This window comes from Lactuca serriola, chromosome 3, assembly GCF_051521515.1.
Source record: "Lactuca serriola cultivar US96UC23 chromosome 3, Lser_US96UC23_V15, whole genome shotgun sequence".
NCBI lineage: Eukaryota > Viridiplantae > Streptophyta > Magnoliopsida > Asterales > Asteraceae > Lactuca > Lactuca serriola.
In genome coordinates, this window is record NC_136410.1 from 207,288,737 (window position 1) to 207,360,825 (window position 72,089).

The following is a 72,089-nucleotide window of genomic DNA, read 5'->3' on the forward strand; positions in this document are numbered from 1 at the left end:
TGTAGTCTTGAGTGTGGATTAAGTTAGAGTTTCAAGGTTTAAACTCTTTCCAACCATGCAAAGGCTTAAAATCTTTGACTTTATGGGTCAAGACGTTATTTGGGATCAGATCCGAGAAGTGGACTTAGTGGCTTAACCATTTAAGTCCTTAATGATGAGTTTGGGTTGTTGTGGAGTATGTTGGGTGTACCCAACTCGTACACAGCACGTACTGCCCAAAGGTGGCGTACGTTGGGTGTAGATCGAGTACGCAGGGCGTACTCAGATTGCTGGTTGTCCTTGACTTTTGGGTTTTGGGCCATATTGGACTACTAAGATTTTTGGTCTTATTGGGTCACTAGTCCTTTTTGACATTGGGTCATTATTATGCTTTGGGCCTTCTTTGATTTGGGCCCATAGTGGGCTTTGGGCACCATTTAGGATTTCGGGCCATTGTAGGCTTTTGGGTGTCTTTGGGCTGGGCCCGATTTGTGGTTTTTGACTTGATTATGAATTAGGATATTTCATGAAGATTATAGTACGCATGTTTCCCAGATCAGCTATTTGAGCATTTATCTGTTTGTTTCAGCAGTTTGAGTTGAGTCTTCTCTCGGTGCTCGTGAGTCGAAGGCACCAATGTCGGCTAACTAAATTATGTATGTAGGATGCTAGCTATCTTTGTGACTCTTGCATTTTTATATGAGCCTGTGTGGTAGGATAGTTGTATCTGTGATGACCAGCTGGGTCTAGTTTTTATTATTATGTTATGTTGTTTATATGTGTCTGAGACTACTTATAGTCTCCAGGGTTGCTGATAACCTACTGGGACTGCTGATAGTCTCCAAGGTTGCTGATAACCCACTGGGCATGTTGTTAGCCCATTGGGACTGTTGACAGTCCCCAGGGTTGCTGATAACTCATAAATTCTTATTTGTGTTGTGTTGTGTGTGGTATTTTTGGGAACTCACTAAGCTTTGTACTTACGATTTGTGGTTCGCATGTTTCAGGTTTTCTTATATTAAAGGAGGGGCATGGCTTCATTGCAATGCATCAATGGGTGACTTGTGTACTTGATAACTTTTAATGACACTCTTAAAAATGTTTTAAGATCTTGCTGTTGTGATTTTAATAAAGTTTTAATCGAAAATTTTGGGTTGAATTTTGGGGCGTTACACCTAAAGTTGAGCACAAAATGAGATTGATTGCGATCCAAGTATCATGTTCAACACGATGTCTGTAATAAAGGGATAATTGATAAAATACTTATACATCAATTGAAGCTTTGAGGTATTGGGAATTGGATGTTGATTGAATGACACAAAGTCATATGTTACTGGGGGCAGTGAAATGTTATTAGACGTTCACAACTGTTTATATCATTTTATGATGAATCTTATGCAAGTGGGAGATTGAAAGATCAATATGTCCAAGAGTTATTATAGAATGATATTGCTAGATAATATATGATCCTAAAGAGTCACACTAACAACAAATTGATGCAAATATATTATTTATAAGAATCTGATCCTTGATAAATAAAGATAATTCTTGTAATTAATTAGAAATTATGTATTTCATGGAAATATTAATTTTAAATGTTAAGTATCAAAACATATCATAAGTTATAAGAATTAGAAGAGTTTTTATAGAAAACTAGCTTATTCTTTTTTATAAAATATTCAAGGAGACCATAAAGAAGAAAGAAGACTCTTTTTTTTTATTAATTTATTCAACACATCATGCTCTTAGAAAGCATGGCTAGTTGATTTGATAAAGCATGGGCCTTAAAGTGCTAAGACCCATGGGATAAAAGTTTAAAGTGAATACTTAAAAGAACTAGTTTTCTCCTTTGTTTCATAAGCCAAAAAACCACGAAATTTTATCCTTTCCATCTCCATATTCTCTCTAGTTTTGTCTGAGTGTTAAGATCAAAGTAGGAAGAAGTTGATATTTTACTTAAACTCTCCTTTAGAAATGAACTCTCCTTTAGAAAAAAAAAGATTTGTTTTGTTCTTAAAGGCTTAAGAGTGTTATTATTACTAGATGAAGACTGGAATCTAATCGAGTTTGCTAAATGTTTGTGGATACTACTAGAGAGCTTCTTCCTTGGAGATTAAAGTCATCTTCATCAACTTCCTAATTGCCAAAAGGAACCAAAGTCTTCAGAGGTTGTAATGTTTTCTTTCTATGGTTGTTTTAATCTTTCTAAGTCTTGCAAAATGATCTTTTGGTGGAAATAAAACTAGTTTTATTTTGTTCAAATCTAAAGTCTTTCATTGCTATGTTTATGTTTTTGAAATAATTTTTAAATAAAACCCCAATAGGAACACAATTTCATATTCATGTGTCTGTGTGTTCAAGTGTTCTTGAGGTCAAACACTAAAAACTCTATTAGGCCTAGATTTCTTGTATGATTGAGTTCAAACACCAAAATCAATACCAGGAAAACACACACACATCTGATTTGGAACACGATTTCAAACTCATGATTTTTTGTATGTGTTTAAGAGCAAACCTAAAATAGTTTTTCGGGCAAATTTGAAGGCTTTCTTTATAGGATTTCACAAGAACAAGTGTAACATCTGGAATCTAGAAGGTCAATTAAGGAAATGAATTTCCTTTTTAGGGGCCAACTCGTCGAGTTTATGGCATAAACTCGACGTGTTGGAAGCTTTTGGGGCGCGTATTTTTAAGGACCAACTCGTCGAGTTGGACGCTGTTTGACAAAACCCTAATTTTAAGGTTTTTCACCCTATTTAAAGACCTTAACTCCCTTTTGCTGGCCTCCTTACCAGCTTCATTGTCCAGAAAACCCAAATTTCGTGTATTATTCTTCATGGTTGAGTGTGTGAGCTTGTGGTGAGCTTGGAGAGTTGGTTTTTGGTGTTCTTTGGAAGGAAGGCTTTGGATCCATAAACTCTCCATTTGTTGCAGTCCTTTTGAGGTATAAAGTCAAAACCTTGTGTTGTTATCTTCTAGATATCTTTGTGGGATGTTTTAGCTTGATTTTTGGGTGTATGGTTGGGGTTGTCCAAAGGTTAAGGGTTTAAGGGGTTATTATGCTAGATCTAACCCTTTTATGACCTCTCTTGGCATAAAGTTGCAAGATTTGCTAAGTCCTAAGTCCATCCATGCATTAAGTCCTTTATTAAGCCATTTTGGGCTATAGGGTTCCTTCCTTGCATGCATGGACGTAAAGTTAGAAAATTTACGTGATAATCCAGCCTTGGGATGCCAGATCTGTGTTTTGGGAGTATGTTTTGATAGTTTAAGGGCTTAATGGGTTAAGCCTCACTGTATTAAGTCAAGGATTCGGGTTTGGGTTCATTGTAGTGGTTTTTAAGGGTAAAGTTGGAAACTTTACCCTTCTAGTCATCATTTGGGAAGAGATCTGAGAATGGAAGATTCTAGATTTGATGGAAATGGATTAATGCATTAAGTTGTTTTATTCCTGACCAACTCGGCAAGTTCAGTATGAGAAATTGGCGAGTTGATGCGAATTTTCCCGATCTGTACATTTAATGGGGGAACTCGACGAGTTGAAGGACAACTCAGCAAGTTGGGTCAACTCGGATCGTTGACTTTGACTTTTGACTTATAATAAAGGGAATTAGGGGATTAGTATAAGGCCAGTATGGGGTTGGGCCCAATTTGGAAAATTGGGCCATAAGTGGGCTTTGATGGATCTAGTAGTTTCTGGTATTTTGGGCCATCGGGGTACAAAGTGTTTGGACTATAAAGAATGGTTGGGCCTTAAGGCAGGGCCATGTAAGGAGTTTGGGCCTAATTTGGAAAATTGGGCCATCGTTGATTAGTGGGGCTTTAGGCCTTTCAGATAGCAGTTTGGGTCATGGGCTTTGTGAAGGCTAGGTTGGGGGTAAAATGGTCCTTTTACCCCAGATATGGAGTTGTGGTTATGGATTGGAGCCCAATTGTTAATTGGGTGTATTATTGATTTTTCTAGTTCAGGAAGCCGCCAGGGCAGTAGCTAGGGATTCTTTCAGTCAGCTTCTGCAGTGCGAGGTGAGTCTCCTCACTATATCCATAGGTCGAAGGCACCAATGTCGGCCCATTATGTGTTATGTGGTATGATAGTTGTTCAGTGATACGTGGTATGCTAGTTGTCTCTGTGATACTTTCATGGAAGACCTCGGGGGTGCCCGAGGTAGTTGGATATCAGACCATGGGGGTGCCCATGGCATTCTAGGCAAAGACCATGAGGGGAGCCCATGGCACTTTGGATAAAGACCATGCGAGGGAGCCCATGGCAATTATATGTATGTTACATGATATTCTGTGGTTTTATGTTTATGGTATTTTGGGAAACTCACTAAGTTTTGTGCTTACGGTTTTTAGTTTATGTTTCAGATACTCCAGTTTTCAAAAGAAAGAGCTCGGAACGATCGCAGGGCACACACCGCATGTTTTCCGCATTCTGTGAATTACTCTGATTTGATGATGTTTTTGTTAACTCTTGGTTCCCTTGGTTTCATGAGAAAGAAATGTATTGATTATTTATTAATCAAAAAGAAAAAAATTTATGTCATGAATTTTTGGGGCGTTACAACAAGAACAAACATGCAATCGTTTTTTGGGATTTTACAAAAATAAGAATGATAATGTAGGTACGCTCTCCGCTATAAATACAACTAAACATGAATGCACTAACCATAGTCATTTTAAATAGAGAATGTAAGAATCATAAAGTATTTCTTCCTCTTAACCATACGAAAATGTTTAATGGTTTCTTAATGATAAATACACCAAAACTCTAGGATTAAGCCTAGATTTCTTGTATGATTGAGTTCAAACACCAAAATCGATACCAAGAAGACACACACACACACACACACACACACACACACACATATATATATATATATATATATATATATGATTTGGAACACGATTTCAAATTCATGAGTTTATGTATATGTTAAAGAACAAACCTAAAATAGTTTTTAGGGCAGATTTTAGGGTTTCGTTTATAGTATTTCACAAGAACAAGAACAAACGTGCAATTGTTTTTTGGGATTTTACAAAAATAAGAATGATAATGTAGGTACCCTCTCCACTATAAATACAACTAAACGTGAATGCACCAACCATAGTCGTTTTAAATAGAGGTTGCACCATTTATAAAATATCTCTTTGTCTTCACCATATGAAAATGTTTAATGGTTTCTTAATGATAAATATACAGTAACACCTACCATATTTTGGGGCTAGAAATTAATTGAAACTATTTTAAATTAATTAAAACTATTTTAACTGAAATTAATTTACACTGGCCATAAGGAATCATAAATATCAGATAATTCCAACTCGCACTTCCTGAAGGTTCTTATGCATCTCTTAGAGTTCACATGTCAGGCATAAAAAGGCATCTCTCCCTAACAGACATTCTAGCATGCAACCATGAGCAGATCCTTAATCTAGCTTCTAGCATGCATATTATACTATAACACATATAACATATCAACATGTATGAGTATTTTAGGAATCACTTATTTTAGCTCGACTGATTTCATGCCTCACAACCCCCCCCCCCTTTTTCTTTATAAAAAAACCTTTTTAAAAAATCATTTTCATTTTTTTAAGAGATTTTATAAATCCTCAGTTTGAGTTCAGACACACCCATAAGTGTGTCTAGATCTCTCAAACCAAGGCTCTGATCCCAACTTGTAACATCTTAATTTTCAAACCAAAATTTTCATTTAAACATAAAGGCATTTGTTCAAATTACAACTTCAAAAATCTAGATAAAACCATTTGATTCAAAACATTTATCAGAGTATCGTCATGAAGTTATTGAGTGCGGAAATCTCCAATGGATGTGATGCAATCAAGTTGTGTCCTTTTAATATAAAAAAAACCTGAAAACAATTAAAACATATACCATAAGCATAAAGTTTAGTGAGTCACCCAAAATACCACATACCATACATATCAATGGGTCCCACCGTAAGGGTATATTTCAATCCATGTAATGCTATGATCCCACCATAGTCTTACAAACACTTCGCTTACTACAGCCCTACCGCAGTCTCCCTTGTCATTGGCTTACATATAGGTGTTGTGATCCCACCACAATCTTTCATACAAGTGTTGTGATCCCACCATAGTCTTTCATGCAAAAAAAATCACAAAGATAGTCTAGCATACAATGACACCTAGTGTCCTAAATAGTATAGCGATAACACTCACCTCACACACGCAGTAAGACAATCATAGCTCGAAGTTGAAAGACTTATGCTACAACCCACCTATCGAGATATCCAAGATCAAAGCTTAGTCTAAATTCCAAAACTAGCATCTTGACCTGTAACATCCCCAATTTCCGAGTCAAAAAATTTCAATTTTAATATAACAATTTAGAAAACATTTGTAATAAATCATCACTGTGACATATCATTTCATAAAACCATAATCTCATGTCTGAAAATCATATCATAAAAGTAGTAACAATGTCAGAGTACAATCCCAAGAAATCTCATAAGGCGGAATCCTATGTGTGTATGATGTGCAGCTACCGCGCCGGCTCCTTCCCCTTCGTTGAAGAGGTACCTGAAACAAAACTGAAAAATGTAAGCACAAAGCTTAGTGAGTTCCCCCCCCCCCCCCCATCTTACCACATACCATACAATCATATAGCATACATACTGTCGAGCAATTCTAGGGTGCCCGATATATCCGGTACGGCCATTCTGGGGTGCCGACCTACCCGGTACAGCCGTTTTGGGGTGCCGACCTACCCGTGTCAAGCCATTCTGGGGTGCTGACCTACCCATTTCAAGCCATTATAGGTCGCTGAACTACCCTTCGGTCCTACAACCGAACCTTGGCGACTATTCCACCCCTACTACTACTATCACATATATCAAAACATAAACATACTATCAGACATATATGGGGTGTCTGAACTACCCTTCGGTCCTATCAACTGAACTTAGGGACTATTCCCATCCTACTACCACTATCACATATAACATATCATGCCAGCATATAAGCATATCATAACATACTGTCAGACATATCTGGGGTGTCCGACCTACCCATCGGCCCTAACAACCAAACTCTACTAATATCACATATAACATATCATGCCATCATTTAACATATCAGGTAGTAGCCAACCTAGATGAATATCATAAAGACAATCATCTAACATACAACTCTTACTGGTGGGCCGACATTGTGGCCGTAGACCCACCGCTACCGGAAGGTAACTCACTTTGTAAGGCTGACTGCTGAAAAGCTGATTGGAAAATGTTTGACTGCTGCTCCGGTGATCCTCCGGCTATAAATCCATAAAACACTTAATCAGACACCGATAACTACTCTTAGGGTAAAATGACTATTTTACCCCTGACCAAGTCAAAGTCAAAGTCAACTTCCAGTTGACCCGACTCGCCGAGTTGGGCCGCCAACTCGTCGAGTCCATATCCTTTCATCTGTCCTTCTTCACACCGCTACTAGTCGAGTTTGGAAACGACTCAATGAGTTTTCCTTCTAAAATAACCCCGAATGAACCTTCATCCGACTCGCCAAGTTGTATGAACAACTTGTCGAGTTCATCTCCATCCTATGAACAAGTCTTGCCCTTAACTCGCCGAGTTGTATGAACAACTCGTCGAGTTCATCTTTGAAAGTTGGGAGATTGTCTTGGACTCGCCGAGTCTGTTTATACACCCGTCGAGTCCTATGATTACCAGGTCTATGGCTAAGTCCAATGTGTTGGTTCACTCCCCCGGACCCCTCTAAGACCACTCTAACACTCACTAGGTTCCTTCGAACCATAACAGAAAAGGGAAGTCAAGCCATGGACTTGCCGAGTCCCAAGAACGACTCGCTGAGTCGAGAATGACCAAGTCTCATTTCCCAATTTCTGATGTACAATACTTGACTAAAATATAGATCTAAGCTTCTAAGATCGATCTAGCACGTAAAGTTACAAACTTTACATGCATGCATGGGACTATGAGCTCAAATGGCCCTAAATAGGACTCTTAAGATGCATGGGGATCTCTAAGGCTCAAAAACTAGTCCCTTTCTGCCTTGTAACCCCTTAAAGACCTTGGATCTGAAGTCTTAGCCCCCAACCATGTTTGCACTCATGATTGGTCACCAAGAATGGCTCCTAAAAGTCCTAAATCACCCCCAAATCCCTCGACCTTCTTGTTCCTCAAATCCCTCGACTTCCAGTCGAGGATTGCCACAGGCCGCTCAATGTAATCCAAGTTGTCATCCACCTGAATATCCTCCAGAGGTACCACCGCTGAGTCATCCACCAAGCACTTCCGCAACTGGGAGACATGGAACGTACTGTGAATCTGACTAAGTTCAGCCGGTAGATCCAGCTGATATGCCACCTTGCCCACCCGGGCTGTAACCCTGAAAGGTCAAATATACCTGGGGCCCAGCTTGCCCCGCTTCCTGAATCGGATGACGCCCTTCCATGGCGACACCTTCAGGAGGACCATATCCCTGACCTGGAACTCCAGGTCCGAGCGTCGCTTTTCGGCATAACTTTTCTGCCGACTCTGAGCACTCTGAAGCCTGCTCCTGACCTGCTGAATCCTCTATGTCGTCTTGAGCACCACTTTGGTGCTCCCCATGACCCTCTGGCCCACTTCACCCCAGCATATCGGGGTCCTGCACTTCCTCCCGTATAACATCTCAAAGGGAGGACGATAGATACTTGAGTGATAGATGTTGTTGTAGGAGAACTCAGCTAATGGAAGATAGGTATCCCAACTACCACTGAAGTCCAACACGCACGCCCGCAACATATTCTCTAGTGTCTGGATGGTCTGCTCGCTCTGCCCATTCGTCTGCGGGTGAAAAGCGGTGCTAAAGTGTAGACGAGTACTCAACTCTTCGTGGAATTTCTTCCAAAATCTGGAAGTAAACCGCCCGTCTTTATCAGATATCACGAAGAATGGCACTCCATGCCGAGCCACCACCTCTCGAATGTAGATGTCGGCCAGCTTCTCGGCCGATATACTCTCCTGGATCGATATGAAATGGGCACTCTTGGTCAATCGATCCACGATGACCCATATGGAATCTACTCCCCGCGCGGTCATGGGAAGTTTGGTGATGAAATCCATGGTAATATCTTCCCATTTCCACATGGGAATATCTAACGGCTGCATCTTGTCGTGTGGCCTCTGGTGCTCGGCCTTGACCTTCATGCAGGTCAAGCACCGCTCCACATACCATGCTACATCCTGCTTCATGCAGGGCCACCAATAGTCAAGACGAAGATCTCTATACATCTTCGTCGCCTCGGGATGAATGGAGAATCGGGACTTGTGTGCCTCCTCCATCATAACCTGGCGCACACCCCCGTGGTATGGAACCCACACCTTGCGGTGTAGTGTCAATAACCCTCGGCTATCATAGTCGAAGGACGAAACCTGACCCACTATACGCTCGCTCTTCTGATGTTCCTCCTTCATAGCCTCTTGTTGGGCTTATCGGAACTGCTCCAACAGTGGATTCACTACTGTCATCCACATGCCAAAGTCTCTGATCGGCGCTGCCTTATGGCTAAGCGCATCGGCCACTACATTGGCCTTCCCCGGGTGCTAAAGGATATCGCAATCATAATCCTTCACCACATCTAACCACCGATGTTGCCTCATGTTCAGGCCCCCCAGCGAAAGACTACAGCCTTCTTCGTTAGCCAAGTCAAGGGTACGGCTATCTTGGAGAAATCCAGGATGAATCTTCGATATTAGTCGGCTAATCCCAGGAAACTCCGAATCTCAAATGGAGACTTCGAAACCTCCCATCTCATCACGGCCTCCACCTTGGCCGGGTCAACCAGAATACCGTTCTGGTTGACAAGGTGCCCAAGAAACTGCACCTCGCGCAACCAGAACTCACACTTGGAGAACTTGGCGAACAAGCTCTCCCTCCTCAGAGTATCTAAAACCTCTCGCAGATGCTCCTCATGTTGCTCCTGCGTCTTGGAGTAGACCATGATATCATCAATAAAAACTATCACAGACCGATCCAGCATCGGTCTGCACACGCGGTTTATGAGGTCCATGAACGCGGCAGGAGCATTGATGAGCCCGAAGGGCATCACCACGAACTCATAAGGGCCATAGCGAGTCCAAAAAGCAGTCTTCTGAATATCCTCATCTCTGACCCTCATCTGATGATAGACTGACCGCAAGTCTATCTTGGAAAACCAAGATGCTCCCTGAAGCTGTTCGAACAAGTCATCTATCCTTGGAAGTGGGTAACGGTTCTTCACCGTTACCTTGTTCAACTCTCGATAGTCTATACACATTCGATGCGACCCGTCCTTCTTCTTCACAAACAGAATCGGGGCTCCCCAGGGTGAACTGCTCGGTCTAATGAATCCCTTGTCTAACAGCTCCTTCAGCTGCGTAGACAACTCCTGCATCTCAGGCGGAGCCAACCGATACGGTGCCTTGGCTATCGGAGCCGCACCAGGGACTAGGTCGATCCTGAACTCTACCTGCCTCTCCGGAGGTACCCCAGGCAACTCCTTAGGGAATACATCCACAAACTCTCGTACCACATCGCCCACCATCGCCTTACTCGCTTCCCGAGTATCCATAACACAAACGACAAATCCTGCACAACCCTACTAAAGGTAACGCCTAGCTCTCGCTGCTGAACATAGAGCTGGTCCTCGTTGTGGCCGCTCGCCCTGAACCACTAGCTCTCCACCACATGGGGTCCTGATCCGCACCAACTGTTGCGCGCAGTTAATCACTATCCCATTGGGGCTTAGCCAATCCATACCAATAATAACCTTATTCCCCCGCAAAGGTATGGGAACCAAATCTACCAGGTAACGCTCCTCGAACAGCCTCAAGACACAATCTCAGTAGACCTCTGATGCTCGCACTGACCGGTCGTCCGCAATCTCGACCTCCAAAGAGCAATCTAACATGCCGGAAGACTCAGGAAACTTCTTGCTAAGCGCAAGAGAGACAAACGATCGGGTAGCACCCGAATTAAACAATACCCGAGATGGAATACCGTTCACATGGAATGATCATAAACAAAGCACATACACATCAATATCATATGCATCCTATAAATAAAAACCAGAGAGAAGGAATCATACCCGTCACCACATCGGGTGCGGTGCGTGCCTCTTCGGTACTCAACTGGAAGTCTCGACTCCTCACTACTGGAGCCTCTATCTTGCCTTGTCATCCATCCGTAATCTGCAGGGTCCCTGGAGCTGGCGCATTCATTGGCGTTGCTGCTGCTGTCAATTGGGGGCAATTGGCCTTTTTATGGCCCCTCTGGTTGTAGTGGAAACATAGCAACTCAGATGTCTGAATAGTAGGTGCAGGGGTAGTACAATCCCTGCTGAACTGTTCCATCTTGCTGCACTTGTAGCAGCCCGACGATCCCAACCTACAAGCTTCGTCATGTGGCCTGCCGCATTTCCTGCAGCGGCCCTGTCCCGACTGGCCTTTTGGCCTAGTGTATGATCCCTTGGGCTTCTTCCCCGAATCCCCAGTCATTTGTCCCTCATCGGCCTTCCACTTACGGATGTGCTCCAAACAATCTCTCTCTGCATTGCCCTAGCAATCATGGACTCCAGGGTGGGACAAGCTGAAAAGTTGACATGCTCCCGAATATCGGCTCGCAACATGTCATGATAGCGGGTCCTCCTCATATCCTCATCTCCCGCATACTGGGGCACCAATAAAGCCCTCTCACGGAACTTGGCAGTGATCTCCGCCACTGTCTCCGTCGTCTGTCTCATATCCAGGTCCCGGGCCAACTGTTGAAGCTCTACAGCAGGTGCAAACTCAGCCCTGAACCGGGTCACAAAATCCGGCCATGTCATAGCCTCAATAGCCGAGGCTCCCAGAGAGTCACCAACCGAATCCCACCAATCCTTGGCCCTGTTCCTCAAGCATCCTGCTGCATATCGTACCTTCGACCCCTCGGTTTTATGCGAAGCGCTTTGTAATAGACTTAGTATATTTTATGCGAAGCGCTTTGTAATAGACTTAGTATATTTTTTGTACACTCAGGTTTCCTATAAATAGGAACTGAGGACAGAAGTAGAAAGAACTTTTTGAACTCGAGTATTCTTTCTGCTTAAGCGTTGTAATCAGTCTTCATCAATATAAGATCTGATTAATATTTACTCATTGTGTTCTTACTTTTTCAATCATTCAATCATAATTGCTTTCATAATCTCGATAACAATTCTCATCAATTGGTATCAGAGCACGATTCAAACTGCATTGATCTGATTTTCGTGTTAGAATCATTTGCTTTTTGAGTAATAACTTTACTCAAAATTTTCCGCGCATTTTGGTTTTGAAAATCACATTTGATCTTCATATTTGAATTGATTCTACCTTTGAATTGTTTAGTCGAGTGATCGATTAGCAATTTGTGATCATTTCAGTTGATCAATTCTCAAATTCATCAAGTTTTTCAAGCTTTCTGAAATTTCCGAGTGCATCAATGGCGAACTTCAATATTAATACAATGACTTCTTTCTCTCACTTGCTTGGTTCTTCAGCCAAAATTCCGATGTTAATCCCTGAATACTATGATCAGTGGGCTGATAGAATGGAGGATTACTTAAATGGAATTGATGAAGAACTTTGGAATTGTATCAATGAAACAGTACAAGCTCCTACTAATGTTCAACCAATTGGACCGTCTACTACATCTACTGAAGTTGCTGAACTACAAAACCGTTTGAAGAAGAATGAAAAGAGATGCATGAGGGAACTAAGAGGTGCTCTACCTCCTGTGGTTTACAATTACATCCGTAGTTGTAAAACAGCCAAGGAGATCTGGATCACTCTAAAAGAGAAGTATCAAGGTAGCGAAAAAACGAAGATCAACTCTGTGAAACAATGTCTTGTTGAACTGAAGGAATTCAGACAAAAGGATGTTGAAACTCTTGAAAGTTACTATGATCGTCTGAATGAAATTGTGTATCGCTGCAATAGGTATGGAATCACTAGGTCTCTCATAGAGTTCAATTTAACATTCATCATGGGCCTTCGCAAGGAATGGCGAAGTGTGAGTATGATGATTAAGAATCAACAGAGTTTTGATACGACCAGCTTGAATGATCTCTACAATCAGCTGAAAACACACGAAAGTGAAGTTTCAGAAATGTATGAAGAATCAAAACAAAGTATAGGAGGACCTTTGGCTTCAAAGGTATTAGAAGTTGAAATTAATGAAACAGATGGTTCAGACAATGAAGGTTTCGTAATGAACTCTGATGATGAAGCCGTGGCATTCTACTCAAACAACAGAGTTAAGAAATTTTTCAAAAAGCCTTTTAATCTAAAAGGAAAGGCAAATGATGCGAAGAGTGGAGTCGCAAAAGCTGGAGGAGAGGAGAAGAAGAAAGTGGAAAAAGTTGATGAAAAGCAAAAAGATGCGAAGGAAGTGAAGAAACTGAAAGGTGATTCGGGAATCTATTGTCACTACTGCAGTGGAGCAAATCACTTCGCATCTGACTGCATGTTGCGAAAGAAAGAAGAGAAAAAGAACATAAGTTAAAGACGAAGCATACTATTCAGAAAAGATTGAAGAGATGCGTGATAAGATAAAAGGAATGTCTCTAGTTGCGAAAGATGAGTCTGATGAGGAAGAGAGTGGAAAATATCAGATCTGGTCTGCAGGATCTGATGATGAAGAAATGAGGCATCCAACTCATGGAGCTATTTTCGCAAGCTTTGAAGAAGATTGCGAAGAGGATGTTTCAGGTAGGTGCTTCGTATCCAAATCCACAGAAAAATCACCAATGACCACCAAGGTACGTGCTATGCTTGAATCTTTTAATATTCCTTTATCTGCTTATGATGCTGAAATTACTTCTTTTGATGATACTGTTGCTTATTTTGATTTTGTTATTGTGTCTGCTAGTACTGAAGCTCAAAATTTAAATATGCAACTAAGTGAGACACGAAGAGAGTTAGAAATAAAACGAAGCTGAGTAGACAAACTTGAACTGCAAATCAAAAATGTAAATTGTGATAGGGACAATCTTGGAAATGAAGTTAGGTTGTTGCTAGCACAAAGAAACATATACTGTAACTCTGCTAAGCGTTTGTATGCAAAATTAACTGCTTTACATCATTCATCTGACATTAGCAAAGAACAACATAGGAAACTTTTACCTTTTCTTTAATATGATCGTGAAAAAGTTGATGTTGTGTCTTATGATTGCGAAAACACAATTGCTTAATTTGACAAAATTCCTGATGATAGATTCGCATATGGTATTGTCAAAATTGATGAATACTTGAATGTTGATGAGTTGGTTAGTATTGTCAATGAAAGTTTGACAAAGAATGAACAAGTGAAAATCTTAAAGAAAACCGAAACCTCAACCCTTGATTCTCAACTCAATTATGCTGATGTCGATGACAATTCAGATAATGTGAGTGAAATCAGTGAGATTGAAGAGGAAGAAGAGGTTGATTGTTCTCAATTGTCAATCATTAATATCACATCTAAGATCAAAGGTAAAGAAATTATAGTCGATTCGATAGTCAAAGATGAAATTGAAAAACCCTCTACTTCGCAACATTGTACTTTTGATAATGTGGAAGTCGAAAGTTGGAAGTCTGATGACACTGATGAAAACAAAAAAGATGTGAAGGATTCACATGAAATACCTCCACGAGTTGTGGTTCATCAAGTGTTTGGAGATACAAAAGAATTCGACAAAATTATAAGCGACAAAGGTGCACATTATTTGGAAACTAACATTGTGGTTTATCCAAATTTTATATGCACTGATAACACCATTTTTCCAAATCATGTTTTTGTCACTACTGGGAATGCTGAGAAAATTAACCCTGAATTCAACAAAATGGTTGAAAAAGATAACCAAAAGTCAACTACTGAAGGTTTCTTCGCAAATCAAAACACAGTAGAAAACAATTTAACTCAAAATTCTTATGTTTTTCAAAGACAAAAATCATCACAAAAAATGGGTGGTTAAAGGTGAAAAAGCAAACAAAGTTTTTGAAAAAGTTGAAAAACCAAAGGTTGAAGTAAATTAAATTCTCATGAATTCAAATTAATGGTTGGAAATTATTCAACAGAAAATAATGTTTCAAAAAGAAAAGCAAGAAAAACAATTTTTTGGCAAGTTGTGTCCAATGATAAATCAAAAGTTGAAAATGAACAAATTTCAAAGTCAAAATCATCAAAATTTCAAAGTATAAATAAACAAAAGGATACAAGTTTTCATAAACCAATAAATTTTGTTGACAAAATTCCAATGAAAAACTTGTTCGCAAATATGACAACAATCGAAAATTTGAGACTTCGCAAAAATTTGTGAAAAATCAAAAGTTTCATAATGTTGGCAAATTCACGAATAATTCATCATCTTTGAATGTCACAACTCAAACAAAAATGAAGTTTTCACCTAAACAACCAAATTTTCCAAATCCTTCAGTCTCAAAACCCCGACCAAAGTTTCGTATACAAAAGGAAAATCCGATGTATGTATGATCAATCGTAGGCTTGAAGGGAAAGGAAGACAATATCAAAATGGGAAGTTTTCAGAGCAACAAATAAAGAATTCATTTGACAAGTTCGCAAATAACTCTTCCACTGGTAGTTCATCATCTTATAATTCGCAAGTTCCAGTACAAAAATGGAAACCAGTTATCAAAGTTGCGAATGTTGTGAAAGATGAGATGAAACTCAATGAAAATCCAAAATTGTTGAACAGCTATATTTCAGTATCTCGATCTGATGATTGATATAATTGATAGTGTCACAGACAAAGTGAAAACATGGTTTTTAAATTCAAAGCATGTGTTCAAAAATACTAATGGAGGACCCAATAAGTCTGGGGTTCATAAATTTTTTCAATAAATGCAGGTGATGTGTGACGAGCAATATGATGCGAAATGGTATATTGATAGTGGTTGCTCTCGTCACATGACTGGAAGAAAGGAAAACTTGCGAGATTATCGAAGCTTGGAAAATGCAGGAGTAGTCAAATTCGGAAATAATCACAAATGTCAAGTGAGAGGCTATGGGAAAGTAACAAATGGACAATTCACTGTTAACAGGGTTGCTTATGTTGAAGGTCTTCAACATAACTTGATTAGTGTTTCGCGACTTGTTGTGGGTACTGGAAACCAGGTTGTGTTTAATGAAGAAGGAAGTATCATTTCAAATGCAAAGACAAATGAAGTACTTCTCAAATCCAAAAGATATGGTGATATGTTTACACTGGACATCAAACCAACTGTGGGCAAACCTGTTGTGTGTTTACTATCAAAGGCATCTAATTATGCCAGCTAGCTTTGGCATAGAAGATTGTCACATTTGAACTTTCGCAACATTAACAAACTTGTCACTGAAGATTTAGTTTGAGGTTTACCTGTACTAAAATTTGACAATGATACTTTGTGTGCAGCTTGCGAACAAGGAAAACAACATAGAAAAGGTCATCCAATTGTGATAGATTCAAAAATCGTGGAACCATTGGAACTTCTTCACATTGACTTATGTGGACCGTCGACTGTTGCTATAATCAATAAAAAGCGGTACATTTTAGTTAATGTTGATGATTTTTCTCGATTCACATGGGTATTTTTTTCTCAGGTTAAAATCTGAAGTTGCTCAAACGATGATTGATTTTATCAAACAGATTGAGATTAGTCTTAAAAAGAGTGTTCGCAAAATTAAAAGTGATAATGGTTCTGAGTTTAAAAATCAAACACTTGATTCATTTCTCACAGGCAAAGGAATTTCGCATAATTTCTCATCACCATATACTCCGCAACAAAATGGTGTTGTTGAAAGAAGAAATCGATCTCTATGCAAAGCAGCCAGAACCATGTTAACATATGCGAATCTACCTCAATATCTTTGGGCTGAAGCAGTTTCTACTGCATGCTTTACTCAGAATCGATCATTCATTCATCGAAGATTCAATGTTACTCCATATGAAATACTCAACAATAGAAAACCTAATGTCAAATTCTTTCATGTTTTTGGTTGCAGGTGTTTCATAATGAATCTCAAAGATAATTTGACAAAGTTCCAAGCTAAAGCAGATGAAGGCATATTCTTAGGATATTCGCAAAATTCAGTTGCATACATGGTGCTAAACAAGCGAACAAGAAAAGTTGAAGAAACTTTCAACTTAACTTTCGATGATTACTATCTTAAACAAACGGATAGTAAATTTGAAAATAAATCAATTCTTGTTGATTCAGATACTCAAATTGATAATTCTGAAATAAATGATTTTGATTATGACTTAATTTTCGGAATTCATGACAGGGCAATTGATGCGGAAACTAATGCTCCTGATAATCAAACATCAGAATCCTCAAAACATACTGATGATTCAACAATCACTGCAAGTTCAATATCTTGCGAAAGTGTGCCTGAAGTTCGTATGGAGGGGGAGCATACGATTAACAATGAACATAGACAACAATTTTTTGAGGGGGAGAATGAAAATATGAATCATCAAGATGAGGGGGAGCATTCGCAATCTCAACAAAATCATCAAGTTGAGGGGGAGCATTCGCAAATTCAACAGGATCATCATTTTGAGGAGGAGCATCAAGATGAACATTATGTTGAGGAGCAGCATGATACAACAAAGACAATTAATCTTGATGAGAATGATGAATTTCATGAATTAAATGATAATTTTTCTGTTGCAGGATCTGAAAATGAAGATGTGTACGAAGATGCACCATTGGAATTTAATCATGATTTTCCACCACTTGAGAAATGGACAAAGAATCATCCCAAAGAACATGTAATTGGGAATCCACAAGATGGTGTGTTGACAAGAGCTCAAATTCGTGCGAAAAATGAGGTACTGAATGCGAACCAAGAACTATGTATGTTTAATGTCTTTATTTCGAAAATAGAGCCAAAGACAGTAAAGGATGCTATGGAACACTCAGATTGGATTGTTGCTATGCAATCTGAACTGGCTAAATTTGAACGAAACAAGGTTTGGAGATTAATTCCTAAACCTTCTGATGTTTCAATTGTCGGATTAAAATGGATTTTTAAAAATAAAACCGACAAAGATGGCAATATTATTCGCAATAAAGCTAGACTAGTTGTTAAAGGTTATTCACAACAAGAAGGAATAGACTGTGAAGAAACATTTGCTCCTGTTGCAAGACTCGAAGCAGTTCGCATCTTTTTAGCTTATGCAGCTCACAAAGACTTTGATGTTTTTCAAATGGATGTTAAGTGTGAATTCTTAAATGGAGAACTTGAAGAAACAGTTTATGTTGAACAACCACCAGAATTTATAAATGAGGAACATCCTGATCATGTCTACATTCTAGACAAAGCAGTGTATGGGTTAAAGCAAGCACCAAGAGCCTGGTACGCAACACTTACAAATTTCTTGAAACAATCTAAATTTAAACAAGGATCAGTTGGCCCCACATTATTTCGCAAGAAAGTTAGGAATCAACTTGTGCTTGTTCAAATTTATGTTGATGATATTATTTTTGGCTCAACTGACCCAGCATTGTCAATTGAATTTGAAAATCTAATGAAGAGTCAATTTGAAATGAGTATATTGGGAAAAATTAATAATTTTCTTGGATTGAACATAAGACAGAACAGGGATGGAATTTTAATCAATCAAGAAAAATACACGAAGAACTTGCTTGAAAAGTTTGGAATGACCAACAGCACGAAACTGAGAGTACCAATGGCAGTGGGAACAAGACTAACTCCTTCGTTAGATGCTCTTGCTGTTGACTTAACACTTTATCGAAGCATGATAGGGTTTTTATTGTACTTAACTGCAAGTAGACCTGATATTATGTTTTCGGTATGTAATTGTGTTAAATATCAAGCTAATCCCAGAGAACCTCATTTGACTGCAGTGAAAAATATTTTCCGCTATCTTAAGGGAACAGTTTCGTTAGGACTTTGGTATCCTTCGAAATCAGGATTTTTCATTCAAGCTTTTTCAGATTCTGATCTAGGAGGATGTACTTTGGATAGGAAAAGTACAAGTGTAGGATGTCAACTATTGGATGGGAAGTTGGTAAGTTGGCAATCGAAGAAGCAAACTTGTGTTGCTATATCAACTGCTGAGGCTGAATATATTGCAGTTGCTGCTTGTACTTCGCAAATAATTTGGATTCAGAGTCAACTTCGTGATTATGCTATCAATATGAAAAAGATTCCTTTGTATTGTGATTCTCAAAGTGCGGTTCGCATTTGTCATAATCCAGTACAACACTCAAAGACAAAACACATTGCTCTTAGATATCATTTTATCAAAGATCATGTGGAAGATGGGAATATTGAAATTCATTTTGTTAAAACCACTGAACAACTTGCTGATATTTTTACTAAACCTCTTGATGAAAAATCATTTGTAAGAATTTTAGCTGGTTTGGGAATGATTGATGCGAATTCAGTTCCAAAATCAATAATTCAAGAATGAAAAGTCCATTCAGTAGCTCTGAGTCGGAATAGTTCAGAAGTTACTGTTCATTCAGAGGCTTCGCATGGCTTCGCATCCACATTTCTTCGCATTCGCACACATGATAACTAAGGTAAGTTTAACGTTCATTTTGTGTTTTAAAATTTTTTTTTTGAAAAACTTGAAAATTCAAAAATATTTTCTTTTTATTTATTTTCATTTTCGAAAAATCAAAAATCCAAAAAGATTTTATTTTGTTATGTTTTTATTTTTGAAAAATTTAAAAATCACAAAAATATTTTTTTTTGTTCTTTAAGTATTGTGTGTTTTGAGTTTAGTCCATGGCTTAATGCGAAGAGGTCATGCTTATATGTTTTTATGGGAAGGTATCAATTCTTCAAATTTGTACTAGTTAGGATGTCCCTAGAAGCATGCTGCAACATGTTGACTCAAGCCTCATATGACTCTATGTGTAAGAAAAGAAAGCCTTAATGAAATTATCACATGAAAATTTCTTCCCAATAAGGCTTGTATTCGCATAAGTCAAAAGAGCTACCTTACTCTTCTCATATGAGTTAAGAGTTTTCTGTTTGGTCCATACATAACAGAGGTACATTCGATCTGATAACCAATCTTTTTCATCACAAAATTCTTCACACAAATCACACACAAAGACGTATGTCCGAGAGGTCTCTGATCAAACCCATCGAGACTTAGATATACAAAAATTTTGTGTTTATGATCTGACATCATGAGTCCGTGATGAAAGTGAAACCCAAACATCCTAAACTTTGAGGAATTGACGGGGAAAATTGTTCCAGAAATTGATGAAACTTTTGTTTCTGTTCCACAATTCGAAACTCAAAATCATATTCATTTCACATGCGTGGTCTTGATCAAATATTCGCAACCCAGGATGTTTGTTACCCAACAAGATCCAGTACAACAATTTTTTTATGAATATGATTTCAGTGTGAGTTTCATTCGCATATCCTAGTCATGATAAATATTTTCAAAAGCAGACTTGTCACGGACTACACTGGTCATACAAGTAATTTCATTTACAGTTTCTCACCTTATGTTAAGGCTGATATGTAATGAAATTTAAACCAACCCAACAGTTACTTTTAAAAGATGCCCTTTGATACTTATCAAAAAGTATTCGATTGTAATTCACGGGAACATACACAAGTTGTTGATCATCTCTCTTGATGATTAATGAAGCAACCTTTGCCTGGGGTTTACCTGCCTTTGTGTCAAATTGTATTTTTGACATCACAAAATTCCAAAAAAAAAAACTTAACTTGCTTCTCATCTTATTTCTTTGACTCACATGCACTCACGAAATCCTTGAGGTTCTAAGTAATACCAACTTAGGCTGAAGATTTCGCAAGTCTGGCATATGACTTCGCTTCTCATCCCAAAAGCGAAAGAGCCTAGCCTCCATGCGAAGGGTTCTAACGGTTATAATTCAATAAAGGGGGATAATGACAGGCTGTGTACTCTTGACCTCTGGTATTCTACCCAGTTTTCTAGGAGACGTGACAGCTACTTTTTGCAGCATGGCTACCTTTTTGCTGTCATGGTCCGATTTTCAAGGTGCCACATCAGATAATATTAAATGCATCCCGCTTTAATTTCAAATCGATTCGGGTTACCTATAAAAGGGGGTTCAAGATCATTGTATACGGTTACGCGAACAAACATATTCACTCCTAAATTTCTTCATCTTCTTCATATTCATCTTGCTCAAACCCTAAAAATGGCTGGTACTCAATCCAACACTGATGAAGTTCTCTCATAATCACTCATGAAGATCCAAAGCACCAACTATCAAGTCGATCCTAATGTCTCATCCTACCCAGAAGGATTGAAGATGTTGATAGTTGCACTGAAAAGATCTCCACTGTCCACCGCCATGTTTAGTTCTTTCTCAGTTCCGATGACATGGTTGTCATTGGCAGCTTCATCGGCTTCCTACAACTATGCCACTGACGTGATTACATTCAACATGATGAACAACAAAAGGTTCGACTTACGAAGAAAATATTCATTGAGTTCTTGAACATTCCCAATAACCCTCCATTTTTCAAACCCATCAATTCACAAATCATCTTTATGTTCAATGAGATGGGACATCAGCCAGCACTTGAAAAGATCATTGATTTCCGAAAGTCTGGATTACCCTGTATGTGGAACTTTCTATTTGGTATTTTTCTCAGGTGTCTGACAGGAAGAACAGTTGGTCTTGACAGGGGGCGTATGGAAGTTTATGCTATGGTGATGGGCTTATACTACGATATCAGTGTGGATTATGGAACTCAATTATGGAAGGAATTCGTAAAAAGTCTAGAAAATACGAATTCTGAAAAAGGAATCTCATGTGCAAGGTATTGGAGCCTTATTCTTGAAAAGGCATATGAAAAAGAAGGAATTCAAGTCCCAGAGGGTGCTGAGGTTGCAGAATTCTCGTTGTATCAATTTTCGAAGGTGGTGGAAGACGATGAAAATATCTTTACACACGTTGCTCGCATTCCGGATGCAATGCTTCGTGAAGTGCCCTCCACACACAAAGTCTTGGTGCGCTACATGAAAACATTTGATCCAGCTGTGCAGACTGGAATCTTGTTGGAAGTCACTGCCGAAACCTCCAAGAAGAAAAAGAATACTAAGAAGGAAGAGCAAGTTCAATCTTCAAAACAAACTCAAGCTGAAGAGGTTGAGATAGAAGCGACTTCACCAAAGTCGAAGAAGCAAACAATACATTCCAAATCTGGGGTACTGAAAAAGCTTCGCAAATCTTCTCCCATTCGCAAAACCGAAGTAAGCAGTAAGGGGGTGAGAGTTCGCAGTGTTCCAGCTCCTGTTTCTCCAGGATCAAAGAGGAAAAGAGCTCAGGATGTTGCGAAACATATACAACAAACACTTTCCAAGAAACGAAAGTTGATCATTCTCAATGAGTCTTCTGATGAAGAAATTGTTCCAGAGACTTCACCTGTTTCTACACCGGTAACCGCTTCTCTTCCACTCGTTTCAATTACACCTACTTCGCAAATTTCTACCACAACCCCACTATCCATTCCACTTGAAATAGTCACTACCAAATCAGGTTCTGAGGAGGTACCTATTTCTGATACGGTTGTCAACGTATCTGATACGGGGGCACCTATCACAAGTGTTGAAACCACTCTGCCCATTAGCCTATCTGCTACATTTCCTATTTCATCTGTGACAATCTCTACTTCATTACCACCGTTTTCACTTCCAACTCCTACACTTTCTACTTCATCCATTTTTGACCATCCTCTACAACATCCATTCACAACCTTTGTGACAACCCAAGTTGTCCCGTTACATTTTCCCCGTTACCGTTAACGGAATATTCCAGTTTATAAAAGTTCCGTTAATTAGAGGTCGTCACTTAAATAAACATTACAATTATTTATGTTTCATAGGCCGTTTAGTCGTGATAAAAGGAAATAAAAACACATAACACGCATTTCCATTCATTTGGAAAATGTTAAGTTTTATTATTACGACCACTAAATCGGGTGCGACCAGAAGCCCCGTATAACGACAGTATCGGGTAGAATCCCACTGATCCCCAACTCCAACCCCTATATAAGGGTGAGTGGAGTCCATTGGAGACTTTTTACACTCTCCAAACTCTCTCTCTCTCTCTCTACGACTTTTTCCCGAGCCAAAAATCGTCCGTTTCGAGCCCCAAACGAGTAAGTAAACTATCCTAACTCGTTGTATAACTTATCTAGCGTACAAATTCGAGTTTAAAACATTAAATAGGGACAAAATCATGAGTTTACGGCCCAAGAACACTCTTGGGCCGTGAACACCAATTAATGGGGTTTTTAAGCCCCAAAACCCCTCCAAATTGTCCCTAAGGCTTAGATATGACTTGTAGGCTTATGGAATCGGACTTAAAACACCTTGAACTAGCATTTGGAAGAGAAAACAAGAGTTTACTGCCCAAGAACATGCTTGGGCCGTAAACTCCTCTTCATGGGGAGTAAACTCATTTTTGTGTGTTAAAAATGCCCTTAAACACACCAATGGCCTTAGATTAAATTCTAGAATTGACCAACAACAAGCTAGGGACCTTAGATGCAATTAAAACAACTCCATAAGGAGTTTACGGCCGTAAACCCCTCATGGAAGGGTACCTGGGCCGTAAACTCCCACAAAGGGGTTATTTGGTGCCCTAAACTCCCCATTTGACTTGGAAAAATGCTTAGGAATTTACCCACTACCACTTAAGCCCTTAAAACACCAAAAGAAAGAGGGTATAGGAGCTTATGGCCATAAACTCCTCAAAGGGGCCATTTCATGCTATAAACTCATTCACACTTTATGGTTTTGAACTTAGAATAATTCCATGAGCAAGTAGAAGCCTTAAAACACCTTAGAACCCATCACCATGAGTTTACGGCCGTAAACTCATGGTGAGTAGTCCCTGGGCCGTAAACATCATATAAAGGGTTTACTCTCGGAGAGTAAACTTCATTCCTTAGCCATACACACCTTTAGACGCTTCCCGGGACACCCAAACACTTAACCAAAGTGTTTTCCGCTCCTTTGAGCGCGTATATTTGTTTAATTAGTATTAAATATACTAATTGTATGTGAACATATGTTATCATATGTTAAATAGGTCATTGTGTGTGTTCGAGTCCTTGCGTGACACCGAACGCCCAAACGGCACTTTCGTCGGACCTACTTACACCAGGTGAGTTCATACCCCTGAATGAACCTTTTAAATGTTTTTACATGTTTTATAGGGGGGGAATACAAGTTAAACATGCCAGTTATCATATCAATCACATGTGATTGATAACCCGCATGCACAAGATTTTACCACTGTACACTGTTTTACCGAGTAGGACACTATAATGGTTTTCTAAAAGGTTTTCAATTGTTTCAAAACTCTTGCTTATACTGTTTTATCTAAATTCATTCTAAACTGGTTTATGAAAGATTTTCAAAGGTTTTCAAACATATTTTACAAAGGAATACAAATTGTGATTTTCTCCGAATATAAAGGTTTATCATCAAAGTTTTACTTTTACGACGTATACTTTTACTTGTTAAATATTGTTGCTTCGCTTATACTTATTTTATACTCCTACTTAGTAACGCTTTCACTAATACTTGTAGTCGCTTATACCTGATGGACGCTTATACTTATTCATACTCTTACTTAGAAATACAATTCTACTTCACTTATACTTGATATCGCCTCTACTTCACTTATACTCGATACGCTCTTACTTCACTTATTGTCGTCTCTACTTCGTGATACGCTTATACTTGTTCGACACTCTTACTTCACTTGCGACCACTCCTACTTCACAAAGATCACTTCTACTTGATACACACTCAGCCGTAGTTAGATGTATGTCTGTGCTTATATAGGTACATATAAGTAATGATTGAAAGACTTAGGAAGGCTCGTCTGCCCTATTTCCTTTTCTTTGTTGAGATGTGGTCTGGTGGGATCGGATGGCCGTCCGAAGGTCGTTTGATTCATTAGTTATATATTATGTATATGAGTATAGACATATAGGAATTCTCTAATCAGTACAGTTAAGAGTCTCTACCTCTAGTCTACATTTACATTAGAAACCCACTATTGGGAAGTCTCTACCTCTAGTTCAGCACTTACACACTACCCACTATTTGGAAGTCTCTACCCACTATTTGGGATGCATCTTCAGGAAACGGCCTTCTTCGTCGTCTAGTTGGTAACCAGAATCTCCTGTAGGGAGAGCGGACATTGTGTGTATAGATCTATACGGGATTGACAACCCCGCACCCAGACTGCTAGCTACAGTCCCGGCCTACCAAGCCAACGGGTGACAAATGTCACATCTTATAGACGCTTGTAGGGCGTCCGGAACTCTAGTCAGTATGGTTACGAGTATCCCGGGTTACCTTATAATTCATGGCTTTAAGGTAACGGTATTTCGCCAGCAATTTACATTGTATGCTGGTAACTCACTTTCAGAGTCACACTGTTTTGACCTTACAAGACGTATCTTTCATTTGATACTGTCTGGGGTCTGTTTTCTCTGTTTTGACATTACAAGACGTATCTTTCATTTGATACTGTCTGGGGTCTGCATTTCACTGTTTTCACTGTATCCACTGTTTTCACTATATTCACAGTCTTGACCTTACAAGACGTATCCTTCATTTGATATTGTCTGGGGTCTGTATTCACTGTATTAGACTTTACTAGTTGTACCTTTCATTTGGTACCGCCAGAGGTCTGTGTCTCTTTCTGTTAGACTGAGTCAGGCGTGTCGTTCGTTCGATACTCTCCTGGAGTCTATGATTCCTTTGCCTTAGTCAGCAGTCCTCACTGCTGAGGCATATGTTATTTCCCTGTTGTCTCTTGCTTTCTTTAATAATCAAATTCAGTATTTTGATAACGATAGCAATTTAGGGAAAACTACTTTTTACCACATAACACTGACCAGTCTTGGTAGAAGACTACTTTTATTAAAGAAAATATAGGATTTTCTGGAAAGAACTCTAATACACTGTAATCTCTTAAACTACTACTTTTATTAAAGTTATTTGAATGATAACGTCACTAAATGCTTATGAACTCACCAGCATTTGTAAAAATGCTGATACTCGCTTTTCAAATAACTTGTATTCTCAGGTTAGCATTAGACAGGTACCTCTCGGAGCTGTTGATGAAGATGGCTTAGTGCCTCGTTGTACATATATATATATATATATATATATATATATATATATATATATATCTGTATTAATTGTATTACTTTGGTGTATTGTAATGTAACCATGTAAAACTATTACTATTAATGCAATGTTTTGTTGTACTTTGATTACTATATGCATGTGTTGTGATACTTGACATGACGTCATCCACCCCAGAACGTTTCCGCCGTTCCGGTTTTGGGGTGTGACAACCTTATTTCCATCACAATCACCCGAAACTCCTCAACCTTCACAACCCATGTCCGATGATGAAACCGAAGGAGGAGGTTTTGGAGGAATGTTTGAGGATTTACATTTTGATTCAGAGGAGGAGGAGATACCTGATCATATGCTTATGCCAGGAAAGCAATTCAAAATCCTGAATCGAAAGTTGAATGCCATTATTCAGTCACAAGCTGATTCTGGTACAACGTCATCTATATCAGGATTGGAGGTTGAAGTTATGATCAAAGCTGCTGAAAAGAGAATACTTGACAAAGTTGATCACTCAGACAAGAACAATGAGCTTCGCATTAAAGCTCAAGGGAGTTCGTTCAATGGAGTTGTAAATGAGTTGAAATCTGTTACAAAAGAACGTCATGTTCTTTTTGTGCAGGATGTCAAGAAGGTCAGGGAGGATGTGAATCTTAAAATTGAAGAATTGAAGAATGAAATTGCGAAAGAAATTCAAGCAATTAATTCTCAACATTTGGAGGTCCAACAGAAGGTTGTTGTAGTTGCTACTAATCTTCACAAACTACTTGCTGATTCTCAATCTCTTGCTCCGATTCTTGAAGCCAATCAGAAAGAAAACAAGGAGAAATTTGATCAGTTGATTCAGTTGATGACTGAGTTGAAAACTTTGGTTTCGCAACCTACATCTCAGACCATTCTCACTCCTGAATTCTTGTCTCTCAAAGTCAATACTTTGGAACAAGCAATTCAGAAGGCACTTGCTCCTATTGCGAACTTTACCTCTTTACTACCGAAGAATGCCCCACGTGCTTTCACATGGGCGCAAGGGAGAGAGAAGAATACAAGTAAAGAGGATGACGCGAAGACTGTAGGGAAAGTGATATCCACTCAGCTCAAAACTACTCTTCCAATATTCACTATGCCGATTTCCTCAACAATAATGACCACGAGACCAATAGCCAAAGGAATATCTATTGGGTCAAAAGGAGGAAGTTCTAGTGCGAAACCTCCAACTGATGATGTGGGAAAAGGGAAAGGGATTGTGTATGAAAAGTCAAAGGAGGAGAAGAAAGCTGAAGCAGATGCTGAAATGGAAAGGTTGAGGCAAGTTCAGAGCATAATGAGGCAAAGGGCAAGTGATCCTCCCACAATGAATAAAGGAGATCCTGCGAAGCTTTATTCTTATGAAACTATAGAATCGAAAGTGGTGGGGAGTGAGATGCACGATTTTGAGAAAAAGCCAAAAAGAAGCTATGACAAAGCCAATTCAGACAAATGCCAGTTGGATTTTCCGATTAATGAAATGTTATTCATAATAGCTCAGTACAAGATAAGTGAGAAGTTTGATAATGTTGATGACTACATACACATGAAAATCAGATTTCATGCTGTATTAGGAAAGAATCCAGATGAAGTATGGTCCTTGATGAAGATTAAAAAGGTGTTGACGATTAAGAAGGATTCGATGTTTGAAGACATGCTTCGGAACTTTCGATATATTGTCATTCGAGCTGATGACAAACAATATGACTTCACAATAGCTGACTTCCCTCTGATGAACTGTAATGATCTTATCCAAGTGGCTCTTATTTTGAAACATATGAAAGACCACAAGCTCAAAGGATCTGATACTGAAGTGTTTAGAATCGGTTTCGCACATGTCAAGACTTTTATTGATAACTACTATGACTGTTTGGCATTAACTGATGAAGAACACGCAACGACCTTGGGAAGGGAAGTGAATGTCCCCTGGGAAGATACTTTGACCCAGTCAGCATTATCTAAGTATGCTAATGGTGAAATATGCCTGAAACCTTTTGGCATGGTATTTTCAGGGAGAGATACGAAGGGGAAGCCCAAGAAATTTTTGTTCAAGGTCTCGGAAATTGAAAGATATACTTCTTCGCAATATACGAATTTTATTGTTCGTATGAATAACTGCAAGAAGAATAACGAAGGAGACAAGAGGGAGCTTAAGAAGATGATTACTTGGTATGCTGAAGTGCGAAAGACAATTCTCTCAGCTGTTCAGAGACTTATGGACTGAATAGCTTCGACTGTTTACAAAGGGGGAGATTGTAGAGTCTATGTATTGTAAAAGTCGAAGTGGTTGTTTCTTTTGGGTTTCGCATATTAGTTATTTTACTAAGTCACAATTTTATGCGAAGTGTATTGTAATAGACTTAGTATATTTTTTGTACACTCAGGTTTCCTATAAATAGGGACTAAGGTTAGAAGTAGAAAGTACTTTTTGAACTCGAGTATTCTTTCTGCTTAAAGCATTGTAATCAGTCTTCATCAATATAAGATATGATTAATATTTACTCGTTGTTTTCTTACTTTTCTATCATTCAATCATAATTGCTTTCATAATCTCGATAACAATTCTCTTCAAACATATTGTCAGACATATATGGGGTGTCCAGCCTACCCTTCGGTCCTAACAATCGAACTCTACTAATATCACATATAACATATCATGCCAGCATTTAACATATCAGGTAGTAGCAAACCTAGATGAATATCACAAAGACAATCATCTAACATACAAATCTTACTGGTGGGCTAGCATTGTGGTCGTAGACCCACCGCTACCGGAAGGTAACTCACCTTGTAAGGCTGACTACTGAAAAGTTGATTGGCAAATGTCTGACTGCTGCTTCGGTGATCCCCCGGCTATAAATCCATAAAACACTTAATCAGACACCGATAACTACTCTTAGGGTAAAATGACTATTTTACCCCTGACCAAGTCAAAGTCAAAGTCAACTTCCAGTTCACCCGACTCGCCGAGTTGGGCCGCCAACTCGTCGAGTCCCTATCCTTTCATATGTCCTTCTTCACGCCTCTACTTGTCGAGTTTGGAAATGACTCGACGAGTTCTCCTTCTAAAACAACCCCGAATGAACCTTCATCCGACTCGCCAAGTTGTATGAACAACTCGTCGAGTTCATCTCCATCCTATGAACAAGTCCTGCCCTTGACTCGCCGAGTTGTATGAACAACTCGTCGAGTTCATCTTCGAAAGTTGGGAGATTGTCTTGGACTCGCCGAGTCTGTTCGTACACCCACTCTAACACTCACTGGGTTCCTTCAAACCATAACAGAAAAGGGAAGTCAAGCCATGGACTCGCCGAGTCCCAAGAACGACTCACCGAGTTGAGAATGACCAAGTCTCATTTCCCGATTTCTGATGTACAACACTTGACCAAAAGATAGATCTAAGCTTCTAAGATCGATCTAGCACGTAAAGTTACAAACTTTACGTGCATGCATGGGACTATGAGCTCAAATGGCCCTAAATGGGACTCTTAAGATGCATGGGGCTCTCTAAGGCTCCAAAATCAGTCCCTTTCTTCCTTGTAACCCCTTAAAGACCTCGGATCTGAAGTCTTAGCCCCCAACCATGCTTGCACTCATGATTGGTCACCAAGAGTGGCTCCTAAAAGCCCTAAATCACCCCAAAATAGGATCTAAAACATGAAAGAGCAAGGTATCAGCTTTATACCTCTAAAGAACTGCAGAGGGTGCACAAACTCAAATTCCTCTGGCCTCCTCTTGATTCCTCAAGCCTTTCTCTTCCTTCTTATGTTCCAAAATCACAAAAAACCACCATAAAGGCCTTAGATATTTACACAAACGATTAGGGTTTGATATGGAGGGTTTTGAGAGCAATAGGGACGAAGGGAGGCTGAATGAGATGCTTAAATAGGGTGCAATCCCTTAGATTAGGGTTTTGTCCAAACAGCGCCTACTCGTCGAGTCGGTTTGCCGACTCGTCAAGTAGGCCACTAAACTCCCGTGTCCAAAGTCGATTCTACTCGAAGAGTTGGGCCTTCAACTCGCCGAGTCCCAGGCCAAAATGTTATAATTACTTGAATGAAAATACGTACCAGGAACCAGGTGCTACATGACCAAAAGTCAACCAGGTCAAAAGTCAACGGTCAAAGTCAATGTCAGTTATTCTCCATGTCGTGGCCTATCAATGGCCACATTTTGGCAATATCAAGATAGAACAGTCGCCAATCCCTTCCTTCCCCATGTCATGGTCATTATCTAAGGACAAAGCTTAATGGATAAAGCTCTCAATCCCTTAAGCCCTAAACTCATATTTTCCAGAATGCTTCTTGGGACTCTAAAGGTCCATAAAAATTCAAATTTTATGGACATGCATGTCCAATGCATGTCTTTCTCTCATCTAGCTCAAAAATGAAGATTAAATAACCTAAAACTCATGTAAGACTTTCCAAAACTCATACAACTTCTAGATCCAAAAGATATAGTGACCAAGGGACCAAGATAAGCTATAACGTTGCAAACTTTATCTCATCTAACAAACCCAAACTCGATTATGAGCCAAGACATGCAATAAAACCTAAATCTATAAAGACAAAACCAAAACGGTAGAAGCTTTTATACCTTCCCAAGCTCCACAAGAAGATACGAGATCTAAAGTGATACACTTTTTCAACTAACAAACATGTGTTCAACTTCTTTCCAAAATGCAAACTAAAGCTTCAAACCTCAAGAACACCAAGAACACAACAAGAATCACTCAAAGAAGGCCAGGGTTTCATTTTTAGAAGGTTGAAGAGGATGCCCTAAACATTGAGTCAGAGGCTTTAAATACGAAAGAAACCCTAAGAATTGCGGGGCTTGCGCTTCAACATTCGCCACATCGTGGCGTCCGTCAGGACCCACGATCAACTAAGTCTCACGCCACGCCATGGTCACCAACCCACTACGACATGGCATATTGTTTCCCCCAAAAACCACACTTTTGACTCTTTCAGGTCATTGAGTGATCCATTGTAGAAAACAAGTATTATAGGAATGTTACAAACCTCATACTCATTTTACTTTCATACATTAAACTTTTGGGACCGTATTTTCCGCAAATTAAATATATTTTGAAATGGAATTATTTAAAGTTATTTTTAAACTAGGGTTAATACCTTAAAAGCCATTATTTATATATCTTCATTTCGATTTAACCCCAACTTTATTTTTTGTTTTTCATTTGCCATTATATTTTAGAAATTGTTTTATTTTCGGACCCTTGACCGGTTACCAACAGGTCATAATGACGTGTCAGTTTTGCATTTTCCTCAATTTACATTCAGTCTCAATAATTTTTTTGTTCCCCATTTGCCATTGTTTTTTAGAAAAGCTTTCATTTTAGCCCTTGGCCGGTTATTAATAGGTATTTTTATTTCTTTAGTTTCTCAACAAATGTCATTAGAAATATTTGGTTTCTTAACAAATATGTCATTAAAAATAATCGGTTGTTTTTTTGATGAGTTACGAACGAATTAACAATTTTAGATTAGCATGTCACATTGTTTATTAGATGTCATAGGCTCAAGACGTACACTAGGTCTTTTTTTCTTCATTTTAAAATACATGTGTAAATTAAATAAGGAGTCATTAACTTATCAACTAACACGCCCCTTCCCTTAAAAAGAAGACACATTTTCGACTCTTTAGAAATATATGGTCTCTCAAAAAATATGTCAGTAGAAATAACCAATTGTTTTTAAATGAGTTACAAATAAATTAACAATTTTAATTAGCTTAAAGATTGGCATGTCATATTGTTTATTAGATGTTACAGACTCAAGACTTACATTAGATATTATTCCTCCATTTTAAAATTCATGTGTTGATTAAATACAACAAACACTGATAATATAAAAAAAAGAATCATTAGTTTACTAAGTAACACGCCTCGCCCTCAAGAAGAAGTTATAGTTTCAACTCTTATCTTCATTTTTTCTTTTTCATTTTAAGTTATTACGTTTTAAAATACCTGTGACTGGCCAAGGGCTAAAACGAAACTTTATCTAAAAAGCAATGGCAAATGGGAAACAAAAAAATGTTAGGGTTAAACGCAAACTTATACATAAATGTTATGACTAAATGCAAACAAAAAAAATGCAAAACCAATACGTCATCATTACTTGTTGATGACCGGTCAAAGACCCAAAAATAAAACGTTTTCTAAAATATAATGGCAAATGAAAAACAAAAAATAAAATTGAGGTTAAATCGAAACGAGGATGTATAAATAATGATTTTTAAGATATTAACCCTTTAAACTAGCCCGTGCATAAAGTAGCAAACAAGGATCTTTCAGGAAATAGTAAAAAATAAAAAGATAATCGTTGAACATAATAATGAAAGATAACGTTGGTGTTGATTAAATTAAGTGGCAACAAAAGGCCCAAAAACAAAATACTGAAATCAACCAGCAACTCCCTAACTCAAGGATGCTGATACGATATCAGATTGAGTGTTTGTTTTACATGAATTGTGGGTGTGGCCTAATCAAATTTTGCGACCAGTTTTTTTAATGGCGGCTATTACATTTAATATTTTTATAGCCACCCATATCATATATAATATATATTAGTTAAGTACTACAAAATCATGAATTTTGTTTTGTTTTGTTTTTTTTTCCCCCGCAAAAATACTATCAACAACACTTAGTGCCTTGCTTTTTTAAAACAAGCGCTGGCGACAATCTGGTGCACCACAATAGCAGGCAAGTTTCTTTACCTTCCCATCTGGACCCATCACGCTGTCCAATTCATATCCATAGTCATATGTCAACTCCTACAAACCAAAATCCAACAAAAAATATGATTAAAACATAACTAAATGTGATCAATATCGTAACTAACAAAATACGTAAATAATCATAGTAAAACAAACAAGCAAATGTGATCAATATCGTAACTAATATTACAACTTTTAATCACAGTCCCAATTCGAATTTAATGCATGCCAAAAACAATTCAATTCGTAGAGGGCTTAGTGAAATGATTATGAAATTGTAATTAGTGACAAAAAAAAAATAATAATAATAATAATAATAATAATAATAATAATAATAATGACAACCACGCAAATATGTGCTAGGAGAGAAGAAAAAAAAACCTTGAGTGGTGGTATATTGTCAGCAGCAAAGAGGATGACACGTGCCTGTGTGATATCATGATGAACACTCAACACACACTGCACAAATAAATTTGGCTGACAGCTGTGATTTATAAAACGTGCCACGTTTCCAGTGGACCCCGCATCAATACAAAATTCTGGGCCGCTGTCTTTATCATCATCATCTTTATCCAGTAACGATGGCATCGCTACTTCTCCAACTCGCCTCTACGAAAAAAAAAATTTAGTAAATATTAATAAAAAAATAAAAAATGTTTTTTTTTTAAATAGTACCTCTCTTCTGCCAATGCCCTTCATTGTCTGAAGGCAGTCGATGTCAAAAATGTAGTTGTTTTCAGGGTTAGAGTCAACATCATCTGTCTTTTTGAGAATTCCTATGTACTCACAAACAAGTGCCCCTGAGGGTATGTAGTCCCAAGATCGAACCGCCCACCCTTTTTTTGGAGTCCGGAATACCTATAATATCATATCACAATAAATACTTTTTAGTTGAAAAAAAGGTATATACCTAGATATGCAAATAAAAGGGGAGTTAACATGTCAAGATTTGGATTAAGGGGTCTTTAGGCCTTTTGTTATTAGGTTTGTATAAATAACTAGGATTTTACTTGCCGCGGCAACAGCAACAGAATTAAGTAGAACTCTTTCAGTAACAATATAAGTGTAGGAGGACTTAAGTTGCCAAACCACAAAAAGTTAGGGACCAAAGTCATGCATAGAAACTTAGAAGGACTTATGTTGTCAAAGCACAAAAGTTAGGGCCCACAACCATGCCAAGAAGAATGCTTAAAAATAAGCACGAAAACCTAAAAAATTTACGCTGAAACTTTTGTGATTTTGACCAACAGAACCAAAATGAGTTTTTTATGGTCTAAAATCAAGTACAAACACAAAATTACATGCTGGAAAAAAAAAATCAAGTAATTCCGATTTCATATGAGTAAGTTATGTATTTATGCTTATTTTAAAAAAAAGGACAGATTTTTTTTAAAAAAAATGTTAAAACAGAAAAAACACAGCATCGATATGGTGTCTATCAAGACCTATATTGATTTAATATTTAACCAAAAATGTTTTTTTATAGTCTAAAATCAAATACAAACACTAAATTACATGCTAGAAAAAAAAAATCAAGTAATTCCAACTTCAAATGAGTAAGTTATATACTTATGCGTATTTTAAAAGGCGAGACAGATTTTATAAAAAAAATGCTAAAACAGAAAACATAGATAAAGTCGGTGGATAGGAAATCAGATTAAATATTTAGTACGGGGGAGGAACTCTTTCAAAGCCAAGGGAGTGAAAGTGATATTTTATAAAGTTGAGGGGTGGTAGCTACTAAAAAATCAGATTATATATATACTACAGAGGTAAACATGACAGTTTAGAAAAAGGAAGGAGAGGAAGTGACAGTTTAGAAAGTTTTTCAAAGTTAAAGGGGTATAAAAGTAGTTTTAAAAAGTAAAGGGTATAAAGTGTCTTTTTACAAACTAAAAAGAAAAAACTATAGAAATAAAAGGTACAAGGACTAAATAGTGAAAAGGAAAGTCGGGCCACCAACTTTCCTTTTTAGTATAGATATAATGATTGTTTTGAGTGTTAGAACTATGTTCTTCCTGGGAGAGAACCAGCCTCTCGAAAGCTAAGGGTGCGTTTGGTTGTGGAAAATTTTCCAGTTTTGTAGGAAAAATTTTCAAGAAAAACGGAAATTTTGAAAACGTGTTTGGTTCGTTCAGTTTTCCAAAATTTTCCAAGAAAATGAAAATTTTCAGTTTTCCAAATTGTATGTAAATTAGAAAAGTGATTTTTACAGTTTTCCAAAGTTTTCCAAATTTTTAAGATGGAAAATGAAAACTCCCCTGGTTTCAACCAAACGCGTTTTCTAAAATTTTCATTGAAATTTGAAAACGAAAACTCAACTCTATTTTCTAAAAACATTTTCTTAGAAAATGAAAACTGTTTTCCACAACCAAAGGGTGTGTTTGGTTGTGAAAAATTTTCCAGTTTTCTAAGAAAATTTTCCAAGAAAAACGGAAATTTTGAAAAAGTGTTTGGTTCGTTCGGGGTGCGTTTGGCTGTGGAAAATTGTTTTCATTTTCTAAGAAAATGTTTTTAGAAAAATAGAGTTGAGTTTTTATTTTCAATTTTCAATGAAAATTTTAGAAAACGCATTTGGTTGAAACCAAGGGAGTTTTCATTTCCATCTTCGAAATTTGGAAAACTTTGGAAAACTGTAAAAATCACTTTTTAATTTACATACAATTTGGAAAACGGAAAATTTTCATTTTCTTGGAAAATTTTTGGAAAACTGAACGAACCAAATGCGTTTTTAAAATTTCCATTTTTCTTTGAAATTTTTCCTAAAAAACTGGAAAATTTTCCACAACCAAAAGCACCCTCAGTTTTCCAAAGTTTTCTAAGAAAATGAAAATTTTCAGTTTCCCAAATTGTATGTAAATTAGAAAAGTGATTTTTATAGTTTTCCAAAGTTTTCCAAATTTCTAAGATGCAAAATGAAAACTCCACCTGTTCCATCCAAACGCGTTTTCATTGAAAATTGAAAATGAAAACTCAACCCATTTTTCTAAAAACATTTTCATAGAAAATGAAAACAGTTTTCCACAACCAAACGCACCCTAAGGTTCCTTTGTAATCATTCCTTTTCTAGTTCATCCATTCCATTACAATCTATTCAATTCCATTCTATTCTTGATTCCATTCCGTTCCATGCTAAATCACATCTAGATTGTTACCAAAAAAAAAGTACAATGCCTTTTTTGAAGCATTTGTCAAAGTACATTGTTGTTTTTTGAAACATATTTTAGGTGAAAAAAGGCTAGAAGATTGAACCTCAAGTCGGTATCTCAACCCCTTTTGAGATGTTCGGTTCACACAACCCGACCCACAGCCACAATTTGGTCCACATTCAAATACAACAGCCTTGGGTTCAATTAGCCTGGATAGATAATGATTCATAATTAGATAAGAACATACAAACTTATTTTTATTTTTATTTTTAAATAGCAACAGACTTTCCTCTTCCTATCAGTATAGGCAATGTACTTGTAACTTTTAACACATAATAGCTACATACTTGAATTTCTTATCCGTAATAGCGATGTAATACTTTTATTTTAACACTAATATTTCACAACCAATATGGGAAATGTAGATATTGCTATTATGGGTTATAAAAGATGTCTATATTAGTGAAATAAAAGAGTAAAATACGTTGCTATTTCCTAGAATTTGGTGATTAGAGAATTATTATTTTCACCTGCCACCATCACGATGTACATAAGGGAAATCAGAGCCATTAAGCCTAGCACAAGCACAATTTCTTGGGTCAACACAACTACCCTTACAATTGCATCCAGAGGCACTACCAGGAACCACAACATTCTTTGAAACTTTAATAGACTTGATATACTTGTAGCCTGCCATGTCATCACATTCACAATAAATAAAAAGAATTAATAACACATCATCACAATCATAAATCATGGATCATGGAAGTAGTTTAATTTAATAAAAACAAAAATTGAGCCAATGTAAGTAGCATGCCAGTTGGGGGAACAGGTGGATCATCAACCAGATTGGTTGCTGGAATGGGAATATTCTCAAGGCCTCCGCTGATGTCTTCACATACCATCCTAACATTAAAAACAACAAATTATCCATGTCAGCACACACACACACACACACACTCTCAGAGTATTGGATTTTGTTTTTCTTATTTCTTAGTACCCGCGTAGTTCAGACATCGAATTTGGAATTCGCCCTTTATGAAAATAAACCTGAAGAAAACATAGAGAAAGCATTTAAGAATATAGATATGGAAACAAGAAATAAAAAGATATAAATACATTTCTGTACATATATAATATATTATAGAACCTGTTCAGTCACCAAAGAAGGCTGCCCTTCCATTCGCTTGAGACGAAACTTGTAAACAGTGAAACCCGAAACCCCTTTTTCTGCCCAATATTTGACAACCTGAAAAGTATAATTTTAAAGTTTGTATAAAATTATTAACTATTTATTCTAAAGAATTTACTACCATAGTGTCTATTAATCTACCTTGTACAATCCATCATATGTGTAAACTTTGCCAACATAACTACTACTAGACTGATGCCCTCGGATAACTCTAACAGGCACATCTTGATCCATGCAATTCTACAAAACCACAAAAAACATTAAGTCAAAGATATATATATATATATATATATATATATATATATATATATATATATATATATAAGCATGAGTAAGTAAATAAACAATCAAAAAAATTACATATTTTAACTAATATCAATATCACATTTCACAACCAAAGAAATGTAAATATTTTTTTAAAAAATAAGATAAGTATTGGAATTAACCAATCCAAACAGAGAATAACATAATAACTTCTCTAATAACTTTACTGATAGTTCTAGTTTTACTTGAGCATTAAAACTGATTAATCTAAATGGTCTTAAAGATGGTAAGTGGTTTATCAACTTTATTCATCGTCTAAAAAACAGAACTAAGAACATCCACAATAGGAGAGCTTTTTCATGAAAAAGCTTAAAATAAAAAATACTAATAATAATAATAACTCATTTTATCTCCATAATAGAAAAGCTTTGTCAATTTGTTTTTTTTGTAAAACCCACCAAATCATTGAAAAAGCTATAAGATCATCCAGAAAAGGAGTTTTTTATGAGCTTTTTCAAACTACAAAACTTTTTTTTATGTAAAGCTTTTTCAAGAAGTTTGTTAATTAACAAGCTCTTTTCTAGAGTTTTTTCAATGATGTGGTGAGTCACATAACTTTTTAACCAATTGCAAATAAACAACTATACAATCAAATTGAAAAAGCCCTCCTATTGTCGGGGATACAATGAGCTTTTATTCATTTTAAGCTTTTTAATGAAAAAGTTCCACAAAAAAGCTCTCCTATTGTGGATGCTCTCACGAAAAGAGCTTTGTAGTTAACATGCTTCTTAAAAAGAGGCTCCCCCAATAGCTTTTTCAATTTTCATGAGCTTTTTAAGATGAAAAAACTCCCAAAAGGAGAGCTTTCTCAAAAAAGTTCTTAGTGAAAAAGCTCCTACAAGAGGGAAATAGCCTTTTCAAAGTGAAATGTTTCTACTGTAGACGTAAGTTATTTGACCTAAATGCCAGCTTTTCCTGATACTACAAACAGAAGATAGTGAATAGTGATATACCTAATAGAATCAATATTCTCATTACAATCTTGATGACATAATTAAAAGATGGCATCCTAAGTTTGAGAGAATTCATCTTTATTCATTCCATGATTCGCATCAACTTAGTATGAGCACTTTGAAAAGGTTAAGTTGTAAACATCTACTACAAACGCCTCCTATGTAACAAGTGGGGCGTGTTTGACAGATTAAATAAACCGAGAACCAGACCGCTAGTACCGGTTTATCGGTTATTTTTTTCATAACAGAACCAATTTTTGTGATTTGCACCAACAACAGACCCAAAATGAGTCTTTTTACAGTCTAAAATCAAGTACAAACACCAAATTACATGCTGGAAAAAAATTAAGTAATTCTGATTTCATATGAGTGAGTTATGTATTTATGCTTATTTTAAAAAGCGGGACAGATTTTTATTGTTTTAAAAATGCTAGAACAGAAAAAACACAGCATTAATTTACCTATATTTGATTTAATATTTAACCAAAAATTTCTTTTTTATAGTCTAAAATCAAGTACAAAAACGAAATTACATTCTGGAAAAAAAAAATCAAGTAATTCCAACTTCAAATGAGTAAGTTATGTGCTTATACGTATTTTAAAAAGCGGGACAGATTTTAACCAAAAAATGTCTTTTTATAGTCTAAAATCTGTACCAAATGCAAATTACATGCTGTAAACAAAAAATAAAAAATAAAAAAAAAAAACAAGTAATTCCAACTTCATATGAGCAGGGGTGTAAACGAGACGAGACAGCTTACGAGAAACTTGAGTCCGACTCGGAAAATACTCGAAATCGACTCGACTTTAATTGAGTCAAGCTCGAGCTACTTGAGTACCTTATCGAGCCACGCTCGAGTAATAAAATACCCATCTCATAAAGTTCACGACCTTAATCGAGTATTTATAAAATTACATTTTTACCCTTTATATATTTTTAAACTACTAAAACATGTCAACATTTTTAGCTTTTAAGCGCCGATTAAGGAGTAAGGACTTAAAATGCATTTCAAAACTTTTGAGAAGGTTTCTTTTTAGTATTTTGGATGTATGTAAAATGCAATGACATAGATGGTTGATAATATACAGACATTATATTTGATGATTTTAGCTTGTTTTTAATTTTTTTAACTTTAGACGGTCCAAACCGTGCTCGCAAGCAGAGCTCAGTAGTCTCAAGTATTACACGAGTCGAGTCTGAGCTACAAATTTAGGCTTAAGGCGAGTTCGAGTTGAGTTTCAAGCTCGAGTATTATAGGCGAGTCAAGCTTTAAGCTTAGCACTACTCGGCTCAACTTGATTGGTTTACACCCCTACATATGAGTAAAGTATGTACTTATGCGTCTTTTAAAAAACGGAACAAATTTATTTAAAAAAAAAAAGTATCGATATGCTATTTTTCAAGGCCTATATATGATCCAATATTTAACCACGAAATGTCTTTTTATAGTCTAAAATCAAGAATAAACACTAAATTACATACTGAAGAAAAAAAATCAAGTAATTTCAACTTCATATGAGTGAATTAAATACTTATGCATATTTTAATAAACAGAAAAAAAAAATTAAAATGCCAAAAAAAAACACAGTATTGATATGTTGTCTACTGGAGCTTATATATGATTTAGTATTTAACCAAAATATGTCTATTTATAGTCTAAAAACAAAATACAAACACCAAATTACATGCTGAAAAAACCCAAGTAATTCTGACTTCATATGAGTAAGTTATGTATTTATGCTTATTTTAAAAAGCATAACTGAATTTTTTTTTAAGTGAAATTGAAAAAACACAGCATTGATATATTGTCTTCCAGGGCCTATATCTGATTAAATATTTAACCAAAATATGTCGTTTTATAGTCTAAAATCAAGTACAAACACTAAATTACATGCTGCAAAAAAAAAAAACAAGTAATTCCAACTTCATAAGAGTGAGTTAATTATTTATGTGTATTTTAAAAAGCAAGACAATTTTTTAAGAAAAAATGATAAAGCAGAAAAAACGCAACATCGATATGATATCTTCCGAGGCCTATATCTGATTCAATATTTAACCAAAATACTCCATGTCTTTATAGTCTAAAATCGAGTACAATCACCAAATTACATGCTGGCAAAAAATCAAGTAATTCTGATTTCATATGAATGACTTATGGGTATTTTAAAAAGCGGAACAAAATTTCTTTTTTTTTTAAAAAAAAATTGTTTAAACATAAAAAAAAAGGTAATAGAATTCCATATTGCGAGGACCGAACCGGAGTGTTAGAACCAGGACCGAATTTTCATATAGTGAGGAATCGATAACTGGTAAATTCCAGTTCTAAAGATCACCCCTAGTTACATTATCTTGTACTAACAGCTTCTCCAACCACATAACACAAAAATAGTAATTATTTAACACAAATATGGTGATTCACCTCCAACGGTCCAACCAATCTCTAAAATGGTGTTTTTAGAGGCCTCTATATCTGGCCTTCATATTTGGTGTTAAAAGGAAGCCAACACAAAAATTGTGTTAAATTTGAAGGTTGGTTGGAGGATTCTTGGCCTCTAAAACACAAAAATGGTGATAAATGGAGGATGGTTTGAGTTGTTCTAAGGTGTTATATGAATACTACAAACACCAAAATATTGTCTACGCACGTTTTGTCTACATATGAAACATGACCTAGAGATATAACAAAACAATATTTACCTTGAGTCCTAGGTTACCACGTGCCATTACTTGATCACTTATTTGGCGTTTATTACCAAGTAAATTATTACCACCTTGACCAGTATAAACAACATCTTCTGAGTTATCAAGATCATCCTCATATTGGCCCGACAACACTATGGCCACAGTGATTGGTAATTCATATTGCGGATACTCCTACAAAAGCATATCATGTAAAACTTAAGTTGACTTTATGACTACAAGTGGTAAAATGCAAATAGTGATGACAAGTCGGTTGTTTGATTAAATATATTACCTTTTTTGAACTTATCCCAATATAATCAATCCCACAAAGCCAATGGTTGTGGAACCCTACAGAAACCATCTCACACCGAGAAAAAAATTGATGTCCAACATCAACCCCTAAAAAGATATAGCAATTCATAATTCTTGATTAAAAACAAAAATTGAAAAGCACATGCTACATGTATATTCAAGCAAACTAGTGAAATTTTAGACCTCTATGTAAATAAAATAAATTACAAACCTGAGATTGATCCTATCCTCGTAAGGGGCCGTAGTATGGTATTCGAATCCATCATCTGCACATTTTTGTTGTCAAAACAATGTGACCACAAGCTTAGATTCAATTTATTTGCAACATGAACAAATGATATTGTATGGGATTGATCCTATCCTTTTTTTTTCTTGTAGTAGATATGATAAAAAGAGTGACTTGCCTTTGTTAAAGCTTTCAAATCAGGTCGTTTGGCTTTACCTTTTTCTTCAACTGCATCCTGATTCAGCACAGGTTTATACATCATATTGTAATGTTAGTGTCAGCTACAAACACTTGCTTTCAAGATGCTTTAAGAGCAATTTGTAATGGGATTCTGAACCAACTAGTAAACACGTGTACAAGTTTGGGGAGTTCTGGTTTAATGGAAAGCAAACTGGATGCTAACCTTAGATTTTAGTTTCTTTGTTTTTTTCTGATCAGCTTCAACCTTTTTGCACCTGGTTTCCTCTTCCTGTAGACAAGTGCATAGAAATAAATAAACTATCAATTTGTAGAAGTATGTATAGAATCATGCATTAGAAGCTTGTGCAGGCCGGCAATTAAAAAAATAACAAAATGCTTTTCCTGTGAATAATCAGTAATTTTACTTATTTTCGTTTGGTTTAAACATTGCCAGTGTATTTGATAATTCGTTCTGTTTTTTTATCTTTGTCTAACTTTTGAGTCAGAAACAGCACTCGTTGATGTTGGATTTCCTAAATACCTGAACGAAATGAAGGTAGTGCTTGTTAAAAGCTCTGATTGTATCTGTAACCATAGCGTAAGCACTCTTCTCTCCAACTTGTCCCTTGCATGCCGAACCATTTTCAACATCCTCTCTCTTTTCCTCGCCATTTGGTTTTTCTTTGTGCTCTGTATCCCCGTCTGAGTTTGATGTTACAACGGTTCGTTTTCCATCATCCTGTACCACTTGAGTCTGCACATTACCCGATATAACTTTTTTCTTGTTGTAGTTTAATCGCTGCTTCTTCGTCGGTTTCTCTGTCTTAGTAAGAGACTCCTCTTCCTGTTGGCGAAGTCGAACAGCAGCCTTGTTTTTCTCGTTCTTCTGAATCCGAGCACTTATCCTCCTAGCAGGAGAGCAAGTGTGTGTAGCTTGAGAATCCACTCCCCCGCAGCGTTGGATTGTAGGTGCATTCTCTGCAGCGGCGTCATTTTCCTCGGCTTTGAGGGATTGACCCGCCATTATGCAACTCTAATTTAGCTACTCTTAAATGAGTGACGAAGAAAAAGGAATAAGCGAATGGATAAACGAAATGTGTAAGCGATCGAGTCAAAATTCGATCGAGATGATGGTACTAATGGTATCAGAGAGGAGATGGAGATTAGGGTTTTGACAAGTGGGTGAAATGAGAGAGCGGTAAAGGGAGAAGAGGGGCGCGAGTGGGAGCATATGAAAATGGCGAAATACCGTCCAGCTGTCGGAAGCTCTTCCGACTTTTTAAATTCTTTATAAAGTAAGTTAAATGTTTGGTCCCTGGATTTTTATGAAAGTATTATCTTTAGTCCTACGGATTTATTTCTTGCGATCTTGGTTCCTATTTATTAGTTTGATTAAACCCCTCGTCACCATACGCAAAGGTATTTTAGTATTTTTCACATAGCCCTTTTATCTTCTTCTAAATTTATACACAACTAGGTGTAACCTCTATGTATTACACGGGTATATTTAACACAATTATATATGTATAAAAAGTTTAAAATTTTGAATTTATAAGACAAAAAATATTGAATTATTAAAATTAAAGTGTTTTTTTCTCTTTTAAATTTAAACAAATAATTTAAATAAATAACCAAAAAAAATTAATGATATTTTATTTTAGTAATTTTGAAATTATAAGGAAAGTCTATTAATGAAATTTATATGCATTTATTATTAAATTTAAATCATACATACTTATAAAGTTAGCATTTTTTCTTGAATCTCATGCATTTGAAACCCCCATTCTTTTTTCCTTTCACCACATTCATTTGAAATTCCCATTACTTTTCAATTTCTTTATAATAATAATTATAATTTGGTAGTTAGGTTAAATAAATATCAAATCTAAAGTATATTCATATATAAACTAAATTTCAATGTTAAAATAATATCTTTAATTCTACTTATAAAATTATGTTTTTTTTTTTACTTTTAACATATTATATACCTAATTTTTTAGTTTTAATATATTGTTGGATGTAAATCATTATCGTTTTAAAGGTATTCTTTTTGAACAATTTATATAAAATACTTAAATTATTAATTAAAATATAACATTATAGGCTCAACTTAAATATAAATTTTATTTAACTTAAACAACCCAAATATTATTTTATAAATAGTTAAAAGTGATAAATTGTAGTGTCTTTCTAATAATGAGTGTAAGTTGGTTAATAAGGTTAAATAAATATCAAACCTAAAGTGTAATCATAAATAGACTAAATTTCAATTTTAAAATAATATATTTACTTCTATTTATAAAGTTATATCTTTAAATTTTAACATATTATACTTAATTTATTAAATTTAAAATGTTGTTGCATGGAAACCATTATTAGTTTAAAGCTACAATTTTTGAACATTTTGGACAAAATACTTAAATTGTTAATTTAAATATAACATTACAGTGTCAACTTAAATATAAATTTCAGTTCTAGTAAAAAAACCAAATAATATTTTATAAATAGTTAAAAGTGATAAATTATAGTGATAAATACAAAAAACTAAATTGTAATATCAGTTTAACTAAAATATTTCCTAAATATATTTATATAATCGTTAAAAATTTTCAAATAAGTAGCTTAAAATAACTTATAATAACAATAGTTAGAAATAACTCTATATAAATGATTATATTGTTACCTTTATAATAAAAAAAATAATGTTTGATGTTTTAAATAATTATAATGGTATAAATTAAAAAATTAAGCAAATATATTTTAAAAAATTAGTTAAAAATAACAATTATAAATAATATTAAACCATATATAATATTTAATTTTATTGATATGTAACTCGCGAGTAGAAGTCATTTAAACGATTGAGATTATGACGTTATAATAAATTTATATATTATCATATAATTCAAAACAGTCAATATATTATATCAAATTAATATACGAATTATTATATCAAATTTAACAATAACGTTAGTGTTATATTTTAAAAAATATATATTTGTAAAGACTTCAACTATATAGGTGTTTCTGCACATTACAATGTCAACTCAAATATAAATTTCAGTTCCATTTAAAAAAACTAAATAATATTTTGTAAATAATTAAAAGTGATAAATTGTGGTGATAAAAGCAAAAACTAAATTGTAACTTCAATTTAACTAAAATATTTCTTAAATATATTTTTATAATCGTTAAAAGTTTCCAAATAAGTAGCTTAAAATAACTTACAATGACAATAGTTAAAAACAACTCTATATAAATGATTATATTGTTAGCTTTAAAATAAAAAACAATGTTTGATGTTTTAAATAATTATAATGATAGAAATTAAAACATTAAGCAAGTAAATTTTAAAAAATTAATTAACATTAAAAACAACTATAAATAACATCAAATCATATATTATATTTAATTTTATTCATGTGTAACACGCGGGTAGAAGTCATTCAAACGATTGATATTATGAAGTTATAATAAATGTATATATTATCATATAATTCAAAATAATCAATTTATTATATCAATTTAGTATATACAAATTATTATATCAAATTTAACAACGTTATTGTTATATTCAAAAAATCATATATTTGTAAATACTTCAATTATATAGGTGTTTCTGCGCAACGCGCGGGCATTCGTCTAGTATCATATGAAATTTGATAAAATAGAAAAACCACAAAATTACATGTGGAATAAAAGTTAATTCAAAATAACCACAAAATAACATGTGGCAAAATGAATGAGAATGTGACATGTGGCAAAATTATTTTCATTTATTATGGTAGATTGTAAATTGGCAAAGTAACAAAAACACTTGGAAACACACAACATGTTGGATTATGTGTCTAAGCTCATAACTATAATTGGTATATACTTGAGTTGATAGTAGCACAGTCCTTTTGGGTTGCCCTCAAAACTAGCAACTGGACAGAATGACTTTTAGAGAAAAAGATATGTTGAATTTATTATTTTATTAATAAGTTGAAATAAATGATTTTTTAATACATTATGGGAATAATATATTAATTTGAAATAATAATATTTAATTAATATTTCTTCATAAATTAATTGGAATTAATTTCATGATTAAAATAATTAATTAAAGACAAAATTGCAAAAATGGTCCCTATGGTTTGTCAATTTCTGTGGGTAAAGTCCAGAAAAAGTTTATTAGCAAAAAAGGTCCCTAATTGATGGTTTTGTTATGCTTTTGGTCCCTACTTCGTTAAGTTTAACAGCATGGCTGTTAACTTGTGGAAAATAATGGATTTACCCCTGGGACTATTTATGCAGTTTTATCTTGTTACCAAACTAGAAGGACCAGTTATGCAATTTTTCTTTTTCATTTTATTGAGATATTAAATAATTGAATTACTTTTTTCTTTTTAACTTTTTACTTATTGTATTATTTTTATTGGATTATTATATATTAATAAATATTATTTTTAATATATTATATTTATATATGAATAAATATTAATTTTATTATTATTTTTTTTAATAATTTTTTTTTGAATTTCTTCTTTATTGCATTAATTCTTTTTTTATTATTATTATACATTAATAAATATTATTTTTAACATATAATATTATATTTATCTATTAGTAAGTATTACTTTATTGGATTATTAAATTCATTTAATTAATTTTTGTAAATTTTTTTATTCCGTTATTTGTTTTGATTGGATTATTATATATTATTTAATATTATATATATATATATATATATATATTACATTTTTTATTATTAATTTTTTTAATTGATTTTTTTTTAATTTCTTTTTTATTGCATTAATTCGTTTTGATTGGATTATTATATATAAAATAAATATTATTTTTAGCATATAATATTTATATGTTAGTAAGTGTTACTTTATTGGATTATTAATTTTATTTAATTTTTTTATTGCATTAGTTCTTTTTATTGGATTATTAATTTAAATTATTATTTTTGTTTATAATAAATAATATTATTTAATTGTTTTTTATTTTTTTAAATTTCTTTCTTTATTGTTTCAAATAAAAATACCAAAAAATCATACCCACCCCACATTCTCTAATTTATTTTAAATATTTGGAAGATAAGATATTTGGACAACACCACCATCATTACTCAGTCACAACAAACCACTATCTGTTGAGTCATTTTGTTGTAAAAGTCGAAGCACTTTTTGTTATATCTATTTACTAAGTCATTCTTATGTCGAAGCCTAATGTCTAGACTTAGTATTTCTTGTTCACTCATGTTTCCTATAAATAGGGGATGAGGATAGAAGTAGAGACACGAGTAATTCTGCTTATTTTGTAATCAGTGTTGTATTAGAATTCTCCGTTCAATACAAACTTGTTGATTAATATTTACATTTGATGTTCTTATCTTTCTTTGATCATTCATCTAAATCATAATTGTTTTCTAAATCTCGATTACAATTCACATCACTATCAGGTCGTCTCCAACCCTGTTACTATATATATATATATATATATATATATATATATATATATATATATATATATAAGTTCAATAATTATTCACGAAGTGAGATCATCGTGTGTATTTTAGTTTTTGTGTATTCACATATATCTAAATTTGTTATTTATTTCAATAAACTTATGATTTTGACATATATAATTTTCCTAAAAATATTTCTACATGAATTACCAAATATGAGTATTCGCTACTCGACGGTCGGCCGAACGAGTACCAATTAACGAGTTCTACAACTTTGTCACCACCTATAGTGGCTATGGTGGTTTGAAAACCCTCGATCTAACATTGTTGTTGTCGACGGCGGTATCTATAAGGAATGGTCGGTTGGAGGAAGTATGTTTCCTGTGGTTTATTTCACATTGTGTGGGTAGTCAATTGTTGTAGTTTACATCGAGAATGGTCGACTGTAGTCGATGATCTATGATTTTACAGCGAGATGATATGACTACGCAAGGTGGTAAAATGCAAAGAATGGAAGAGCTGACTCGGAGTGTTTGGTATTTTTATTTAAAACAATAAAGAAAGAAATTAAAATAAAATAAAAACAATTAAATAAATATTATTTTTTATAAATAAAAATAATAAATTTAAATTAATAGTCCAATAAAAAGAACTAATGCAATAAAAAAAAATTTAAAAATAATTAACTGAAATTAATAATCCAATAAAGTAAAACTTACTAATAGATAAATATTATATGCTAAAATAATATTTGTTAATATATAATAATCCAATACAAAATAATTAATACAATAAAGATGAAATTTAAAAAATCAATTAAAAAAATACTAGTAATAGTAATAAAAGTAATATTTTTAATATATAAGTATAATATATTAAAAATAATATTTATTAATATATAATAATCCAATCAGAAGAACTAATGAAATAAAAAAAATATAAAAAATAATTAAATGAATTTAATAATCCAAAAAAGTAACATTTTGCTAATAGATAAATATTATATGTTAAAAATAATATTTATTAATAAATAATAATCCAATAAAAAATAATTAATGCAATAAAGAAGAAATTAAAAAAGTTAATAATAAAAAAAGTAATATTTATTAATATATAAATATAATATATTAAAAATAATAATTATTAATATATTATAATCCAATAAAAAATAATAGAAAAAATTTTAAAAAGAAAAAAAATAATTAAAATAATTAATATATAATAATTCAATAAAATGAAAAAGAAAATTGCATAATTGGTCCTTGTAGTTTGGTAAACAGATAAAACTGCAGGAATGGTCCTAGGGGTAAATCCGTCATTTGCCAAAAGTTAACAGCCATGCTGTTAAACTTAACGAGGTTGGGACCAAAACCGCAACAAAACCGTCAAATAGGGACCTTTTTTGCTAATAAACTTTTTTTGGACCTTACCCACAGAAATTGACAAACCACAGGGACCATTTTTGCAATTTTGTCTTAATTAAAAGTGCAAAGACTGAATTGTAATTGTTCGACAGTTGAGCAAGAGACGATCTAGTACTCTCCATAAAGCCATGGACAGTTTCTTAAGGCTTAAGGGTTCTAGAATAATCCCTAAATAAATAATCAAGAAAGTGGATAATTACCCGATTTAATATAATCTTGGATTTGAGCTTATCTATGGTTTCCTGACTGCACTATAAATATGGTATACCCCTATGATTTTCGGCCAACCTTCGTTAGAAGAGATCTAGCCAAAAACTTCATCCTCTCACCTCTTTCTCAATCATTCTTCCTATACTAGTGTTAGGTGTGAAGTGTGAACCATTAGAGGCGTGACACTTGTAACGCTTGCTCTCAAGGCTTCAACAACACAAGGTTTTCATTGTTATTACTACATAACAATTGAGGTATAATTTTTCTTAACCCTGATTGTGTATTTTGATTATATACGGGTGTACTAAGGATTCTACTTTATTGTTCAATTAGAGAAAACATATATCAATTTATTAAGGGTTGCATGTACACAAAGGATTGTATGATGTGTTTAATACCCATCATAGTATACATAAAACAACAATAACAAACACAATCAGTGACGAAGCCAGGTTCAAAGTAAAGGGGTATCCCAAACCAAGTTCGGTTAAAACTTGATTTCGGGTTTAAACCCAAACTCATTCAAAAGTTTAACTTGTTGAGAGTTAAGAAGCTTGTGTTGCTTATATAACAGATGTATATGAGCTATGTTTCATGTTATGGCTGATGTGGAACAATTTTAAAATTTTAAAAAACAAGCTGAAAAACTGATAAACAAAATAAAATACACCAATGTTGTGACAACCCCATTTTCGCAGCCATAAAAGACCGATTTTGTTTATGCTTTATAAAAATCAAAGTACTTCTTTTAATAAAAAAATGTTGTGGAATTTGTTCCCAGAAGAACATGTTAATTGCGTTATCAAAGCATTTCCGAATAAATGAATTTTTATTCATTTTAAAACATTTGGGATGTCATCGTCAATACAAAAACATAAGCATAAACAGAACTTACATTTAGTTACACTAGTGATCTACATTTCTTTTAAATCTCTCAGTGTAAGTAGCTTCGTATCGTCACCTGTGATACAACTAAGCTGGAGTGGGTCAGGTTGGGAAACCTGGTGAGTACATAGGGTTTTCAACCCACAATAATATAATTATTATATTTAAACATCAAACAATCAACCCAATTACCCATTCTCATTATCTTCTTAAGGATTTACCCTAAGGATCAAGTATTTCTCGTTCATTCATTCCTAAGGATCATCCTAAGGAAACAACATGAAGTCCATTGTTGCCAATGACACAGTGGTCAAGCGCAGCTGCTAATATTATCACTTAGGCGCAACTGCCAGAATTGGGACATTCTCTACGAGGCGCTTCTGTCGGTATTGACCTTTAAACGCTACTGTCATGGTCATAAGGTTCCTTATTTGGCGCAGCTATCAATATTGTCCTTAGAGCGCAACTCCTAGGACGTTTCACCGTAGATCTAAAACATCTACGGGTTGTGGCGCAGCTGTCAATGCTCATCTATAGGGTACTAGGTCCATTGTTGCCAATGTTTACCTATAGGGCACCATGTCAATACTACTAATGTTCCTCTATTTCAGCTTTTATCCCTCATCATCCATCTACCCATGTTTTACCCAACATATTTTGTAGATATAAAATACTTTATACAGTTTACATCATTTAAAACATGTATAAAAATCTTTCACCAGCATAGACAGCAAGTATTCAGACAATATGCACACATAGTACGTAATTTATATTAAAATACTTCATATCTATGTGTAAGATGAAAGGGACTATGCACTCACCTGATTAGGTGGTGACTCTGTACTCGGACAACGCTTCTTTATCTCAAAACAATTTTCCCTCGACAAAAAAAACGGGTTTCCTTGGAAAACAGGCTCCGCCGGAGTAGAGTTGCTGAGCCGAAGGCTCTTCTTTTCGGTGTAACAACGTGCATTTTCAAAAAAATAAAATTTTCATTCTTAAAACATTCATTCATTCATAAATAATGTCAAACACATTGTATCAAATGTTATTATCACAAAACATCTCCCCTTAATCTCTACAAGAACTCCAATGCGTGTGTGTACGAATCATGTCGGCGCCTTCCCGCGCTCATCACTAGTACCTGAAACACATAACACAACAACTGTAAGCATAAATGTTTAGTGAGTTCCCCAAAATACCACATACAGCACATACGCCACTCGAGGCTACAATACGACCCTCCGGTCGATGTGTCTCAGCGGGACCCTCCAGTCCCGTAGCTCGTTGGACCCTCTGGTCCGATCTATATCATCATACAACATACAAATATCACATAGCACATAATCTCATACATAACACATAAGACCCTCTGGTCATCGCATAGTACCACTCTAAGTAACGTATAGTGAGAAGACTCACCTCGATGTCTCAGTAAATATCTGACTCGGAAGAAGTGTGATCTAGCCTCCGCCTAATCACATAAAGTAATACTCTCATAAATACAACTGTACTCAACCCTAAAAGTCAACAAGGTCAACGGTCAAACTTTGACCTGACTCGGCGAATCTACACGTGTCCACTGACTCTCTTAGACCCTCTCTTGGCACGTCGAGTACTTCCCTGACTCGACGAGTTCCACCTAGCATGAATAGCGGGGCCACCCCGAATCAACTCGCCGAGTCTCAAGAACAACTTGGCGAGTTCCAACTTGAACTCAGTCCCCCTGACTCTCCTTGACTCACCAAGTCATTCCCCCAACTCGACAAGTCCACTCATTGAGTGATTAACGGGCAAACTTCATACTACTCGCCGAGTCTGTTCTTCGGACTCGGCGAGTTCATGCCATGCACAAACTCAAAACAACTTCTAAGGTCAGATATGTTCCATACAATCATAGATCTGGCCTCCCCAAGCATGATAATCACATAAAGTTCGGACCTTGGCACACATATAACATAGAAATGGTCCAAGATGGTGATTTAGCCCCAAAAATGACATTCCAAGCTCAAGACTCCCCAAATGACTCATAAAGCTCCAAGGGTTAAGGTCTCTGGACCTCTTTGGGTCCAGATCCAGAACACAAACTCGAGAAGGGACCAATTACACCACTTAATCAACCTCTAAAAGGGTTAGAAAACCCTAACATTAAGAATCAACACCAAAACTGAAGAAGGTCTGAGAATAATACCTCAGTGCAATCTATATGTGCTCAAAACCACCAAAATCGCACCTCCTTCAGTCCCTTCTTGCCTTGAACACTTCCTTCTTGCAAAAACACCCACCAAAGCTCAAGATTGACCACTCCTTCCTCACAAACGCTCTAGATCTCTTTAGGGTTTCTCTCTGTGGGTTGGTGGCCGCAAATGACTGCCATAAGGCCCTTTAAATAGGTCTCAAACTCTGGAAATTAGGGTTTCATTAAACAGTGTGGACTCGCGTACAAATCCGCGACCATACTCGGCGAGTCTAGACGCCAACTCACCGAGTTCCCCCACAAACCCCAAAAATAAAGGAACAAAATATTATACTTGGAAATCCGGGTGTTACATTCGGAGCCGTCAGGCGCTCCGGGGCTCCCGCCTCGTGCTAGGGGTTCCCTAGGCTTTTTAGGGGGTTTTGGGAGGTTTAGAGAGAGTTTTTAGAGAGAGAAAGAAGGGGTGAAGGTGTAAGGTTGAAGGATGACCCTACACCTATATTTATAGCGCTCCTAGAGCGTCACCACGTCATGGTGTTGCGTAGGCTCCAAGTTTTCACCTGGTGCTGACACGTGGCATCGCACACAAAGTGGAAATCAGCCAATTTTCAAAAATTCATAACTTTCGCATACGAACTCCGTTTTCGACGTTCTTTATATCCACGTGTAGGTAAAATCAAGATTTACAACTTTCATTTAGACTCCGTCAGCTAATTCTCGACCAATCTTAAATTTAACAGTAGGAGGAGATTATACCGTTAAATGTCCGCGTAAAATTCATAACTTCTACATACGGACTCTGTTTTCGTCTATGTTTTTACCGTTGAGTTCCTATTAATGAGATATTCAACTCTCATTAAGGCTGCGTAAGCCAAAAACCGCTCGAACTAAAATTCGAGTTTCGGGCTGTACACTGCTAATCTGAATCTTAGAAAATTCATAACTTCCTCATACGAAGTCAGATTTAGGCGTTCTTTTTATAGATGTTCTCGGTTTAATGTATACTACAAATTTGGTTTAGATCACTAAGGCTAAAAAGTCCTCCATTGTAAATTCACTATTTACGTCTCCCGGTGTTGTGCCGGTTTTGCCGTAAAACTTCGACGGGCCATAACTTCTTTGTTATAACTCGAATTTCGGCGTTCTTTAAATGTATGGAACCCTTGAGACATATTATACAACTTGGTTAAGATTATTTATTCTAAATAATCTTTTGTCGAAAAGTCGTTTTGGACCCCTATTATCTCTAAATTGACTAGCCCGGATCCACGGGCGTTACAAATGTAACAGCCAAGATTCGAAATAGAGACCTCAAACTTAAAAATTCAACACTTTACCACTTGAACAACTCAATACTTATGCTTAATTTTCACGACATCATAATATAATAGGCATAATCCGTATATATAAAAAGAACTATGAAAATAAAAGAAAATAAATATTTGCAAGAAGATTTGAACTTGCAACCTCTAATAACATCCATTAACGCTTTAACCATTTGAACCAATTACATCTTGTGTTAGTATCTCGCCAAACATATTAATATTATGTATGTGTACACTACATAAAACGAAACTTTTCTAAAAAAATTATACTACCAAATTTTTTTTTGAGGGGTATCCCGGGATACCCCGGGATCTATTGTGGATCCGCCCATGAACACAATGTTAATCAATTTTATACAAACAATCTTATGTGTGCATGCAACCCTGGATTGGATCAATGTTTTTTTCTATTAGACATACAAGCATTGAACACAAAAAGGAAAACCATAATATGCATATAATAATTCAAAATCTACAAATGTTAGATTACATACCTTTGTTGCTATATATAGTAATAACAACCAATTCTTTAAGATCTTTTGCTATTGAGTACAAGTACCACAAGCGTAATACCTCTAATGGCTCACAAACACACTAGGGGCAAGATGATGAATATGAGAGGGAGGAGAGAGGAATGACTTGCTCCAAAAATCGGCTCCTCTAGGGTTTCCAAAGAGGTGGTCACGAATTCAAGAGCCAAGGGGCTCTATTTATACTTGAGGATAGCTAGGGTTTTAAGGTGGAAACCTTAATTCCTTAGCTTAGGGCCCAAACAAGTCCATGGACCCCTTCCTTAAGGCTTGGATAAAAATCTCTATAACCTTCTAAGGATTTTCAGCCCTCCCTAATAACGGTGATCCAATGGCCTAAAACCTCAACTATCAAATATTTACAAAACAACCCCTGCATTTTCAGTCTGTTCCTTTAATCCCCAAATTAATTCCAAATTAATTTATGATTAAATACTTATTAACAATATGATTTCTAATCAATATATTATTATTATAATATATTACTAAATCATATTTATGCACCAATTTGTTATTCTAAATAATAAAATCGGCCTCTCTGTCCAATAGTCATCATGTTTAGTTGTCAATGTGAAGGCAACCCAAAAGGACCATGCTACTATCAAATGAAGTTCATACCAATTATAGTTATGGGCTTAGACACCTAATCCAACAGTCTCCCACTTGGATAAGTCTAATAACTATAATTGCAAGTATGAATTCAAAATCTGATTAGCAATCGTAACTCTCAAAAGTCGTTGTCGAACTCTGACCTAGTCAGTCGCGTGTCCTTAGATAAAGGGATACATAATCCTTCATTATGCAAGATATCATGTGGACAAAGACATGGAATAGAATCATGCTCATTGTCCAACTGTTTGTTTCCCGATTTTCTGATTTGTTTGGGTAGGAACTTAATTGAACATATCAATTCAGTCATGACCAAGCCCGACACATAAATCAACACAAAATCATCGAGGGGACCAATATATCGCTCTCCCCGTTAGGGTAAAAGGAACATATAAACTTTAAATTATATGATTGTACTATTTACTAATCAAATCATACACGACGACATGTTTTCTAACATCAAGTTACTGATGCGTTTATGCATTATCAATGCACAACCAACTCGTAAACAACAACTCATATATCCTGGTTTAAAGATTATACAATATTATCATCTCACAATTACTCGTGATATATTCCATGAAGTAATTCAAATGAGCGTGGATTTAATCCAGTGAGCTATACCCAGATTCCCTTGATATCGACTTACCGTGCTTAAAGCAAAATCCACATTAGGGCGAGTAATGTCATAGCGTACATGATCAAGCCAACGGCGGAAGCATATGTCACTCGACTCATTTCCGCTATCTCTGCATCAATACTCGAACTCTGAGTCTTACTCAGTTTGGTATTGCTATGGATAAGTAACTCCCTTTTTCTTGGAAATCTCCATGCTAAAACGCTTCAGCACCTTGTCCAAGTAAGTACTTTGACTAAGTCCAATTAGTCTTTTACTCCTGTTTCTCAAGATCCTTATCCCCAAAATATAAGCAACTTCTCCTAGATCCTTCATAGCGAAACACTTTCCAAACCAAGACTTAACTTCCTGCAAGGTTGGAATGTCATTTCCTATGAGTAATATGTTATCGACATACAATACTAGAAAGCTAACTATACTCCCACTAGCTTTGACATATACACGAGACTCATCCTCATTCCTAGAGAAACCAAACTCTTTGACTTTCTCATCGATGCAAAGATTCCATCTGCGAGATGGTTGCTTCTGTTAGGTTTTGAGCATTCTAACACTCCTAAGGTGTACATGCAACCCTATAAACCTTGGATCTATGTTTTACTATGATACATGCAAAAATGATTTTCCAAGGTTCATAACCTACTTAGCATACATGGGGAACTTTTAAACATAAAAGTTAGTAAGAAAGACATACCTTTTAGATGCTTGGATTCCTTGAAAACCTTATGAGTCTAGCACCTCAAGTGTGATGCCTCAAATATCTCACACAACACCAGATACACTTGGAATAACCTTGAGAGAAATAGAACACTTCTAAAATCGGCTATGCCCTCTTGTTCTCGCTAGTGTCGATTTTGGTTGCTCATATATTCCTTTTATAATGTGTCATAAGTAGGGTTACACCATGTAAACCCTAACTTGACACGACTCTTCATTTCCATGATCCATGGGTTCAAAGACACCATAGAGCATCCTCTGGGTTTTAGCCCAACTTGATAATCCATGAAGCATTAGCCCACTATACAAGTAAAGGGTGATTTACACAATCAAACCATATATTTAATTAGTCTTCTTTTGATCACTTAATTAATTCTAAATTAATTTTTGATCAATACTAATCAAATAATATTATTAATATATTAGAACTTATAATATATTAATAAACCTTAAGTGTTATTTCTTTGATTTCGGTCTATCCAAATGCATGATGTCATGCAACCCAAATGGACCATGCCAATCGGGTCAAGTACATCCCATAAATAGTTATGAACTTAGACGCCTAATCCAACAATCTCCCACTTGCATAAGTCTAATAACTATATCTGCAAGAATAACTTCAGGAATCGATCAACAATCATAGATCTTTCAAGGTCACGCGGAACTGAGATGATGATGATACGCCATTTAAGATAAGTGATAATATATAATCCTTTGTTCTAGATATCAGTCGGACAAATACGTGGAACAATCTCTTACTTATTGTCTAACAGTTTGTTTCTCGATTTCCGATTTGTTTGACATAGAACTTATTTGAACACATCAACTTAGTTTTGGCTGGGCCCGGTACATGGGTCAACACAAAATCATCGAGGGGCCCATATATCGCTTCTAATCCAAGAAGGAACATATAAACTTCGACTCATATGATTGTTCTACTACTTTTTGAATTATACACAAATGCACGTTTTATAACATCGAGTTACCAATACGTTTACTTATTTTCGTTTGATTTTAAACATTGCCAACATATTTGGTAATTTGCTCTGCTTTTTTTATCTTTGTCTAACTTTTGAGTCAGAAACAACACTCGTTGATGTTGGATTTCCTAAATACCTGAACGAAATGAAGGTAGTTCTTGTTAAAAGCTCTGATTGTATCTGTAACCATAGCGTAAGCACTCTTCTCTCCAACTTGTCCCTTGCATGCCGAACCATTTTCAATATCCTCTCTCTTTTCCTCACCATTCGGTTTTTCTTCGTGCACTGTATCTCCGTCTGAGTTTGATGTTACAACGGTTCGTTTTCCATCATCCTGTGCCACTTGAGTCTGCATAATACCTGATATAACTTTTTTCTTGTTGTAGTTTAATCGCTGCTTCTTCGTCGGTTTCTCTATCTTAGTAAGAGACTCCTCTTCCTGTTGGCGAAGTCGAACAACAACCTTGTTTTTCTCGTTCTTCTGAATCCAAGCACTTATCCTCCTAGCAGGAGAGCAAGTGTGTGTAGCTTGAGAATCCACTCCCTCGCGATGTTGGATTGTAGGTGCATTCTCCGCAGCGGCGTCATTTTCCTCGGCTTTGAGGGATTGACCCGCCATTGTGCAACTCTAATTTGGCTACTATGAAATGAGTGACGAACAAAAAGGAATAAGCGAATGGAAAAACGAAATGCGAACCCTCATCACCATACACAAAGGTATTTTAGTATTTTTCACATAGCCCTTTTATCTTCTTCTAAATTTATACGCAATTGTCAATTGGCAAAGTAACAAAAACATTTGGAAACACACGACATCATAATATGTTGGATTATGTGTCTAAGCTTATAACTATAATTGGTATATACTTGAGTTGATAATAGCACAGTCTTTTTGGGTTGCCCTCAAAACTAGCAACTGGACAGGATGACTTTTGGAGAGAGAGAGAGAGAGAGAGGTTGAATTTATTATTTTAATAATAAATTAAAATAAATGATTTTTTAATACATTATGAGAATAATATATTAATTCGAAATAGTAATATTTAATTAAAGTTTCTTCAAAAGTTAATTGGAATTAATTTCTGGATTAAAAAAATTAATTAAGAGTGTAAGGACTGAATTGTAGTTGTTTAATAGTTGAGCAAGAGGCAATCTAGAACCCTCCATAAAGCTATGGACATTTTCTTAGGGCTTAAGGGTTCTATAATGATCCCTAAATGAATAGTCAAGAAAGTGGATAACTACCTGATTTAATATATATTGGATTTGGGCTTATCTAGGATTTTCTGACTGCACTATAAAAATGGTATAACCCTATGATTTTCGGCCAACCTTCTTTAGAAGAGATCCAGCTGGAAATTTCATCCTCTCACCTCTTTCTCAATCATGCTTCCTTTACTAGTGTTGGGTGTGAACCATTAGAGGCGTGACACTTGTATCGCTTGCTCTCAAGGCTTCAACAACACAAGGTTTTCATTGTTATTACTACATAACAATTAAGGTATAATTTTTCTTAACCCTGATTGTGTATTTTGATTATATACTAGTTTACTAAGGTTTCTACTCTGCTATTTAATTTGTATGTTTAATTAGAGAAAACATATATCAATTTATTTAGGGTTGCATGCACACATAGGATTGTATATTATGTTTAAAACTCATCATAATATACATAAAACAACAAGAACAAACACAATCTTTATTGGTTTTATACAAACAATCATATGTGTACATGAAACCCTAGATTGGATATATGTTTTTTTTTCTATTAGACATACAAACATTGAACACAAAAAGGAAAACCCTAATATACATCTAATAATTCGAAATCTACAAATGTTAGATTACATACCTTTGTTGTTAGATATAGTAATAAAAACCAATTCTTTAAGATCCTTTGAGAACAAGTACCACAATTTTAATACATCTAATAGCTCACAAACACATTAGGGCAAGAGGATGAATATGAGATAGAGTAGAGAGGAATGACTTGCTCCAAAAATCGGTTCTTCTAGGGTTTCCAAAGAGGTGGTCGCGAATTCAAGAGCCAAGGGACTCTATTTATACTTGAGGATAGTTAGGGTTTTTAGGTGGAAATCCTAATTCCTTAACTTAGGGCCCAAACAAGTCCATGAACCCCTTCCTTAGGGCTTGGACTAGAACCTTCTAGGGATTTTCAGCCCTCCCTAATAAGGGTGATCCAATGGCCCAAAACTTCAAGTATCAAATATTTACAAAACAACCCCTGCATTTTCAGTTCGTTCCTTTAATACCCATATTAATTCCAAATTAATTACTTTTTAACAATACGATTTCTAATTAATATATTATTCTTATAATATATTAATAAATCATATTTATGCACTAATTTATTATTCTAAATAATAAATGCGGTCTCTCTCTCCAATAGGCATCATGTTTAGTTGTTAGTGTGAAGGCAACCCAAAAGGACTATGCTACTATCAAATGAAGTACATACCAATTATAGTTATGGGCTTAGACACCTAATCCAACAGTCTCCCACTTGGATAAGTCTAATAACTATAATTGGAAGTATGACTTCAGAATCTGATTAGCAATCGTAGCTCTCAAAAGTTGTTGTCTGACCTAGTCAGTCGCGTGTCCTTAAATAAGGGATATATAATCCTTCGTTCTGCAAGATATCATGTGGACAAAGACATGGAATAGAATCATGCTCATTATCCAACAGTTTGTTTCCCGGTTTCTGATTTGTTTGACGAGGAACTTAATTAAACACATCAATTCAGTCTTGATCGCCCCCTCCCCCTAGTCCACTGTTTCGATCAGTTGGGTAGCCATCGTCCGCCGCTGCTGCACCACCGATGAGCGCCATAACAGTGCTGCCGGAGACGTCATGAACAACATGGATAATCGCTGAGGATCGATATTTGGAGTAGCGTTTGTCATCTGTTGGGCGTGAATGAACGAGAAACGGCCGGTAAGACCCAACCGCCACTCACCTCCTTTCCTTTTCGTTCTTTTTTGTGAACACGAAGCTGGAATTGTTGTTGCTATTGGGTGACCCTCGGGTGTCGTTTTCTTGTTCCAGCACCATTGCCGCCATTCTTCTCTTCTCTTTTCTCTTATTTTGCCGCCATGGGGTTGTTTCTGTTGCTCCGGTAATGATCGCCACCCCGAAGGGGCAGTCGAGTCTACGTGGGTTATCACCTGTCGTGTTGAACCGAGAGGTGCTGTGAGATTGTTGCTGGCCGGAATTCGAAGAGAAGAACCACCATGGCTGCCTGCCATGGTAGCCGCTACTACTGCCGCCTTCTAGTGATGCCGCTGCCACCGTGAGCCACTAAGCTGGTGGCTGGGGTGAACCTTGCAAATTAGAAGCTTGTATGTGTGGGTTTATTTCAATGGAGAGGTGTGAAGGAGTTTATTTGGCCGGAAAAACCATCACCACCATTGTGATGTGGTGGCTGCCACCCTCTATCACCGCCGACCACCACTAGGGTAGTTGTGTGTGTGTGTTAGTTAGTTAGTTAGTGTGTGTGTGTTTATTTTAGGATTAAAAGCATTGTAATTGTAATTAGTGAAAGATTAATGAAATGAATCAAAACCACCACCGTAAGGTGGTGGCCGCCGCCGTGTGCCGCCGTAGACCACTACTACCCTAGGTGGTAGTGGGTGGTGCCCCACTAGCAAACCCTAATGGACTTAAAGAGCAATTTTGGGCCTGTTGGGCCATAGAAGGGTGAAAAATCTAATTAGGGTTTAGAGAACCCTAATCTTGAGTTATTGGGCCTTGGACTTATTTGGGCTCACATTTGGGCCATTGGGAAATGGAATTAAGTATGAAGCCCAAATTAGTTCATATCATTTATCCAGCAGAGTGACGGACTTAATGGATTAAGTCCTTAATGGGTTAAGTAAGAAACACTTAACCTTAGTTATCATTTTATGTGAAACCCTAATTTCACTTGGGCTTTGCGTTGCGCCATCTAAGATTAATCAAATGGACTAGAGCAATTAGTTGGGCTTGAGAGTAAGGCCCATATGAAGGATGGGGCCCAATTTGGAAAATTGGGCCATGGATGGACCACAGTTCGGACCTAGATGGTTGTATGATATTAGGCCATTAGAATGAGACATGTTGGACTGGACTGAACAATTGGGCCTTAAGGAAAGTCCATGGAGAGGTTTGGGACCAATTTGGAAAATTAGACCATATGTTGGGCTTTAAGCCATAATTGGACTTTTAGGCCTTTTGGATTGGGCCTTAGGCTTGAATAAGCCAAGCCAGGGGTAATGTAGTAATTATCCAAGTATGTATTTATAGTTATGTAGTGGAGCCCAATTATTAATTGAGTGATGTTTTGGTATTGACAGCTCGGAATCTGTCATCCAGCAGCTGGGGTTGAGTCTGCAGGACTTCAACAATGTGGGATTTAGTCAGCAGGACTTCAGCAGTGTGAGGTGAGTTTCCTTCCAGTAGGAACGGGTCTACGGCCACCATGTCAGCCCGTTTAAGTTAACAGTAGTTCCAGACTTCAGTTCGATGCAGTAGTTTAGTATGCTTGGTGTCTTTGTGATACAGACATGGTATGAGTTATGTGTTCCGGATTATGGTCCGATGTAGTATGCAGTATATGTGTTCATATTATATTCTATGTTCAGTTAGTTCCGAACCTCGGTCCAATGCAGTAGTTAGAGTGCTTGATGTCTTTGTGATTCAAGCATGTTTTGTGTTATGTGTTCCGGACTCTTTCCGTTGCAGTATGCATTATATGTGTTATGTTAGTAGCTATGATTATGCTATGCAATGTTCAGTTAGTTTCCAGACTTTGGTCTGATGCAAAGGGCAAGGCCCTGGTTAGTTCTGGACTTCGGTCCGATGTAGTTTCCGGACTTCGGTCCGATACAGAGGGCAAGGCCCTGGATAGTTCTGGACTTCGGTCCGATGCAGAGGGCAAGGCCCTGGTTAGTTCCGGACTTCGGTCCGATGCAGTTTCCGGACTTCGGTCCGATGCAGTGGGCAAGGCCCAGTAGTTGCTTTACATGTTATTGTATGGTATGTGGTAGTTTGGGGGAGCTCACTAAGTTTCGTGCTTATGGTTTTCAGTTTTGGTTTCAGGTACTCAGTTTTCAAAAGAGGAGCTCAGGAAGATTGCAGTGCACACGCCATTTGTTCAGCCTGGGATGTTTATACTCTGATATATTTGACAGTTGTTAAGATATTTTGAGATACATTGTTTATGATTCTTATATGACGTTTGATGAATATGGTTTTATTACTAATTTAAAACGAAATTTTCAGACTGTGTTTTTGGGATGTTACACTTGAACGCTCTATTGGGGTGTTTAGCATCCACTAAACCTTCTAGCTGACACAAGTAAACATCTTCAACCAGCTTCAGATTAAGGAAAGCGGTTTTGACATCCATATTCCAGATTTCATAATCATGAAACGCAACGATGGCTAACAAAACCCTAATAGACTTGATCTTTGCCACTGGTGAGAAGGTCTCATCATATTTAACCCCCATGGTTTGAGTAAAGCCCTTCGCAACCACTCGTGCCTTGAACGTGTGCACATTTCCATCCATGTCGGTCTTCTTCTTGAAGATCCATTTGCACCCAACTGTCTTTCGACTTGGCACATTGTCAACCAAGTTCCAAACTTTGTTGTCATACATGGACTGGAACTCGTTGTCTATTGTCTCTTTCCATTTGGCATAATCAGGACCCGCCATGGCTTCCTTGTAGCTAGAAGGCTCATCCAAATTTACCGGTATACTATCACTGATAAACGTATCACCATCCGTAGTAATATGAAAACCATAAAACTCTGGTGCCAATCTAACTCGAGTGGAACGCCTAAGAGGTAACGACTCATCAATTGATTCAACAATAATTTCTTCATCAGGTTGAGTGCCAATGTAAGAGGTTCCTTCATCGCTTGACTCTTGAATTTTTTCAAGATCAATTGTCCTCCCACTGTCCTATTGACATATGAGTTCCCTCTCGCGAAAGACTCCCCTTCGTGCTATAAAGACCACGTTTTCACTAGGTATGTAGAACAAGTATCTAAAGGACTTCTGTGGGTAGCCGATGAAAATACACCGCTCACTTCGAGGTTCAAGCTTGTTGTGAGTCTCTCGTCTAATGAAAGCTTCACAACCTCGAACCTTAATATGTGCCAACGAGGGAACCTTCCATGTCCACATCTCGTGAGGTGTTTTGGCAACCTTCTTTGTTGGGACTAGAATAAGGATATGGGCGAGAATCTCTAAGGCATACCCCCATAATGAGATTGGCAACGAATCTCGACTCATCACGGAACAAACCATGTCCAACAAGGTTCGATTACGCCTTTCAGCCACACCATTAAGTTGTGGTGTCCTAGGAGGCGTTAATTGTGAAACAATTTCACATTCCTTAAGATAGTCGTGGAACTCAATACTAAGATACTCACCATCCCTATCAGATGTAAGCATATTTATCTTATTGTCCAATTGATTCTCTACTTCTTGCTTAAACTCTTTGAACTTTTCAAAGGTTTATGACTTATACTTCATTAAGTAGATATATACATATTTGTTATAATCATCAATAAAAGACACATAGAAGCGATTTGCATCCCTTGTGGTGGACATGAAGGGCCCACACACATCTGTGTGTATGAGATCTAACAATCCCTCAACTATTTCACAAGTACCAGTGAAAGGTGATTTAGTCATCTTCCCAAGTAACAAGACTCTCACGTGTCATTTGACCTAATGTCAGATGACTCCAACACTCCATCCTTTTGGAGTCGGGCAATGCGCTTCTTGTTGACATGTTCAAGATGACAATGCCACATGCATGCTTTGTCTAAAACATTAGACGAATCAATATGTAACACATTATTTCTTAAGTTATCTACAACCATCATAGTTTCATATACACCATTACAAGGCGATCCTTAAAAATAAAATAAACCATTATAATAAGCATTAATAGAACCAATTTCATTATTAAACAATAATTAAAGCCTTGTTTGTATAAACAATGAAATGAAATAACATTCCTCGTAATCTCTGACGAGTAGCAACAATCATTCAAATATAAACCTAACCCACTATTAAGCACTAAAGAGTAAACTCTGGTCTTGGTAACAGGAGACGACTTCCTATTGCCCATAATCAAGTTCATCTTCACATGCTCCACATCCATACTTATTCTTAGCCCCTACAAATCATAAAAAAATGTGAAAACCACATCCTGTATTTGTTGGATTGGGTGTCTAAGTCCATAATTATAAATGGGATGTACTTGACCTGATAGTAGCATGATCCTTTTGGGTTGCCTTCACACTAGTGACTAGACATGATGATTGTTGAGGAGAGAGGCTGATTTATTATTAAGAATAATAAATTGGGGAATAAATATGACTTCTTAATATAATATACGAATAATATATTAATTTGGAATCATATTATTAATTAGTATTAAATCAGAAATTAATTTGGAATTAATTCTGGGATTAAAGGAATTGATTAAAAGTACAGGGGTTATTTTGTAATTATTTGATAGCTGAGGCTTTGGGCCATTGAATCACCTTTATTGGCTAGGCCGAAAATCCTAGAAGGATATAGGAGTTTTCGTCTAAGGGCCTAATGTAAGGAGTTCAATGGACTTGCTTAGGCCCTAAACTCAGGGATTAGGGTTTCTACCCTCAAACCATAGCTAGCCTCAACTATAAATAGACCCCTAGGATCTAGATTTCGTCCACCCCTTGGAGAAACCATAGAAGAGCCATTTTTGGAGCAAGCTACCCTTTCTCCTATCTCTCATATTCATCCTCTCACTGATGTGTGTTTGTGAGCCATTAGAGGTACCACATTTGTGGTACTTGTTCTCAGGAGCAAAGGACCTTTAAGATTTAGCTGTTATTACTATATAGCAACAAAGGTATGTATTCTATTATTTGATTTATAGTTTTTGAAAATAGTAGATGTATGATAGTTTTTTTTGGGTTCATTTGTTGTATGTCTAATAGTGAAAACATAGATCCAAATTAGAGTTATGCACACATAAGATTGTTTGTATAAAACCCATAAGTGGTATTAGAGACTTTGGTTTTTTTTTTTCAATCGGATTTGATAAAAAAGTATGAAGTTGACAAATTAGGGTTTATGGCTAATAAACCATAGGGCTTGGATTTTCGAAATTATGGTTCCAAAACCCTAGTTTTCGAATTTTGTTAGGGTTTCTTAAACCCTTTCCTTTGGCGTCAAGATTTCGAAATTAGGGTTGTCTAACCCTAGGGTTTTCAAAAATGCCTTATCCCCCAAGATAAGATTTCAAGATTTTAGAGATTATGATAATGTCATCTTTTGTAATTATTCATTTAACTGTTTAAATAGATAATTAAAGATATTTGAATTATCCCACCCCAAATTTTTGAATTTTAGCGAATAAAGAGATTTGGTTAAATTAATTATTTAATTTAATGGATAATCCTTCAAGATTTAATAATTTAAATTAACTGTTTAATTTTGGGTAATTATTAAATCAAAGTTTTAATATTTAAGATTTTAAAATTAAAAGGTATTAATTTTTGGAAATTTTAAATTTGATTTAAACCCTAGTATTTTGAAATGTTTAAAATACACCCTTATACCATTATAATATTATCAGATTAATAATTATATATATATATATATATATATATATATATATATATATATATATAAGATTAAGCTAGGTTTACCGTTAGTAGACATCATTTACGAAGCCGATCTATAAGGGGGTATAAGGTTGTTGCCTATAAAATGACAGTTTAATGAGTGTCCACTCTCATCCACCGCTTCCTTGATTGGTGGATGGTCGTTAACCGAACGTGTAGGATAGGGAAACTAATTCCTCATTAAAAGTATAATGATTAATAAAGTAACTAAATGTTTTTTTTTATAAAATTCCCAATCTTAGCTACTTTAGGAAAAATATGGAAATGATTTTATTCCATGAAATTACACTTTGCACCCTGCCAAGTCGTTAGTGGAGCGTGTGTGGTTAACCGACACACTAATTTGGGACTAGCAAAGGTGGCAAAGGGTATCTTGATGTTTATCATAGATCAATGGAGCGTGTATGGCTAATCGGTACATTGATTAGGTGATTTGTAACATTGAGAGTACCAAGTACATTTGCATGGTTATTCACACCTTGTTTGTGATCCTCGGTATCCCAGTCACAAACTTGAAGGGCATATCGAGATTTAAACATGTCATTGAAAAGTTCAATGAATCTCAAAATGATCTAGGAGTTTCAATTCATTTAAAACCTAATCTTCATTTTCGTTTTTCATGGTAGAAATTGGTAAATCGTCATTTACCTACCTTCAAATATTTTGCAGCTGGATTACGGCATCCCTCTTCCGAGTTGTAGAATATTGTGTTGGTTTCTAGCCTTGATATTTCATTTAGGTGTTATATTAAGGATTGAATCAACTAAATTGAATTTCTCCCATTTTGTAGATGTCGAAATCTAACAACTATGGTCTTCCGGAACCATGTGGAAAAAGTTTTCCACATGAAGATGATGTTCCACGATTGGATCATGGAAATGGAAATCATGTTTCACTTCCCCCGCCTCCTCCAATAACTCTCCATGACCCACATATTCGTCGACTTGAAAATTTCAAGGTCACTCAAGCCCTATTGGCAAGCAAACACGAAGATGGAAAGTCGATATGTGCTCACGTCTTGGAGATGAATTTACATATTGACAAGTTGGGAATGTTAGGTGTCGATGTCTCAAGGAAGTTGGCTATTGAATTGGTTCTTCAATCACTTCCTGACTCATATAGTGAGTTAATTAAAGATTACCATATGATGAGCCATGACGTGACCCTCATTGATCTTACCTATTTGCTTATTGTTGCTGAATCAACAATGATTTGGCGCACTGGTAAAACAAATTTGACTGGTAAGTCAACTTCTCAAACTTCCATGGATATCGAAGATGACAACATTGGATGTCCATAAATGTCTTCTCTCCCCAATGTAAAGGGATTGGCCAAGGTCAAACTGTTTGACCGGATGGTAAAGAGAAAGGCTGAATCTGAGATTGTCACATGTGCTATACCGAAAGAGTCCGTTTGTTTCTACTGCCAAGAGAAGAGGCATTGGATGCGTAGCTGCCTTATCTACATGAGGAATCACGAAGATGGGAGAGTCAAGATGTATGACTCTGATTCATGTAAAAGTCATTATCTAACTCTATTAAGTTTCTATTTGTAGATTCTTAATACATGATGTGATAAGATTGCATTTTGATATTTTTGTAGGATCGAAGAAAATAAAGGAAGCTTAAAGGAAGAGCGAACTAAGCCTGATCACGAAGAAATAGATTTCGATCGCATGGTTCGAAGATCGGATCTTTGAGCTGCTGTTTAAGAGTTAGGATAGATTGCTTAGAAACATTTAGTAACATAGTTTTCATTTGAAATTGCGTTGTAAGGACAAGTTTTTCCGCATTTTTATAAAATAAATTTTGATTTTTGTCTTATTTGTATATATCCTTGCATTAACTTTTGTGAAAATTGATGTTTGTATGTTTCTATTATTATCAATATTGAAAATGGATGTGATTCTTAGTTATGTTATTTGTGGTAGTGTCAGAAATGCACCAAATAAGGAAGATTCTCATCACCCAAGTTTTAATTGGACAGGAGCTTGAAATCATGCGACTTGTATTGTATGATGGATGAGAACCCTCGTATTTGGGAAATTAAGACTAATTCCTTTTTCACATAAGTATGTGAGGCAAGTGAAGGACTAGGAGCTCTAGTAGACATTGTTGTGCATTGGACAAGTCCACCACAAAGAATGATTAGAATATTCATCATGATTTGCTAAAAGTTTAGTAAATATGGTTATTCTTACAAGATTAAGTATAATTCTGAATCATTTGAAAGTTTTCATTCAATGTAAAGCAGAACGAATATGAAGAATCAATTAGGCAGAAAGATAAAAGTTTCTCCAATCTGAAAAGAAGGGATGGTACTTAAGTATCGTGTTTTATGATTAACTTAGTGATTATGAAACCGTGTCACAATTGATCATCTAAGGGCACCTTAGTGCATTACTATGACTAAGAAGAGGAATCGACAATTGTTGAAATAGTTAAATCAAAAGGTGAATCATACTTCGTTCCAAAATTGAGTCTTAGAGTCATACTCCAAGACTGTGACTTGAGTGACATCATCTTAAGAGGGTTTATAACACTCATCAAATGTGGAGTAAAAAATGTTTTTCTTACTCGTGCGCATTTGAAATTGGTAAGTTGCAATGTCTTGGATAATACAAAGACCAACTAAGACCAATTGTGTAAAGTGTTTGTCTTGATAAGAACCCGCACTAACTCTTGAATATTTGTTTGACAAGGAATGTTTCTTGACAAGAGAATCTTATATGGCAAGAGGTCAGTGGGAGTCTAAATGATCTTGAAAAGTTTCAAAAACTAATCAAGAATAAACCTATTGTTTATCACTAGCACACGACTTGAGGTTGGTAACCTCTCGTGTTGACATATTCTTGTTTCTGTGCCATTCCAGTTGAGTTGACTATGCATGTGAGTTCTATGAGTTCTCATTTGAATGCATAAAGGCAAAGCACCTTAATCAATGAAAGTTCATTGATCTGTGTGGGTGAGTTACCCAACTACTTGGAAGACATGGTAGGGCCTTGTGCTACCAGATGGAAAAAAAATAAAGATTAAACAAGTTCAGTCAATATGAGTTTTAATTTGTCACAAACCTTGTCTTGTGACAAATAGTTATGACAAATTCACATGGATGGGAACACATACACCATAAAATCTAAGTGGTAAGGTTTCTCTCCACTTCATGAAAATGATTATGAGGAAACGCTTTCACTAGGAAGATTTTAAGGAGACAGTGATTGTGATATTTGCATTCTTGAATTCGATTATGATTACGACATCCCTCTTCATAGTTCGAATTGTGAGAATAAGAAAATAGTTTGAACATTTAGGACTTATTGTTGTAAGTTCTATAATTGTTTAGACACACATATGAGTTATCTAAGGAAAGGTGTATGAGTTTGAGAAGCTTAGATAAAGTCTTATTGAAGCATCACGTATCAGAAGTATGAACTTTGGTAAGAAAGTCAATAAGTATTGATTTCTAGAAGTCCAGTTGAATTCTGAATACATATCAAAGCTAGTGGGAGCATAAGTGTTATGATGGTAAAGATATAATCATCATGTTAGTAGGAGCATGATTATTATGTTAAGTATTGCGAGTTAGCAATATTAATTATAGGAAACAAAAGTTTCAATTCACAAAGATGTAGAGGTTGAAAAGTTGTTTTGCTATAATTAAGGGAGAGAAACTTGTACTTCGTTTCAAATCATTTTAATCAAATTTAGTCAAAGGTCATATATGAATGGTATGTTGAAAAGATTCAACATAAAGGAATTCTATATATAGCAATATTATAGCGAGAAACTGGTGAAGTATCATGTTTTTATATAAGACATTATCTATCGTATCCCATATGCTTCTGGTATAGGATCATTTGCATATGCTGTAATATTCAACCGTTCCGTATATTCCAAATAGTGTTAAGAGGGAAAAAGGACAAGAATCGGATATGACTAAAGTAAGTTAAAGAACTGTCATGTACAATCTAAGGTTCGCCAAGGATTGGTCACTTGTGGGCAGTTGGAAGTATAGTAATGGATGGACCATATTGACATTATTATGAATAGATATGATTCTATTTAGAATGTGTTGTCATGTGGCAAATATGGAAATGTTTCCATAGTGAGCATTGGATATTAAGGATTTATGTAGATTATAAACTTTTATGCAAAAAGGATGTTCAAAAGAACGTACTTTGAATTTGAGACTTCATGTCTATGGAGTTATCTTGTAACAATATCCAATAGAGCACTTTGTAATTTCATTAGCAAAGTCTTGATGACTTTAGTGCTATGACATTACAAAAGGATCATTGCGTCAAATGTTAGAATCTAACATATTCTAATAGTGGCAAGAATTTGGTATTCTTACACTTGTGATAAGGATTGAGAATTGTGAAATGAGCATCATTGGAAATGCTTTCAATTAATCTATTTCACAAAGCTAGGACCGTAGGCAAACATAATGTGCATGCTTGGAGCATGGGACGAATATTGTTATAATTCAAGTATTAAGTTGATTATTCGGAACATTATACAATGAATAATTTGTAATCGATATGGTGATTAAATAAAAGGTGTTTTATTTATGCTCAAAAGTTTGAGGCCATATTGGATTTGATTATTTCACTTCGCATGTTTTGACTTCCAGAATACCTAGGTTATTCAAACATCCACGGTCAATCATACTTTGGAAGTAGGTAATGATGTAAGACTGTCATGAATCTGACTGTAGATTGTCTAAGTGTTTATACATAGAAAAAGATTGATGTATTGTTCATGATTACTCCTGAAATGAGATTTGTGTATTGGATCAAACCCACGCTCACTTGAATCACTTCATGGATTTTATCACGCGTGATTAGTGAGAAGATAATATCTTATATTTGTGACAACCATCAATTTCTGGTCAAGTCAAAGTCAAATAAAGTCAACAAGTCAAACCGATCAACTCAACTAACCCTCGTATATTAAGGTTTACATTAGGTTTACTATTGTACAACACACTATCTTAATACAAAAGTAATATTTAGAGTTTTCACGTGCTTGGAAAATCTAAACCCTAATCAGGGTAAATGATGTAACTACTTGATAAAATACTACTCCCTCCGTCCCAATATTATTGTTCACAGACAAAAAACACAAAGATTAAGAAAAAACATTAATTACCACTAACTTTATATAATAAAATGACAGTTTTGTCCTTACTTTGCATTTAATGTTCCATTAAATGTTTATTGGTTAAGTAATAATGAGGGGGTATTTTGGTAAAAATGTTATGTATTTTTATAAGTGGACTATTATTTTGGGACAAACCAAAAAGGAAAGATGGACTATAATTTTAGGACGGAGGGAGTATTACATACCCTGCGGGGGCATATAACACTCATAACAAGGATTAACAAGGCTTACGAACCTTACATTTCGAGGCTAAACACTCACAAAGGTCACAAACAAAGTCTTTATAAATCTCTCTCTCACTCACTCTCTCTCTCTCTCCCAAATCTCTTTCAACTTTTTATAATCACTCAGGGCATCCCGACCCTTAATTTAGTTGAAAACAACTCGAAACGGGAAGATTAATGGAAAAACAACCTTAAAGGACCGAAACCTCTTAGGAACCGAACCTGCCAAGAACCGAAACAACCCTTAAGGACCGAACTCGCCTTTCAGTTCGGATCAGGCCTCTCGGACCGAAGCTCTGCCTGCTTTCGCCTTCGCTCCTTTTACCCATTTCGCCTTCGGTCTATTTCACTTACCATCCGCTTTCGGTTCCTGTCAGCAAGTTCGCCTGCGATAACCTTCGGACCGAACCCTCCCTCTCGGTTCTTGTGACAACCCGAAATTTCTGTTCTAAATCAAACCACATCAAGCCAATAGAAGTAGAGCAGTTTCAGTGAAAATTCAAACTTTTGGAATAAGTTTGGCAGTTTTAGGGTTTTACACCTAAGGAGTTATTAGGAGAGTGGTTGCACTAGGATTTTGTGCAACACTGTAAATCCATTACTCTAGGTCATTAGAATCCATTCCGAGAAAAGAAATATTTTCTGCCAAAAATCTCAGGACTATAAATAGAATCCTGAACCAAATTGGTTCATTAGTTGAATTCCAAATAGAGAAAAGTCAATTTCTCTCTCACGGATCTTCGGGTTTTCATCCCAGATTGTGAGTCTACTTCCCTAAATGTGTTTTAATACTTGTTATATGCCTTATAACATTGTTTACATGTCCAAAACACAAGATCCGAGAGTTTACCGCCCAAGAACGTTCTTGGGGAGTAAACTCCAAAATCAAGCCTAAAGGCCACATAGTCCCATTTCTGTGTTAGGCATCTAACTAAGGACTTAGTGTATGATCATTAGAGGCTAGAAACAAATCAAAAGCAAGTAGTTTGAGGAGTTTACGGCCAAGGAACCACCTCTTGGGCCGTAAACTCCAAGTAAAGGGCACAAATGAGTGCCTAGTGATCCTTTAGCCTTAGAACAAGAACCTAGAAGCCTTAAGC

At 35.8% G+C, this 72,089-nt stretch overlaps 1 protein-coding gene across 1 annotated transcript; it reads right to left on the bottom strand.

The window, feature by feature from the left end:
* Positions 1-32,539: 32,539 nt before the first annotated feature.
* Positions 32,540-43,196, bottom strand: SUVH4 (histone-lysine N-methyltransferase, H3 lysine-9 specific SUVH4-like protein). Its single transcript, XM_079031697.1, has 15 exons — positions 42,481-43,196; positions 42,163-42,228; positions 41,938-41,994; positions 41,745-41,799; positions 41,514-41,620; positions 41,237-41,413; positions 37,403-37,501; positions 37,220-37,318; positions 37,070-37,119; positions 36,887-36,975; positions 36,600-36,759; positions 36,173-36,278; positions 33,596-33,778; positions 33,302-33,529; positions 32,540-32,977 (listed from the first exon to the last, which is right to left on the bottom strand). Exons 1-15 carry the CDS (start codon positions 42,961-42,963, stop codon positions 32,864-32,866), a joined length of 2,073 nt encoding a protein of 690 aa, XP_078887823.1. The 5' UTR covers positions 42,964-43,196; the 3' UTR covers positions 32,540-32,863.
* Between the last annotated feature and the right edge of the window lie 28,893 nt (positions 43,197-72,089).

Bases quoted from the DNA above. Each gene is read 5' to 3' on its own strand.
- SUVH4 (XM_079031697.1), bottom strand. From the start codon at position 42,963: ATGGCGGGTCAATCCCTCAAAGCCGAGGAAAATGACGCCGCTGCAGAG. The intron at 41,995-42,162 runs GTTAGCATCCAG...GTGCTGAATCAG, and splicing joins CAAAGAAACTAAAATCTAAG to GATGCAGTTGAAGAAAAAGG. The intron at 37,319-37,402 runs GTAGATTAATAG...TATACTTTTCAG, and splicing joins CATATGATGGATTGTACAAG to GTTGTCAAATATTGGGCAGA.